The 72,089-nt window shown below is 41.8% G+C and overlaps 1 pseudogene; it reads right to left on the reverse strand.

Annotated features, from left to right (window-relative positions):
- Nucleotides 1-10,203: 10,203 nt before the first annotated feature.
- Nucleotides 10,204-40,639, reverse strand: LOC129498437 (60S ribosomal protein L5-like; annotated as a pseudogene).
- Nucleotides 40,640-72,089: the final 31,450 nt, after the last annotated feature.

Below are 72,089 nucleotides of genomic sequence, written 5' to 3' on the forward strand. Positions count from 1 at the left end.
GACTTTGCCCCCTGTTGATAATGGCTGTGACCACTCATCCTTATCTCTACTGCCTTTTGCTTCCTTGCATATACACCTTCACGTCAACCAGCCAGAGGACCCTCTGTATCCAAGAGAGGTGTTCTCATGAGACCCTCCTGTGCCCAGGTCTGCCGAGGATTAACTGGACCCCTCCAATCTTTCCTGTGTCCAAAAAGTGTTCTTGTCTAAGAGCTTGTAACTCTAGCCCTCTTTCTCCACCTCAGAATCCCATTTGCATCTTTGCTTTGCACACATGCTCCATTACCTGTCTGACCAGTATCCTGAACATCTTGACTACAGTGCTTTGTAGTTATGTGTCCTCAGCACAAGGTGTAAGCTGCTTGGTCATAACAGCTGTCACTTACTGAGTATCCTTAATGGGCTATGATGGCTAATTTTCTGTGTCAAATTGGCTGGGCCAGGGTACCTGGCATTTGGTCAAACATGTCTGGATGTTGCTGTGAAGGTATGTTTTAAATGAGATTAACATTTAAATTAGGAGGCTTTGAGTGAAGCAAACTATGTTCCATAACTTCCATAATGTGTGTGGGCCTTGTCTAGTCAGGCGAAGGCAGTAAGAGGATAAGGACTGCTAAAGGGGACAAAGATGGATTCTGCCAGCAGCTGCCTTTGGTCTCAAGCTGTGCCACAATTCTTCTCTGGGTCTCCAGAGAAGGCTCATCAGCCCACTGGACTTGTCAGTCCCCACAGTCACATGAGCCGATTCCTTGAAATAAAGCATGTGCTCCCCACTGCCCACCTATTGACTGTGTTTCTTTGGAGGACACTGACTAATACCAGGGACAAGCACTATACTAATGGCAAATGTGTATTATCTCATTTAACACTCAGACAAGCCTTTTTAGTGGGTAATAATAATTTTAGTGGGAAATAATAATTTCCATTTGAAAAGAGGATTGAGAGTCGCGGAAGAGGCAAAGAACTTGTCCAAGGTCACATAGCAAGTGGCAGAGAGGGAAAGTGAACTGGCACTTGCTTCATGCTAAAGCCAATGATCTTACCATGACTGTTCTCTTTGTCTTGGAATCTTCAATGCCTTATCTAGCGCCTGACACCAAGTAGGAGCCTGGTAATTTTTTTTAGAGGCTTAAAACAACACAAATTTAGTATCGTACAGTTTTTGTGGGTCAGGAGTCTGGAGATAGGCTAGCAAGGTGCTCTCTTCATGTTTCACCAGGTGAAATCATGGTTTGGCCATTGCTGCCATATTCTCTGAGGCTCAGGATTCTCTCCCAGCCTTACTAGCTGTTGGCAGAATCCAGTTCCTTGTGGTTGTAGGACTGAAATCCCATTGTTTTGTGGGCTGCTGGTTGGATGCTTCTCTCCAAACCCTCTTGCTGACTCACTGGCCTTTGCACAACAGGGCAGTTTACTTCTGCCTTGAGGCCAACAGGGCAGGCTCTCTCTGGAACATCACCTTCATCTGAAGGGTTCACCTGATTAAGTCAAGGCCACCTAGCATAACTTGCCTTTTGATTTATTCAACTGGCCAACTGACCAGTGACCCTAATTATATCCACAAAGTTGCTTCTTCTGTCAAATGTATGATGATCCTAGGCATGATACCCCTTCAGACTCACTCAAGGGAAGGGGAGTATACAGGGCATATACACCAGGGTGGGGGACTTGGGGCCTGTCTTTGAATTCTGCCAGTTACAGACACAAGAACCAGATCTCGGGGTGTATTCCAGCAGAAGAGCTTTCCCAGGTTCTTTTAATCTTTTTGTTTCAGTACTTGTTAAAAACATGACCCTGAAATGAGGTAGAGAGAATTCTGGCTTTCCCTCCTTCCTGTGTGTCAGCTCTAACTTCCTGTTTTCACTTGGCAGATGAGGCTGAGTGGGCTTGCTGCTACACTGCACCAGAGTGGGCAGAAACAGAGGTGCGCTTGGCTAGGGTGCATCTGGGCTCTCCCTGCTGCCTATGTCCTGTGGGTGGTCAACTTCCTCCAGTTCCTTAGGAGATCCCATCTATATTTTTAGATACTTAAAAATTATTCCATTAATACATGCACACTACAGAAAAATAAACAGGTGTAGGAAGAAAAATTAACATAAAGAAGCATGAAGAAAATGAAAATCATCCTCAACCATACCACCCAATTGTCAATATTTTGCTTTAGAGCTTTTCAGATTTTTTCACACATATTTTTACACGTGCACATTTATTTATTTATTTATTTATTTATTTAATTAGTTTCAGAGGTAGAATTTAATGATTCATCAGTTGCATATAATGCCCAGTGCTCATTACATCACCCACTTACGCCATCTCTTCACCTACCTCCCCTCCAGCAACCCTCAGTTTGTTTCCTATAGCTCAAAGTCTCTTAAGGGAGCCTGGTAAATATTTAAGCAACTGAATGAAGCCAGATTTCACTCTATTTTGTTACTTCTTTCTCTTACAGAAAAAAAAATTGCAGGTAATATGTAATACCTAGGACTTTATAGTACATGATAACCTATAAAATCTTGAGCTCCAAATTATTGTGTCTTCATCTGGATAAACCTGTGATAAGAAATTGGTTGGAGAAATCATGTGTTATAATTCTGTTGTGATTTTTTTTGCTTGCTTTATGACTGTCTTTAGGATCCTGGTGAGGATTTTACAAGTGCCTTCCATCCTGCGTGTGGTGGATACGGTAGACTGGCCCCCAACACATATTCCAGCTTCCTTCTGGAATGCACCTTCTAGTACTTGTCTGGGAGGCTACAGGCCACATCCCCAGCCTCCCTTGCAGTTCTGGCTGTGGACATGAGTTGGATTCTGGTCCTCAGAGCCTGCTCACTGAGGCTTGGAGGGCGCCAGTGCAGAGAGCCCCTCATTCTGCTGCTACCAGGGAGGGTCATGTGATGGTGGGGTTGGCTGTAGGAGGGTTTCAGGTGCTTCACCAGACTCACAGAGGTGGTGGGGGTGATGTGAACCTCACAGCAGTATTGGCAGGTGGCTCTCTATTCCGGCATCACTTGTTTTGAAGGTGGGGGAATCTTGGGTTGCATCCTGTGCCCCTTGCTTGTAGCAAGAGGACACAAAGCTCCCTGTAGCAAGGTGGGGTGTCATAGGGCAGACTGCCAGCCCCATCTCTAACTGGCAGAAGTAGCGGCTCCCTTGAGGTCCAGTTTGGCATCTCATTGTGGGAGCTATTGTGGTGGCCCGGCTGTATCTCCCAAACCTTCTGATGATTTTATAGGAACTTAGTTCCCTGTATTAAGTCATGTTCTGTTTAAAATAGCTATAGTGGCCCATACATGTGTGCTGCCCAACGTGGAAGCCTTAGCAAGGGTAGAAATGTGTAGCTGATCCATTCATTGGCTCATTAGCCGGTTTTCCACTTTTAACTTCAATGTACAGCCAGAGTCTGTCTGTGGCTCTCTGCCACATTCATTGGAGGGAACAGGTAATGGAAGGGAGCCCACAAAGAGAACTTTTACCAAAGTGACCTCAATCTGAACTGACCTCATCAGAGAGAAGACTGTACTGCATACTTTCTGGGGGGCATCTTCTTTGCCTCTTACCGCTGGTGACTCCTTCCATCTTGAAATCTCTTCCTTCTCCTGCCCCTTTAATCCCTGAATGATGACATATTTTCTTCTAAGCCAATTAATAAGGAGTTCTCTGCTACATGAATATTTCTTTTTTTAAATAAAGATTTTATTTACTTATTCATGAGAGACACACAGAGAGAGGTGGAGACACAGGCAGAGGGAGAAGCAGGCTCCCTGCAGGGAGCCTGATGTGGGACTCGATCCCAGGACCCCGGGATCACAACCTGAGCCAGGGCAAATGCTTAACCACTGAGCCACCCAGGTGTCCCTACATGAATGTTTCTACATAAGCCCTCTATTGCTTACTTCTGAATACAGAAAAATTATCCCAATGCCAAAATAATGTATTTTTGTCTTGTGCGATTTCATTCCAGGCAGTGCACATGGTATTTTGCCAATTATACTCTTGTCACTTGTCAATTAAAGAAGGAGTAGAAAAATGTGGGGATTAAAGAATGATGTCATGGGTTAGATTCGAAACTAAATTTTATCTCTCATAGGGACCTTGGTCATTATACAGATGCTGTCTTTCTCTTCACATTGAGATGAGTCAGCTGAAGGCCAGAGAGATATATACGGAAATGCTCCCAGGCTCACAGTGTGACTGGTGGCAGAGCATGGAGTTACAACTGTGGGGAGTGTTCTTCCCACCACGTCGTGCGGCTGAACTCATAAACAAGGCTTTGGTTTAACCTGTTTATTGTGTATTTCAGCATGAGCACATAATAAGGGAAAGATGCAATTTTTTTACTATGTTTTTGCTACATGTACAGGTATTAATTGAGATGATTTTCTAAATACAATCATGTTTTTGTAATCATAGGAAGTGGCATGTTGGGGTTCTTTTTAAGTAGGACTGCTGCAATGCTAAACGCACATTTAGTACATAAACATTTGCTAAATTTTTAATATAAATGGTTAATTTTTAACCATTGATTTTTGGGCTGATATTAATTATCATCATTATTTATTTAAAGAGCACTAGAGACATCTAGGATAGTTTAAGAGAAATCAGATGTCATTATAAAAGGTCAAGGACAAGTTGGCTCCATTTCCTCTGATTACATTCTGAATGTGCCAGAAGGTATGTGGAGCTCTGTTATCCAGAGAAAGTATCATTCCAAGGGGGTGACCGCTGAACCCATAGCAAGCTGCCCATGGTTCAGTTGACTTTGTTGAATTTTTAGAAAATGAGAATTTAATGAATTCCAGATGGGGAGAGTATTAGTTCCACAATGTTTTAAATCTTCTCTACAGGGCATATAGAACCACACTGTCAGGGTTCTTTGGAGAAATAGAATCAATAGGATACACACACACACACACACACACACACACACATATGTATTATAAATTTATTTAATAAATATATATACATATATTTATTATAAGGAATTGGATCATGAGATTATGGAGGCTGACAAATCCAGGATCTTTAATCAGCAAGCTGGAGACCCAGGAGAACCTATGGGGTAGTTCTAGTCTGCAGGTCTGCATGCTTGAGACCTGAAGAGAGGATGTTTCAGTTCACATCCAAAGGCATGAAGAGACAGATATGCTAGCTTGAAGGCAGTGAAACAGGAAGTTTCCCTCATTTGAGGGAGGGTCAGCTTTTTTGCTCTATTCAGACCTTCAACTGATTGGATGAGACCCACTCACAGTAGGGAGGGCAATCTGCTTTAGTCAGTTTACCAGTTCGGATGTTAATTTCATTGAGTAATATCCAGAGACACATCCAGAATGATGTTTGACCAGATGTCTGCTTATTCTGCAACCCATTCAAGCTGACATAAAATTAACCATCATAAGCACCAAATACAATTGAGAGAGTTCAGTAAAGGTTTTCTGAGAATGCTGAGATTTCCAATGTTGGAATGTTTGGGGAGGCGGGATATTGTTAGGATGGAGAGTCCGAATTCTACCTGCTAATAAGAATAGTGATCTTGGCTTTCTGTTCCTTTCCACCAATGGACAGATATGCCAATTCCATTTGTTACTCTCAGTCCTGGGGAAGGTGCTGTGGGGGATGGAAGAGGACAGAGCCCTGCTTTCAAGGAGTTTTGAGTCCTCTGGGGTGACCAGACTAATACATGTGACTCAGACAAAGAACAATGACATGACAACAAGTGGCAGTGAAGGTGTTTTCAGAGGGAGAGAGGCCAGCGTGGGTCAGTGGTTCTCAAATCTCATGCTCTAATGTCTGGAGACATTTGTGATCGTCACAAATGGGTAGGGGTTTCCCTGGTATTTAAGGGTCCTGTCAGACACCCTGCAATGCACAGGACAGCCCTCCATAACAAAGAATTGTCTGGCTTAAAATATCAATGGCTTTAAGTTGAAGAAACCCTGATATAGGCTAGAGCAATGAGATCAGGCTTTATGGAGGTGATAAGATTTAATTTACTTTTTGATTCATTTGTCTTCCTAACCATTAAATATTTATCTAGTGCCTACCACTCTCCAGTGTCTGTTTTGTCCTGAGGCTATGGTGGGGAACCAAGTAGTTCTGTGGGCATGGGTCTTACAGTTCCATGGGAAAAAAATAAAATTTAGAAAAAAAGTCAAAACCAAGTACAATGATTATTAGGAGGGGTACAGAGTGCCAAGGGAACACATCACAATGAGATCCACCTGAGTCAGAAGGTCAGGAAAATCCATTTCCTAAGGGATATTATAGGGAAATATCCTTTAAAATACAACTTGAAAGTGGGAGCTGACCACATGCATGAGATGGAATGGATGTGTGTAGAAGTTGGGGTGCAAGGAGAGGGACACTGTTTGAAGCTGGTGGAGCAGCTTATGTCTAGGATGGGAGGCGAGGGAGAGGGTAGCTGTTGCAAAGAGAAGGATGGAGAGGTGAGGTTCTGGAGAGGCAGAGCCTGTGTCTGGGAGCACCTTTAGTCATGCCAAGAGTTCATGTTTCATCCTAAAGACAATAGAAAATATTTAAGACTTCTAAAGTTTTAAACCAATGGAGTGCCAGGATGGGATTTAAATTCTGGCATGTTCACTTCTGCTCCAGTGGGGTGATGTGTAGGTGGGGAGCATAAGGGTGCCAGCAAGGCTGTGGGCTGGGTGGGGCCACACAGGGCAGGAACTCGCAGGGTGCGTGTGGTGAAAGCAGACCTGACAGCTACCGAAAAGGTAAGAGAAAGGGCACTCGGTAGGTATAAAGTGCGAGAAGGGAATTAAAGAAGGTATCCCCATTTCTGACTGGGATGAGTGGGTATTTTGGGGTGCCATTTCTAGGATACACGGGAATGGGTGCTCACTTCTTTGGAGGTAGTTGGAAACATGTGAATCACAACATGGAATGATGTCGAGTTTAGTTCTGGATATGCAGAGTTTGAGCTTCTGGAGAGGTCTGCTAGATGTACAGTTAGCCCCGAGAGCTCTGGGCTCACGATGGTTATCTAAGAGTCAATGAGATTGGAGGGTGAGGATAGGAGAATGGTGCTTGTAGAAATGACAACATTTAAGGACAAGTGGAAGGTGAGGAGCTTGCGAAGACTTCTGAAGGAGGGACCAGAAGAGTGGAAATAACACCAGAGGAGTGCAGTGTTGGGGAAAATAGAGAAGAGTAATTTGAAGAAAAAAGAGGTATGGTGTCCTCTCCTACTGCTGACTATTGCTCAGGATAAGGCCTCAAACTGTCCCTGCCTTTGGGAACACGGTGGTCCATGGAGATCTTGGGAGAGCAGTCCCATACGGAGCACGGCAGATGGAAGCCAGGCTAGGGTGGATCAAGGAGAAAAGGGGAGCAGAGAGCATCTGCAGAAATGAAAGCTGGAGCCAGGGGCATAGTCAAGCTGTTTAACAATCAGTGTGTCATGGAGCTGACCCACCAGAATGGCTGGTGTGGCACCAGCTGGTGTGGCACCAACGCATTCTGATCTGGATCAAACCTGGCTGTAGCTCTGGTGGGCATATTTTCCTAATAAAGTGGCAAGGCAGCTTGTTTGGACATTTAGTTTGGGGGAGAAAAAGGAAAATCTGGGACATGTGGTTGTTAGGGGGTGACCCATCCCTGGAAGGATGGTGATTCATTGATTCATTTGGTATAGAGTCTGAAGCAATAAGAGAAGAAGACAATGTCAAGGTCATTCGAAGGTGACTTCAGTAAGATCTTTCAATTCTCACATCTCTGAAATGCAGGTATTTATGCCTATAACCTAATTTGTGGCACTTCTGCAGAAAATTATTAGCTAAATAGAATAAAGTGCATGGCAAAGATGAAACTTCCTATATATTTTAGATAGTGTATAAGTCTTACCTAGCAAGACACTTCCATTAGCACAAAAAATAATGGCCTTTTTCAACAAGATGACTGTCACAAAGAAAAAATGTAGACAGTCAAATGATTTATTTCCTCATCTGTATTGAGTTTATTCATGGGGAGATTCACCTTGTGAACTAGTAATTTTCTGGGCTAAGAAAAAGCAGCAGGCAGTTTTCTTTTTAGGAAAGCCTTCCCCCACCCTGCCTTTTTTTTTTTTTTTTTTTTTTACGATGGATTTCTTTTGGCCTAAAAAAATCATCTAAGTCTATGGCTTTGATATCAGGGAAAAGGCTTCTTTCAATTGCTTTAACCTTTTTCAAAAAGTGACCTGTTGGGATAAATGTTCTCATGCTGAGAATCAAGGTTTTATCCCATTTCTAAAGTACCAGAAAAGTGGCCAGAACAGGATGCAGAGCTTTCTCAAAGTGGTTTAAGAAAAATTCAAGATCTCAGACTGAGGGAAAGAACTCCAATGAAAGGTCAAGTGTAAGACCCATACTTAAGGCCATTAGACAAGTAAAAAGATAGACCTTGACCTCCTGCCAGGTGTGGCTGACCCCAGAACAGGGGACCCAGCACAGGACCAGGAATCTGGGCACCAGCTCAGGGAAGGGTTTTAGCAGATCCTTTCTTTCCTTTCGGGTAAATAATGGCGGCAGGGGGTGTGGGCAGGCAGGGGAGTGGGTCTGGGTGGCAGAGGTTGGTGTGCGGCGGGGCAGGGAGGTTAGAACCGAACTCACATAATTGAGGTCCTTGGGTTTCCGATTAGAGGCACGAATGATGATGCCGCCCCCCTCAGGTCCTCACAGTGATGCCCAAGGGCCTCTGCTTAGATGAGGAAGCATGTCCATCTCTCCGTCCCTCCAGCCCTTTCCGATGGAGGCTACTTTCCCGCCTCTTCCCTGGCCCTGCACGCACATAGCCTCTGGGGTTTGTACCCACTGTGGGGTTTAGCAGTTCCTTTCCTGTCCTGCCCCTGATGAAGTTCAGATTCATATTCATTTTCTGTTCTCATTCAACCTCTTTGTGGGTTTCCTTACCCACCTCTACCTCCTGGACTCTGACCTGGGTCAGAAATGACTTCTGGCTTTTTAGAATTGCTTCTCACAGGTCAGTGCCTTAAAGTGGCATTGATAATAGAACTACATTTCATCCCTTCCAGGAGGCAGGTACAGTCCGGAAGGACTGTGATCCTATGCAGAAGGAGCCTCCGTGGGAATTCAGGTGTGCAGGTGGGGGACAGAGAGGAGGGCTTGGGGCACGGGCTTTGTGACTGGTCCCATACACAGACCATGCACAGAGGGCTTACCTCCTGGAACAGAGACTGCTCCCCACTTACCCAGGCTTCCCTAAGGTAGGCTGGGCCATGGCCCTGGCAAGAGGTGGGGGAGAAGCCATGAAACCATCCCATGTGACCCTCTTGTCCCCTCTTCCCTGGCCGTGGCCACCAGCTGGACATGCTCTAGATGGCATATACAGTCACAACATGGAGGAGCAGCTCTGAGCCACTTGAGCAAGAAAACTTTTATGATGTTAGGCAACCCCAGAAAGTCTGAATTTTCTTGTATGGCATCACCTAGTTCCAACTAACTCCTTCTCTTTCAAGGTCTTTTTCAAAGTGGTCTGAACAGGGGAAATGCATTTTCCCTGGGATTGACCAATACATATATTCAGCTCTTACCCTCGATAAGGATTTGGGATTTGGAAATCTGCATGCATGGTGATGATGTCTTCACTTGTGTCCCCCTTGGCACAGGCTTTGGAGCCTTTGAATGGGGCAGACCCCTGGGGAAGTTCTGGAGAAGTTGGGAGTTCTGTAGAAGTTCAACAGAAAACCAGTTTGTGTCTCCTGGGAGCTCCTGATCTTAAGGTTGTGGCAGATGGTGTGAAGTGTTTTTCAGGCCAACGTTCTTTGGTGGACACACCCTGGGGCCTCCTTTGGCTCCATGTACGTACGGTTCTCCATTTTCATGAAGTACCGTGCTTTTTCTACACATGTCCCAGCATAATGAAAGCAGTTCAGAATGGAGCCTAAGGCAGGTTCTTGGGTTTAAAGGAGCTGCCCAGGGAACTTGGTTTAAGCAAACACCCTTCAAGAGCAGGGAATCTTGAAGCTGAATTTTGAGGACTACCCACTTTTCTCCTTCCTCACTTTAGGGACCCAGAATTCTGAGATTTCCAGTTAGAGGCACGCTTTGCTTCTCATGGGGGATTTTGGACTATGCTCATCTTGGGGGAGAGGAAAGCAGCTTCTTCTTCTTTTTCTTTTGGCTTGGTGAAAAATTTAATTGTTGTCTGTATCTAAAATATCTTCACAGAAAATTGTGGTTTGGTTTATTAGCTCTCAGCAGCCTGCTCCTGAGCTCTAAGGAAGCTTGCCTACTTCTGAGTTATTTGAAGATTGATTGATTGATTGATTGATTTATGATAGACACAGAGAGAGAGAGGGAGAGAGAGAGAGGCAGAGACACAGGAGGAGGGAGAAGCAGGCTCCATGCCAGGAGCCTGATGTGGGACTCGATCCCAGGACTCCAGGATCGCGCCCTGGGCCAAAGGCAGGCGCTAAACTGCTGAGCCACCCAGGGATCCCCCTTCTGAGTTATTTGATCTTTCTTCTGGACAAGAGCCATTTTGGGATGGTTCCCCCTCTTCTTTTTAACTTCTTTCTTAGGATTCTTCTCATGGACTTGATTGTCTTGAAGCAGCATGAGCCTTCTTCTACATCTCCTCCCCCATATCTGGTGTTAGTGTTGTTCTTGGTGTATTGAGACAATTGTTTCTTGTAGGCATCTTTATCTTCTTCCTTGAGGCAATGCGTATAGTCTGCAACGTTCTGACCCATGGATGTGCTTCCAAAGTCCTCCCGCAATGAATTCCTTGCTTTCTAAATTATAGCCAGGGGATCATTTGGTACCAGGAGGTATAGACAGGCCTCCATCCACAGCTCCAAAACTTTATTTCCAGCTGAAGGGGTGGACCCTTATTTATTTCCACCTTCCAGGTGAAGGGGTCCCTGGGTGGCTCAGCCAGTTAAGAGTCTAACTTTGACTCAGGTCATGATCTTGAGGTCCTGGGATTGAGCCTTGTGTGGGACTCTGTGCTCAGTGAGGAGTCTGCTTGAGGATTCTCTCTCCCTCTCCCTCTCCCTGTACCCCTTCCACTTCTCATGCTCTCTCTCAAATAAATATATAAATCTTAAAAAAATTCCACCAAATAGCAGGTGAAGGCACCAGGTTGACTATCAATGCTGTCCACATTGTATTCTCCAGTCACCTCTGCTTGGCCGTTGTAGGTCTCATCCAAGCCTACTGAGGAGTCTGTGGGCCAGCAGCAGGCTGGTATGGTATGCTGCCGCAGAGTTGTCAGGCCAGCCTTCACACCATACTTTGGGAGTTCATGAGCGTGAACTGTACCAACTGTCATGTCCCCTTCTGAATGGGCATAAACAATCTGACAAATGATCTCTCTGTTGGTTACATGAGCTATCATCCTGTATTTAGATGTATTGGACTTATTTTGATCCTGAATTACTAACTGTTCCCAAGCACAGTAATCAGTTTTACTCTCTTCTGAATTTCCCCTTGTATCTCTTGAAGCGAGCCTTATTCATGACAACTTTAACAAGCCTCAGCCTGTGGAACAGAGACCCGCATCCATGCCCCTTATTTAGGGTTGGCTGCTTAATGCGTAGGGTCACCAGGGAGAAGTAGTTCCATGTTGTAATTATTTTCTTGTCCAGCCCATCTTTCTGTGGTACAACCTTGAATGTGACCTCCTTCCTGGTGACTCCAGGGATTAGTGGTAGTTGTCCTTAGCTTGAGTGGCTTCTCCAGAGCCGAGGAAACTTGCCCTGTATCTTTCTCCCATGAAGCTTACAGGCACACACACAGCCAAATGGGACCTATACCAGTTTGGTCATGTGACTCTCTTGGATTCTTTGTGGTTGATTTGGGTAGCAGCTAAAGAAGTTTGAGGCAGGTCAGGGCCTTGACATTTTGCTCCTTGTTTTTTGTGATAGCCATGCTCAAACCAGTTTCAGTCACACAAGACATTTATTGAAACAGCCTTAATTTGCCAGCAGGTCCCAAAGTGTTCAATAAGCTGTTCTGTGAGCTTAGTGGAGTCCCAGGTCCTGCCCCTTAGGTGTCATGACTCCCCACTGGGCAGAAGGAGGCTTGAGGCAAATACCAAGGCTGTGGAGGCAAATGCTGTCACCCTGACAGCTGGCATCAAACAAAATCCTCCAGGTCCAAGGTCCTACCATGTTGGGGTGGGTGGTTTAGGGCTGTTGTCACACATCTTCCCCAAGGGAAAGAGTTCAGGTATCGATGGATTTTTGCACACTCTTCCTGCAGGATGTTTTAAAAAATATTTTAGCCCTGTATCTTGAATACCTTTAATGTCACCATTGAAAGCTCATGCCTAGCAGCCATCATGATGATTAATAGGTCACTAATTGCACACACAGGAACCATTTTGGTATTCTATAATAAGCCTTGCATGGTGACAACAGAAATGCCTGCAGTCACCACCATGGTGTCTGAGATTCCTGTTCAGAGCACTGGCAGTCCACCCTGAACTCTGCTCTCTTGACAAGGGAGCTCACTTCACATCACATGGTATATCCATGTGCTTATAAGAGATATCCTGGCAGGGATATGGACAATGACATTGAGTGAGGGAGCCTGTGCTTCCAGTTCCCTTTGCCATTATAGGTGACAGTAATAGAGCAGCCGCTGCTGTGTGGGACACTTCACTGTCCCTTATACCTTACGTTCTTTTGCTCATGTGTTCCTCATGATAACGCAGTGGGGTTGTCTTATTAGCCCCATCTTTCAGATAAGAAAGCTGAAGTTCCATGATGTTCTAAGCTTTTCCAAAGTCAATAGCTAGTGAGTGCAGAGATATTGACCCCAGTGCCTGAACTCAGAACATCTTTGCTACCCACTGGATTGAATCCAAACCAAAGGGCAGTCTAGCCAGTGAGAGCTGTGGCCAGCATGGCAGATCTCAGGTGCTGGCTGGGGGTGCCCTAGGTCTGCTGATGGCTGGACCTCATTAGACATTCCTGGTCCCAATGATAAGAGGCCAGTATGGAATGTCTTAACATAGGAGCTTCAGTTTCCCAGGTATCTAGGGAGGGTCTGTTCAGATGGGTAGATGAGGGTTGGATTTAGGTCATCTCACAGCTGCCCAGAATTGTGGTCCAGGTTAATCCTCTAGCTGTGCCCCGCCAGGTGAGCCTTACCCCACACTGAGAAGGTCCCTGGGTCCTTGGGAGCTTCCTTCAGGGTTGCCTGCACAAGTCTCCTTTTCTGCCTGGACCATAGGACTTGGTTTTGGCATGTGCCCTTGGGGACTCTCATCTTCTGTGGGCTACTCTTATAGATCCTGAGGAAGGCCTTTTTTTTTTTTTTTTTTTTTAATTAGCCCAAACTTTCTGCTCTACATGATAGCCATTTGTACCAATGCAATTTACAGATGAGTTTGATGAACTTCAGTTCCTTGAAATCTCTCATTTAACACACATTTATGAGACCAATATCAGCACCTATGGAGTGATGGTATTGGTTGGGGCAGTGTATCACGGTGGCTGAACACTTGGGCTCTGGGGTCAGAAAGGTCACTCCCTAGCTGTGCTGAGCAACATATTTGACTTGTCTGTGCTTTAGTTACTTTATCGTACAAGGTAGACAAGATGGACTTGCCTCACAGGGTTGTTGGAGGATTAAATGAGTTGACCTATGTGAGTATTCACTCCCCGGCCAACTAAATTGAACGGATTTATGGCAAGATTTAAATAGTAATCTTTTCTAGAATTCTTTTTGTTGACCACATGATTTGCTGCGGAGGGTTTCAGGAAGGTGGATAGATGGGAAGAATGCACGGGAAGTGTCAGCAAGTGACATCTTGTCAGGAGGCGGCAAGTGCAGCTGTGAATTTTCAAGCCATTGGTGAGTGGCTTGGTTCTCATCATCTTTATCTGAGTTTTACTTTGCTAAGTACTGTCCATCAATTTTTGAATATCTCAGTTATTTGAGGTCATTCATTCAAGGCAAAATGCTGAAAGTAAAAGCAAAATCAAGGAGAACTCCGGGGCTTTGAAGGCTTTTCTTAACTCGTGGCCATTTTCTGCCTTTAAAAGCACTGACTTGACTTTTACAAGAGCCTGTAGAATAATCTAACAGAAAATGGAAACCAGGAGCACAGTCATTCCTTTAAATATTTTATATTGCATTCGGATGTGCATTTTTCAAAGATCATTTCCTTGACATTTTCTGGGGGTATATTTCTTGGGAAATAAAATAAATATGTTTGGTTGATGCTCATACCAATTTATTTAGAGCTATAAATAAGATAAAGATGCCTCCTGTCATTTGTACTAGAAAATATAAGGATCAGAGGAATATCTTGGGAGGACAGGGCAAAAGATGAATAATACCGTTCAGATTGTGCTGAGGTTGGCTGATGCGTTAAGCCGTTTTAGTGAATTCTCATGTGAATTACTCCCAAGAATGGTGATGGAGATCCTATGGCCCAAGTGCAGGCGGGAGACACAATGCCCCAGGCCACATACTTCATTAGGGGCTGCTAAGTGACAGGATCCAGATTTTCTAGTCTTTCAATCAGTGCAATCGGTGAATGTTGTGTAGATTCTCTGGGGTTCCCGGATCATTCTGAGTGCTTCCCCGAGGCTGGGAATAACCCTTTACAGATACGAAATTTAGTCATTCCAGTTGGAGCCTGTACTTTGCAAGCAGTGCTCCCAGGAAGGAATAGGAGAGGAACTCACTGACTGAACTCTTCTAGCAAGGAATCTGTTCTCACACTGAACTTGTTGACTCATTGCGTTGCTGCTATGGGAGGTATGATGGAAGTAGTTTCCCTGAGGGTGGAGCGGGGGCAAGATTGAATATGCAAGACCCATTGGACAAAGTATAAACTTAAGGGTAAGTAAAAGGCAGATGTTGGAAGGCACATTTAGAGAAGAGGCTCCCAAGTTGGTTTGGACAGGGAAGGCTGTGGAGAGATGGAGGGGCCAGAGCAGGGGTCCAAAGGAAGGGAAGATGTTACGTGTGTGGGGAAGGGCAGGGCATTGGGTAGGGTGAAGGAAAGCACTTTGAGAGACAACAGAGGGATGAGTGACTCTGGCCCTGGGGTGGAGCTGGTTGTGGGCAGGGAGGGAAGAGAAGGTTGGCAGGTGGGCTGCACCCAGGCTGTAGTCCCTGATCCCAGGAGTTCAGGTTTGAAAGTAGCAGGAAGCAGTAGGTGATTTTTAAAATAAATCTAATCAGGGGCACCTGGACTGGCTCTGTCGCTAGAGTATGTGACTCTTGATCTCCAAGTCATGAGTTTGAGCCCCACATTGGGCCTGAGCCTACTTAAAAGGAATAAATAATTTTAAAAAGTTAAAAAATAAAATAAATCAGATATGAAGTAACTCAGAGGAATGCACTCTTCTAAAGTAGTCTTTTGTAAGTCCTTTTAAAACCAAAGAATATCCTTTATCATGTAAATGAAGTGAAAATGGTAACTTTTGCATTCAATGATCCCATGAGTTCAGATTTTGTACATTGTTTTCCTGAATTAGGTTAAGTACAATCCCATTTCTCTTATCTTAATCACCAAAATAATGCCATCCTGAAAGAGAAGCAAAGTATGGAGAGAAAAGGGGGAAATAAATATTCAGTAGGAGAAAGAGCACTGCTGTCAAGAATGTAATTCATTTTGGATTTTGTCTCAGAACTGAAAACAAGTTTTTAATTTATTTCTTCTTTTCATTTTTATGTTAGTATATATGGAGTCCAAGTTATTTCAGAAATTTGGGACATTTTTTATTTGGAATCATTGATAATGAAGAAAGATGTAGTGGTGATGGCTTAGGACTCATGGTGAGACTCATGAGATGGCTCTCAGGTGGCTTGCCAGATCCTGTCCCCTTCTCTTTCTTGCCAGAGCAATTCCTCCTTTTAATCAGAGCTTGGGCATTCTCAATTGAATTTGCAATCAGGTGGAACCAAGTTGCCTCCTGGCTTTGAATATAGGAGTGATCCTCATGCCTTAGCAGTCATCAGAAGCCCCTGGAAGACTTGTTCCATCACAGGAACTGGGCCCACCTCTTCTGATTTAATAGATCTGAGTAGGGCCTGAGGATTTGCTGCTGATGCTGCTGGGTGCGGAGAACACTTTCAGGACTCCGTCTTGGGTTTCAGAGGGACCATCAATAGGTGGCTGCTCAGTTTTCCATTTTCACAGGGATCTGATGGATGAAAAGAGCAGTTGTTTAGGATTTCCTTATATATTCTCTTGCTTCCTTGTTCTTTGTAGTTCTTCTCTTGATTCTTTCATTACAATGCATTACAAACTAATGACCTTAAGAAAATGTCATAGTCCAGAATCACTTGCTTTTTGACATTCTAGTGACCATAGCACCTTAGCTGAAATATAAGTTAATGTTTTAGAATATGAAATGAGCAGTTTTTGAGTGTAAGAAGAGTTGATGGTTTGATAGAGTAGACCAAAGAAGAATGTGCTGTAAATTTATGAAAAGTCTCAATTTTTACTCCAGATCCAGGGTTTGTACCAGTGGTGATGTGGCTGGTGACTAGGAGTTATAACGTTTGCAAGAGTGACAAAGGGGACTGTATCTGTTTCCTCCTGCTGCTGTAACAAAGCACTCCCAAACTCGGTACCTCCAATAGGATCAGGAGGCTGGAATGTGGAGATCAAGGGGTCAGCATGGCTGGTTCTTCTGAGGCTGTGGAGGAGACTCTGCCCCACCTCTCCATGTTTTTTATGGTCTGCTTAGCTTATGGAACTTAATTTTTTTCCAGTTTTATAGAAATATAATTAGCACATAAAATTGTAAGATTTTTAGTGTTCAATGCAATGACTTGCTACAATATATATAGAATTCCCCTCATTGATTTGATTAGCACATAACATCCATCACCTCCTGTATTTTTTGTGTATGAGAGAACACTCAAGTTCTCTTATAGCAAATTTCACTTGTACAGAACAGTGTTGACAACTGTAGTCACCATGTGACACATGAGATCCTCAGACCTCTTTCCTAGAGCTGAGTTTGTACCCTTGACCAACCTCTCCCTCTGTCCCCAGCCTCCCAACCTCTGCCAATCCCTTTTGTACTCTGTTTCTATGAGTTTGACATTTTTTTTAGATTCCACATATAAGTGATTCCATGCAGTATCTGTCTTTCTGTCTCTTTGTCTTCACATGGGATTGTCCTTGTACATCCAAATTTCCTTTTATAAGGACACTAGTGATTTTGGATTAGAGCCAATGCCTTCATCTTAACTATTTACTGGAATGGCTTCATCTTAACTATTCACATCAGTAATGACCCTCTTTCCAAATAAGGTCACATTCAGAGGCACTGGGGGTTGGATCTCAACATAGGAAATTTTGAGGAACCTCTAACAGTGACCCTGAGCTAGTTACTGCTCAAACTGTCTGCAGGAGGCCTGGCACCATGAGAAGCCCTGGCCACCATGAGAAGCCCTGCAGCAAGCTCTGATCCCCCCCCCCCCCCCCCCCCGCAACTGGCTCTGGTGATTGGTCAAAGATGCCACAGAACGTGTCTGGGAACATGTTCATGAACAGAAAATATCCTACTATGTGGAAAACCTACTTCCCCTCATGTTCTCACTTTGTATTTGAATCATTGAATTTTGAGATGATGCCCAGAAGATCTGTTACTAAGCTTGAAGAAGGCACTGCTTTTAAAAACTAGGACCTTATAATAACTGATCCTGCAGTTAAGGGATCCTACTAACCCTCGACTCCAAGACAAAGGCTTGACTCTTCTGAGATGAGATATCTGCCAGCCGTCTGCCAAGGACAGTGCCAGCAGTAAATATGTCAGTGTCTTTGCAGCATCTGACATGCAGTTCTGGTGCACAGCGGGCCTGCCAAGGCCGGTTCCACGGCTCTGTTTTTGATCTGAGGAGCTCTTGCTTAGCTTGATGTGGGGAACATTTCTCTCTATCTGTCAGGAGTATTACGTTGTTCATTAATGTGTCACTAAAATTTAAAATGCCACCTTTCTGCTTCTCAGGTAATTCTTACAGACAGGTTTGAGGCATATTGTGAAAAGTATGTTTCTCAGCAGGACTAGACTCACAGAAGAACACTGATGGGAAGTGTGCTTGGGTTTTAACTACCTGTGATCCTTGGATAACTAATTTACGTGCAGTGGGCTTGCTTCTTTGCAGTTTCCCCTTTGTGAAGCTTTTTGCTGAATTTCTGAGTCTGGATTTCTACATACTTGTTCCTCCCATGAGTGATGATTACTGGGAGGAAAATCATGTTGCTTTTGTTATTTTAGCATCTTTTCTCTGTTGCCATGTTCCTTTGCTCTTCTCCCATTCCAGTGCTGTCACTTCTAGGGGCACTAAGAGACATGGCTTGAGGTTCAGTGAGAAGTAGGGAGTTGCTGACATCTGGCTCTGGTCTTTCTTTCTCCCTCTTTCATTGGAATATTAGTTTCATGTTTCTTAATAGACTCTTTAAAAGAAATTCGGAAAATAGAGTAAGGATATCTTTCGCAGTCTTTCTAATTTTTGTGATGACTTGCGGGGGTTCTAGGTTGGCCCAACATTCTTTTATAAATCTTTTTATCGTATCATTTGGAAGCATGTTGGAAGTTTTGACGTGGAGATTATACACTGTGGAAACAGTGTTTTACAGAAATGACTCCTAAACATATGTGCACTTGGGATAGATTTGGACTCAAGTCATTCTTTCAGACGAGATGGCACAGATTATGGCACTCAAGGTTGTCATGTCCAGGTGCCCTAGCGACAGTCACTTCGCCTTTACCTTTTTGCTTTACTGTTTAGCTTGTTTTTATAAGAATTCTTTTTAGAAGTGTTTGTAAAAGTGTAATATATAAGATCTATTTTGCTGGTTTTTATAAGAATTCTTTTTAGAAGTGTCCGTAGAAGTGTGTAAATGAGAACAAAAACAAGCTATCTTTTCCTGATTTGCTGCAGCCAGAGAGTGAGACACTTTCACCTGTGTTTGGCAGAGACTTGAAGGCAATGTATTGAGGAGTGGGAAAGGTTTACAGGGAAAACGGGGACAGCTCAGGTGCACCCTGACTGGAGGCTGTTGGCCTGGGGAAGATGGAAGTGAGCCAGTGGGAAGCAGGGCATTCTATGTTAATGGGTAGGGATGTGCATTTGGCTGTTTTGGTTAGTCCTAAATTGAAAGTGAGGAAAAAATTAAGGAAGCTGCCAATTATTAATCAAGTCCTGGCCATTTTGGATTAATTGTTACAGAAGTCAGTGTCTGGCTTCCTGGGTTGTTATTAGAGACAGTGGTTGACTCTCTGCAAGTCTGACTTACAAAGAGCAGGCTGGCTTCTTGGGCTGGTTACACAGGTAATAGGTTAGTGTCTTGGGCTGGTTGCTGCAGATTAGGAGTGAATAGATTTATTTATATATATATGATCTGGTCATTGTCTGCTTTCAAAAGCAATCATCACAAGCAATCAACACTAGTTGTGTGTCAATTACCTTTATTAAAATACAGCTGGGCCCTATTATCCCTCCTTTTTTCACCAGACCATTTTAGATATATCTAGAGTGAAATACAATCCACAGAAATTCATATACATTCCATAAGCTGGTTACACCTTAACAGTGAGATTAGTTTTGTGCCTAGAATTGCATTATGTTAAAGAAATACATATCAATATATAGAAAGTAAAAATATCATTCTTAGGAATGGAATTTTTAAAGGTAAAGTTGTTTAAGTTAGTAATAGACAAATAATTGTATAATGATAATTCAGTTGTAAATTAATTTTGACACTCCTTTTACTCTTCACTATGAATTTAAGTACCATTTAATTAATGTCCTCCTCAGGCACTTTGGTTTTAAGCGAAGTGACTCACTCATGTGGCTTTAAGTATTTGGGGTTTTCCTGTAGGATACACATACACAGGAGCTTGGGCAAGACCACCCCTCTCCCTGACAGTAGGTGTGCCAGTCTTCCCCTTTTTCTTCTACTCATTGGGCCATTCTCACTCTGTTTTTTGGGGGGTTATTCAATATTCAATCTTTGTAATTTCACATCACTAGCTCCTGTGCTTCCCCCAGGACCCGAAGTCCTGGCAAATATTACACTCTATGGTGTGTGTTGTGAAAACAGCAGGTGTTACTTCTTCCAGCCATCCAGTTCCATCTCTAGATTGTACCCTACTGTCTTTTTTGAACTGTACACCCTCCTCAAGTGCCCTGCTGTGAGGGTTTTGTCTCAGGCCGCTGGTCAGCCTGCCGATTGGCTGTCCTTGGGCCAGGCGTTCACTGGCTTGATTGAGTTCCGCCCAGTGGAGGAGTGTGGGAAGGTACTTTCAAGGTAATTTCTTCCCTAACTCCCTTGTCCAAAGGGAATATAGATCCAGAGACTTCTGCTAGAATCTGTAATTCAGAAGGAAGGGAGGCTCCGTCATCCTGAGGAATGCGGGCTGGCTCCATGAAGAACAGAGAGAAGGATGCATTTCAGGTCTGGACAATAAGCAGTAAAGATGCGGGCCTTGGTGCTTGGCGAGAGCTGGAATCTGGCAAAGGAAGTGATGTCTTGCACCCCCATTCCTGTCCTCTTTAAGATAATCAAAGAAGTGACTCTGGATGCTTGTAAATGGGGTGGAGGAATTCTGAAGAGTCTTAGGGGGGCACATGGGCATATGCGTGAAATAGTAAAGAACTTTAAGATTTTATTTATTTATTCATGAGATACACACACACACACACACACAGAGAGAGAGAGAGACAGAGACAGAGACACAGGCAGAGGGAGAAGCAGGCTCCATTAAGGGAGCCCGACATGGGACTCGACCCAGGGTCTCCAGGATTGCGCCCTAGGCCGAAGGCAGGCGCTAAACCACTGAGCCACCCAGGGATCCCCTGAAATAGTGAAGAACTTTAAAAAGGGAAATTGCCAGGCTGTTGGCCTTTACATGACGGGGCACTTGGAGCTGTAAGTGGTGGAAATTAGAGTTGATGGACATTTCTCTATTTCGATAAGTGATTCCATAATCACTTAGATTTGTGTTTGCTGGGTAATCTATAGAGAGTCCTCACTTATGGACGATGACTCCTACGTTCATACTGGGCTTCCGCTTTCAACCATTCCTTCAGGGCAGAGCTTGTCCGGGTTTTAAGAGATACCCCAGCTTCAGTTCATTTGTGTGACACCTGGTCATAGATGAGATACGCAACAGAACAGTGACCCCTCTATTTTCCTGACAACCCATTCATGTTTAAGTCACTTCCTAAGACTTCCCTTGGCATCAGCCTCATTCGGTCATTGCAACACACAATTCAAATTTAAATCCTGATGGTCTTAGCTGATCATCCTCTTAAGACGCATGCGGGATAATTAGTTGCGGGGTATCTTCCCATTACTTTTGGTAAATTAGGAAAATACCTTAGAACCAGCCATAGGTGAGCACAGAAATTCCCAGACAGAGTTAATACTCTATTCTCGTCGTTGTGTTCCCTCCCTGTATTTGAATTGTGCTGCTGGTGGCGCCGGCGTTGGCAGCAGAAAGAAATATGATGTTCAGCTAATGGCTTGAGAAGGGGAGGGAAGGACTCGGGGTCACCTGTGGCATATCCTATTTTGAGCCGAGCCAAAGGAGATTAATACTGTCACTTGCTTGATTAGCATTGCCACTTGCCGGGCTCTCAACTTCGAAACGTATTAATTCTGAGAGAGCAGCCGGAATCGGAGTGGTCTTGTCCACGTTTGCAGCTCACCTTGTAGGATCCCACGGCAGTGGGTTGACTGGAGGCGGAGGCTGAGCCCTGGCAAAGCCCTGCTTGTTTTTTGTTTGCTTTTATGACAAGGGCTTTCAAAATAATGCTAAATTGCTTTAGCTTGAGCCTGCAAAGTAATTGGTGTTTTGTTATCTCCAGTTAAAGCCCTTTTTAGCAAAGAGTTCTAGAGCAAGCATCCTTAAATCTATTCAGATGTGTACATGCATTTATTCATGTGAGTATCAGGAAATTTCTTGTTAAGATAACCTTCCTAAGTACATCATTGTGATGTGAATTGGTAATGTGTTCCTATAGTCGGAAGTCGTCTGTGCTTGGGTTTTAAATTCTCAACACACTATCTCACTTGGCTGGGAATTATCTGGGGTCAGGTGTTCTGCAGGTCAAAGATGGATTTCACCACTTACAGTGAAAGCATTTTTGCACCCCATCTGCTGATAGATGGAAAGCTCTGCGTGTCAAGTCTCTGTATCTCTAGTTCTGCAGATCCACTTCCCTGATTGTGGCAGGTGGAGAACCTGGCAGGTCCCTGAGCTTGGGAGCTGACAGTCCTGAGTTCCAATCCCAGCTCAGGCACTTACTGGGAGCAATGATCTTTTATGTACAAAAAGTCTTCAGGGAGAATTGGAGTGAAGTATAAACATTGTCATTGAATAATAGAATATGAATTTTAAAGACCTTTTGATATATAACACCAAATTTTCCTTTGAAAGCTTATGTGAATTTTACACTCCCACTATGCTTGTTCTGAAATTCATCGGATATTATCAGTTAAATAATCTTATCCAGTGTATAGGAAAATTGTTTTGTTATCGTTCTAATGTGTGTTTCTTTGATGACTCCTGAGGTGAGACACATTTTTTTTCATATGTTTATTACTTTTTGCTGTTTCTTTTTTAAATTGCCTGTGAATGTGCTACCAGGTCCTCTTGTGTGTACTCTCCCCTCAATCCAATGAAATAATAATATGAATGATGAACACACCCTACTGCTTTCAGAAGTTATAACAATATTGCCGTAGTTCTTTTTTTTTTTTTTTTTTTAAAGTGCTGGTTCCAAAATCTGTTCTCTGGACCTGGTGTCTCACTGGTGCCACACTGTATAGATGTTTCCTTTTGCACACTGGTGTTCTTCTCAGATGCGATTATTATCTATCTGTGTTAATTTCACAGATGATTCCTTTCTCTTCTTTTTTCTTATTTGGTCAACTTATCAAATTCTTCACTGCTTCCCGTTAAAACCACCCTTTCTTGGCCTTTAACAGATTAGGGAGGTCAAGGCAATAGTTCTCTTCCCCAGACAAGATCTGGGCACTCCACGTTCTCAGCCGCCACTCACTAGGGTCAGACTCAGCGTTGGTGTCACAGAGTGGATGGAGAGTGGTTTCATTGGTCTGATAGGAGGTCCTGGGGGCTGGGAAGCATTTATTCCTTCAACCATTCAGTTGAAGGAATAAATGTTCCTTCTTTTATTGGAATGGAATATAGTTGAAGGATTGCCATGTTCCAAACCCTGTTCTAAGAGCTGTGGGTACAGCAGTGAATGAAACAGATAAAATCCTCCATTTCCACACAACTGCCACCATCTGGTGAGCCACCACTGCCAGGGTGGGGAGGAGAGTCACGACTCTGTGTGAGGTGGTCAAGGCAAGCCTCCAGGAGAAGATGAGACCACAGAGAGATGAAGGAGGCAGCCATGTAGGTAAAGGGGGAAGAATGTTCCAGATAGAGGGAGCAACAGGTGCCAAACTCTGAATGGAGACAGGGGACAGCCGAAGAAGAGTAGGGGGTGAGCAATGAGAGTGGAAGGCTGTGACATCAGAGCGGTACCAGGAAACCTGACCAGGGGGAAGTCTTTTTGGCCTTTGGGTGGCCTCTGGCCTTTGGGTGGGATAAGACACCAATGGAGGGTGAGCAAAAGAGTGATGTGATTGCACTTGATTTTTAAAGAGAAGCCTTGGGTTACTGTGCTGGGAATAGATTGTTGTTGGGGAAAAGGGGTCTAGGGTAGAAGCAGGAAGACCAGGTAGGGGTTTACTACACCAATCCAGGCAAAAGATCATGGGGGCTGGGAGCAGGGTGTAACAGTGCATGTTGGGGGAATGTGGTCAGACTGCCTGGTGGTGCTCAGAGGATTTGCTGCTGGGTTGAATGAGGTGTGTAGATTAGTTTCATAGGGCTACTGTCACAAAGGACCACAAACTGAATTTATTAAACAATAAATTTATTGTCTCACAATTCCAGAGGCTAGAAGTCCAAGATCAAAGTGCCAGCAGGGTTGGTTCCTTCTGAGGGCTGTGAAGGAGGATCTGTTACCTGCTTATTCCTAGCTCCTTATGGTGTGTTGTCAGTGTTTGGTGTTCCTTGGTCAAAGCATCACCCCGATCTCTGCCTTCATCTTTACATGGCCTTCTGTCTGTGTCCAAATTTCCCCCATTAATAAGGGCAGCAACCATAACAGATCAGAAGCCTACCCTACACCAGTACTAGCTCATCAAACTTATCACATCTATACAGATCCAGATTCTAAGTAAGATCACATTCTGAAGGGCTGGGGGTTAAGGGTTGGACATATCTCTTTTTGGTGGGGATACAAGTCAGCCTATAACAGGGTATGAGGAGATGAGATGAGTCAAGTTTCGATCCAAGGCTTCCAGTTTGATCAGTGGGAAGAATGGAGTTGCACTCTGAGATGGAAGACCTGTGAGAGAAGCAGATCTTGGGAGGAGGATGAGGTCCTGGGCCTTGGATGTTGAGTTGGAGGTGCTCATGAAATAGCTGTTCATGTGGAGCCCTCAGGTTGAGCTACTCAGTGCCTGGCCTCCCTATGGGTCTCCTCAGGTCTGCAGAGTGTGCGGGTAGGGCCTGGGCTGGAGGCAGGTGCAGGTTGGTCCAGGTGGGCAGCTGCTCTCCCAGTGCACCAGAAAAGCACAGCCATCGTCATGTACCACTATGAGGAACAGGTTGGAAGACACTGCCCTAAGCTAGCACTGCAACTGCCCTCACCCATGAGCTAAGGAGCTCAGAGAAGACCAGGAACAGATTTCTCAGAGTCTTAATTATCCAGCAATGGGCCACATGTACACAGCTATATCTGAAATCACTTTGGAGTTTGCCATCCACTTCCATTCCTTTTCTATAATCCTGTCGGGGGGCACCCGGGTGGCTCAGTCGGTTAGGCATCTGCCTTAGGCTTCGGTCATGATCCTGGGATCCTGGAATTGAGTCCCGCATCTGGCTCCCTGCTCAGCGTAGAGCCTGCTTCTCCCTCTCCCTCTGCCCTGCTGTTTCCCCTGCTTGTGCTCTCTCTGTCACATAAATCAATAAAGATATTTACAAATATATATATAATCCTGTCACCATGTCTTTGGTGTGAATCTTCCCTTTTTGCAATATTTTACCATAAAGTCATTTAACAATTGTCTGGAATTCTGACCTCTGTTTTCACTGGCAGACGAAACGAGGTAGACGAGATCTCTGAGTTTACAGTTTCTCCCGTAGTGTGGTACAAATCACTAAAAACAGACCTAAAACCCTGATTGTGTCTAGAATGATGACTCCTGGTTCCAGTTACAAGCCTGAACGGTCTGCTGACCAGAGGGTTCCCAGGAGCACTTTTGCTTTCAGTGGCATTTTGGGATTTTCCCATCAATGTTCATTAAATCCACATTCATGTTTTTTATACTCAGGAATATCTTCCAAATCAAAGCAGAATGAACTACATATCACATCAAAAATAAAATTACCACCCAGCAGCTCTGTACTCTTTATCAGTAGTTTGACTGTAGTTTCGCTTACAGATTCTATTTAGCATGGATTATGTGCTACCTGACAAGATATGTCCATGAACCTAAGTTGTTTTCTGGTGCAATACTTAGAGCTCAATCTTGAGTATATAAAATATAAAAGAAGACCTAAATTTAGTGATTTTTCTCTGCTTATTCTAACAAAGACCCAACTCACAAGGGTGTTTTTAAAATCCAGCTGTCCTGAGTACTTTATCTTGCCGGACCGTGGGAAGAACATTTTGGCTGGGAAAAGCACAAGGGCTGAATCAGAAAACACTGTGAATTGCTTAGGAACAAATGATTTCCCACATTCCAAAGAAGAAAAGATCACACTAAGTCCAAATTAACCCCTTATGCACAGATTCAAATATTAATTTTGTCCTTGGACAATTAATTGGTGGTCATTCACTCATGCTTGTCTGTTAGAGTCCTAAAGGGGATTCTATATGGCCAGCTCATCTTGCCAGGCATGTTATGTTGCTATAACCAATTTATTGTAGTCAGAACTTGATGGTTGCACAAAATATATTTTTCTGATCTTTGTTATTGATTTCTAACAATTGCACAGTAGTCTCTATAAGCCAACTCCTTTAAGATGTGTTCAGCTTACACAAGCTTTACAGCTCCATATATTGTTGATTTTTGTAAATCTTTCATGTATGCTTGAGAATTTGTATTTCCTATTTTCTGGGTGCAATATTCTTTGTAGGTAGCTTCAATAAATCTTAGTAAGTGTAGTTTTCAAATCTTTTGTAGTTTAATTATATGTTAGCCTTGATTAGGCTATTTCATATATATATATGTTCATTATGTATATATAATGGACATACACATATGCTCATTTGACTTAATTGCTAAAAGGAGTATGTGAAAATTTCCCATATAATTGTTGATTTGAATTTTTCTCTCATAGTTCTGTCATCTTGGCTTTGTTTTTTCAGTTGTGTACAAATTTCAAATTACTGTATCTTCCTGGTGAATTAAAATGTTATTTTAACTCCACATTTAGAAGTGATTTTTACCTTGAGGTTTAAGTATCTAATAATATAAATTCATGTTTGTGTGCGTGTGTATCTGTATCTATGTATCTACCTATGGATCGTTTTACCTAATTTATAAAATACTTAACAAAGTGATACCAGCTTTCTTTTGTTACTATTTTCCTAGCTTATCTTCTTCCGTCCTTTTTCTTTGAACCTTTCTGTATTCTTTCATTATGTACGTGACTTTTGTAAACTATATGCAGTTTGGATATTTTAATGCAATTTCACCATCTTTGCCTTTAAATTGTAACATTTAGTCCATTTACATTATTGTCGTAATATGTGCCTGGGCTCATATCTACCATATGCTTTTGCTCATATTATTTGTTTCTGCTTGTTTCTGGCTTTCCCCCTCATTCCTTTTTCCTTACCACTAGTTCAGAAGACCTATACCCTTCCAATTCTTTTAGCAGTGAACTTTGACATTTTAATTTGGCTTCTCTGGCTCCCTCTTGTCCTCCCCCCCCCCCCTTGGAGAAGTTTAACTTTTTTCCTATTTCAGAGTACATTTAAAAGATGTTTTTGTGTTTATTCAGCAGTTTTAATTGTGTTGATGGGAGTTGGCCAGAGTCTTTTATACTGACTGAAATGCAAATCCTAAATGGATTCTGTTATTTAAAACACAATTTTTATTATTGCAAATGTGGTAAATGAACATTCTAGGAAGTTAGGAAATGCAGAAAAGTAGGAAGATAAAACACTTCATTTCTATCATTCACAGATGAGCACTTTTAATACCGTGGGGTTTCTTGTTTAACACGTGTGTGTTTGGCTGTGTGTGCTCACGTGTGGTATCTGTGTGTGCTCTTTCATACTAAAGGAAGGTCATAGGTCAGACTGCCTGTGCTAAGGAAGATGGTTGTTTGCAGTTGGTAATTGCCACCTTTCCATGTTTGTCCATTTTATTTTATCCACAGCCTCTACTCAGGTTTCTCTGATTGTCTTTAAATGTCCATTTCAGCTGGTTTGTTCAAACCCAGGACCACTCACCAAGATCCCTGTGTCTCCTTCACTCATGGATAGCTTCCTTTTTGTTTTTCATAGCTGTGACTTATGGAGATGGCTGGCCAGCTTTCCTACAAGATGCTGGGTTTGTTGAATTTGTCTCTCATGGTGCCCTGAAAGTCAATCAGCTCTACCCTCTGTATTTTACAAAGCAGAAGCTAGCTCTCTAGAATTACTGGATCCAAGTGACACATTTTTCTTTTTTTATTAGAAAGCATGGTAGGTGATATTATGCACCTCATATTGTACTGGAGTGCTGTATCTTATACACCATTAGTGAGTTTGGCCATTAGGTTATGATGATGACAGCTTGATTCCTCTAATCAAATCATTGATTTTTCTCCTTGAAGTTCACAAATAATCTGCGCACTGCTATCTTGGCATGATAGAAATATCCAGTTTACACCAATCATACACCCAATAGTTTTTTTTTAAATATTTTATTTATTTATGAGAGACAGAGAGAGGCAGAGACACAGGCAGAGGGAGAAGAAGGCTCTTCTCAGGGAGCCCAATGGGGGACTCAATCCCAGGACCCTGGGATCACATCCTGAGCTGAAGGCAGACACTCAACCACTGAGCCACCCATGTGTCCCACACTCAATAGTTTTAACATCTTTTGAACAGCTTTGCCTGGGCCAGTGGCTTCATAAAAGTTTTGCAGAACGCTGATTTCACAATTCCATTATTCCCTCTCACTGTTATCCAGCATTCTTCTGTAAAGCAGAGCTTCCCTCCATCAACCAGATAATCGATTTCTTTAAAACACCCTTTTTATTGGAAAGGCTGAATGAAGGCTTAATTCTTCCATTTTAATTACAAATTTTTTTTTTTGCGAATTTTCAAAGTAAGTCATAGCAGATCATGACATAAGAAATTTTTCTTGATCTCTCTTTTAGTATTCTTATGGACTTACTGTTTTCACTGATTCATTGTGTTTCAATCCACCATAATCAATATTTTTTGTTGTTGCTGCTCAAATTGTCATCACTTTGTATAGTGGAGGCTTCTAGGCCATGCTGGTGCTCAAAACTAGAAAGTATATTTTACAATTTCATCAAATTTGAAGGCGTCATTCTGTTTCACTCTTGTAAGGAAACGTGATTGTATTTAGGGCCCACCTCGATGATCCAGGCTAATCTCCCCAACTCAAGATCCCTAACTTGATTCACCTCTGCAAAGTAATTTTTTTTCCATTTAAGTTAACATACACAGACAGGTTCCGGGGATTATGTTGTGGTTGATTTTGGAGGGCAGCCTTCAACCTCCAACAATCATTAACCTAGTTTCTTATTACTTAATCATACAATACAAAGTGAACAGCTTTAGGACAATTGAACCTATATGTTTACAAGTATAAACATACTAAGTGAAGTTTACCTTTAATATGTCATGTTTTTTGTCCTTAAAATCATACCTTTAAGGATGTGGCTTCAAAGTGCTGTGTTGCAAATTCACTTGAGATCAATCCTTTCTCTGTGTTTAGGTTTGTCTCTCTAGAATGCTTAGTCATCTCAAAATTAGGTAATATATTTCATAATTCAGGATGTCCTTCACCGAGTCACTAACTGGGGGGCAAAGTCATGTGTAAGGCACCTGGGCCTGTGACAGGAGACAGGATCCCTCCCTTTGTGGACGCAAAGGGTGCTGCACCTCTCTGCAGCTGTGGGGCTTCTTTCCTTGTTCCCCTGTAGTGTGTCCACCTTCTTTATGCTGAGCACCATCTGTTTTCTTCTCTTTTCTTCCTTTCCAGGACTTTCTATTTCCTTACTTCCTTCTAAACCTTTCTGTCCATCCTCTGGCATGTATTTTCTCCCAGTCTTTTTCCAGCTCCTACTATATACCTAATTCATATGATTTTTGCCAAAGTGCTGGGAGTGAGGTTTGATGGGGGTGAGAGATCACGTGGAACTGGGGTCTTTTACTAGGGTGCATGTGGTTTGTTCACATTCCAAGTCATGGAGCACTGAAGACTAGAAGGAATGAGACCTGTATTGTATCAGTAGCCTCAGAAAAAAACACCTTTGCTCTTTAAACATATCTCTGTCTGTGCTTTTGTATTTTCTATTGCTTTGTTTGTCCTTGTTCTATTGAATATCCATTGGAGAAATATCAAACTTGAGTTGGCTGAATCAAGGAGAAAAGAGTGAAATCATTTGATAGCTGCTTTTATTTGATTGCCTTATTTTGCTTAGCATTATATCCTCTAGTTCCATCCATGCCATTGTAAATGGTAGGATTTCTTTATTTTATTTTTTTTAATTTGATGGCTGAGTAATACTCAAATGTAGAATTAAAAACAAGACAGAGGATCACAGAGGAAGGGAGGGAAAAATAAAATAAGATGGAATCAGAGAGGGAGACAAACCATTTCTAAGGGAAACAAACTGAGGGTTGCTTGAGGGGAGGTTGGTGGGAAAAAAGGGGTAACTGGGTGATGGGCATTAAGGAAAACATGTGATGGGATGAGCACTGGGTGTTATATGCAACTGATGAATCACTGACCTCTACCTCTAAAACTGATTTTTAAAAAGAGGTAAAAAGACATCCTTTATTCTAGAGAGAGGTCAGGATATCCCTACAGACCATGCATGGTCCCTGACTGACCATCTTCTAGGGGCAAAACTCAGATAGTTTGTGCAGCTGGGACAAAGGAAGTGAGCAGAAATTTTGAGACTGAGTTTGGACAGGAGTAAGAATCTTTAATTTTGGTCTTGTAACCCGGGGTGTTTCTTTGCACTGGTATTTTGCACACGTGGTACTAAATACTAAATCTGTTTTCTTAAAAGCACAGGCAACTGAAGGCAACCTAGAAACGTCTGTGCATCTGAATTTGTTGACTTTGCATCTTGGTTCAACAAACCTAAGTCTTCCTGAGGGATGGAATATAATTCAAACCCTTTTTTTCTCCAGCTTGTCTTGATTGTATGACTTGGTAAGGGAAATAAGACTACTACAAGGATAGGATAATTTATGTTATGGGAACTCTGGTTATTACAGAGACATTCTTGAAATTACACTGTTGCTGCTTTTAAATATTAATTCCGTTTCCTGAAAGAATGAGCTAAAGAATTCAAGCAATTCTAAAGCACATGGAGGGGAAACTAAGTTCCCAAGAAAAGAAATTGCTACAAGGTGAAATAAGCAATTTGACAGCATGCATACATTACATTGTTATAAATGCTTCAGACTGTTTAGCATCAAACTGTAGGATGTGTTTTGACAGAGCATAGTAGTTTTGAAGATGTGACAAGTGATTAATGTAGTACTTAGCTGGATAGTTTCTAAGACATGAATTAGATTTCTTTGATGAGGAAGTGGTGGAAGGTGTGTATTAACTATTTCAGTTCATCGTGGTGCCATTTATCACATTGGAACAATGATGGAATAAGATTCATATTAATGAGGTTAGGGAGTTAAAATTCCAAGATAAGTTTATTTGATTGGAATGGTTTCAAGGAATCACCAAATTATTAGGAATGTATGATCAAAACAGACTGAGACATCTGACTGTGTGACAGTAATCTTTTAGAGTCATTTCTAAGCTACTCTTTTTAAAAGTTTTTATTAAATTTCAGTTAGTTAACGTATAGTGTAATATTAGTTTCAGGTGTACAATATTCAACACTTTCATACATCACTTGGCGCTCATTATGACAAGTGCCAGCCTTCATCACCATCACCTATTTCCCCCAACCCAAATCCCTCCACTCGGGTAACCATCAGTTTGTTCTCTGTAGTTAAGAATCTGTTTCTTGGTTTGTCTGTCTCTCCCTTTCCCCCTTTGCTAGGTCGTTTTGTTTCTCAAAGTCCACATATGAGTGAAATTATATGTTATTTATCTTTCTCTGACTTATTTTGCTTAGCATAATATACTCTAGTTCCATCCATCTTGTTGCAAATAGCAGGGTTTCGATCTTTTTGATGGCTGAGTAATATTCCATTATATATATACATACACATATATAAATACAAGGAAATGGTAATATATACATATATCACCTCTTCTTTATCATTCAACACTTGGTTGAATGGACACTTGGGCTCTTTCCATATGTGGCTATTGTAGATAATGCTGCTACAAATATCAGGGTGTATGCATCCCTTTGAATTAGTGTTCTTGTATTCTTTGGTTAAATACCTACTAGTGTAATTGCTGGATCATAAGGTAGCTTTATTTTTAACTTTTTGAGGAACCTCCATACCATTTTCCACATGGCTGCACCGGTTTGCATTCCTACCAATAGCGCAAGAAGATTTTCCTTCCTTCACATCCTCGCCACACTTGTTGTTTCTTGTGCTGTTGATTTTAGCCATTTTGACAGTCATGAGGTGATATTTCACAGTAGTTTTGATTTACATTCTCCTAATGATGAGTAATGATGAGCATCTTTTTTATGTGTCTGTTGGCAATCTGTATGTCTTCTTTGGAAATATGTCTATTCATGTCTTCTGCCTGGTTTTTAATCGGATTATTCATTTTTGGGGTGTTGAGTTCTTTATATATTTTGGATACTAACCCTTTATTGGATATGTCATATGCAAATATCTTCTCTCATTCTCTATGTTGCCTTTTAGTTTTGTTGATTGTTCCCTTTGCTCTACAGAAGCTTTTCATTTTGATGTGGTCCCAATAGTTTATTTTTGCTTTTGTTTCTCTTGCCTCAGGAGACCTATCTAGGAAGAAGTTGCTATGGCTAATGTCAGAGAAATTACTACTTGTGCCTTCCTTTAAAGGACTTTATGGTTTTGGGTCTCACATTAAGCTCTTTAATCCATTTTAAGTTTACTTTTGTGTATGGTGTAAGAAAGTGGTCCAGTTTCATTCTTTTATCACATTGCTGTCCAGTTTTCTCAACACTACCTGTTGAAGACTGTCTTTCTCATTGCATATTCTTTCCTCCTTTGCAAAGATTGACTATATAGGTGTGGTCTATTTCTGGGTTTTCTATTCTGTTCTATTGATCTATGTGCCAGGACCATACTGTTTTGATTACTACAGTTTCGTAATATAACTTGAAGTCTAGACTTATGATGCCTTCAGCTTTGCTTTTCTTTTTCAAGGTTGCTTTGGCTATTTGGGGTCTTTCATGATTCCACAAAATTTTAGGATTATTTTTTCTAGTTCAGTGAAAAGTGTTGTTGCTGTTTTGATGGTGATTGTATTAAATGTGTAGTGCTTTGGGTATTACAGACATTTTAACAATACTTGTTGTTCCACTCCATGAGGATGGAATGTCTTTCCATTTCTTTGTGTCATTTTCAATCTTTTCATCAGTGTTTTATAGTTTTCAGAGTACAGGTCTTTCCCTTCTTTGGTTAGGTTTATTCCTAGGTATCTTACTACTTTTGATGCAATTGTAAATTGCATTAGTCCTTAATTTCTTTTTTTGCTGCTTCATTATTGGTGTACAGAAATGCAACAGGTTTCTGTTAATTGATTTTGTATCCTGCAACTTTACTGAGTTTGTTTCTCAGTTCTAGCAGTTTTTTTGGTGGAGTCTTTGGATTTTTTTATATAGAGTATCATGTCGTCTCCAAATAGTGGAAGTTTTATTTCTTCCTTACCAATTTGGGTGTCTTTTATTTCTTTTTGTTGTCTCATTACTGTGGCTAGGACTTCTAGTACTATGTTGAATGAAAGTGGTGAGAGTGGACATCCCTGCCTTATTCCTGACCATAGAGGAAAAGCTCTGTTTTTCCTGACTTAGAATGATAATTAGCTGTGGGTTTTTCATATATGGTCTTTATTATGTTGAGGTATATTCCCTCTAAGCCTACTTTATTGAGGTTTTTTTTTTTTCAGGAATGATGTCATACTTTGTCAAATGCTTTTTCTACATCTATTGAAATGATCATACGATTCCTATTTTCTTAGAAATGTGACATATCATGCTGATTGATTTGTGAATATTGAACCAATCTTGAAATGCAGGAATAAATACCACTTCATTGGGGTGAGTGATTTTTTTAATGTGTTGTTAGATTTGATCTGCTAGTATTTTGTTGAACATTTTTCCATCTATGTTTATGAGAGATATTGGTCTATAGTTCTCTCTCTCTGTGGTATTTTTCTCTGGTTTTAGAATCAGGGTAATGCTGGCCTTATAGAATGAATTTGGAAGTTTTCCTTCCTTTTCCATGTTTTTGGAATAGTTTGAGAAGAATAGGTACTCTTTAAATGTTTGGTGGAGTTTGCCTGTGAAGCCATCTGGTCCTGGGCTTTTGTTTGTTGGAAGTTTTTTGATTACTGATTCCATTTCTTTGCTGGTTATTGGTCTGTTCAAATTTTCTACTTCTTCATTTCTCAATTTTAGTAATTTATGTATTTATAGGAATTTACCCATTTCTTCTAGGTTGTCCAATTTGTTGCAGAATAATTTTTCATAATATTCTCTTATAATTGTTTGTATTTGTGTAGTGTTGGCTTGTTGGTTGTTATTTTTCCTTCCATTTATGATTTTACTTATTTGAGTCCATTCTCTTTTCTTTTTGAAAAGTCTGGCTAGAGATTTATCAATTTTATTAATTTTTTTCAAAGAGCCAGCTCCTGGTTTCATTGATCTGTTCTGTTGCTTTTTAGTTTCTGTATTATTTATTTCTGCTTTAATATTTTTATTTCCTTTCTTCTGCTGGCTTTAGGGTTATTTGTTGTTCTTTTTCTAGCTCCTTTTGGTGTAAGATTAGGTTGTTCTTGCTTATTGAGGTAGGTCTGTAATATTATATTCCATCTTAGCACCACTTATACAGCATCCCAAAAGTTTTGGACTGTTGTGTTTTTATTTCAGATATTTCCATGTATTTAAAAAATTTCTTCTTTTATTTCCTGGTTGACCCACTCATCGTTTAGTAGCGTGTTATTTAACCTTCGTGTATTTGCGGTCTTTGAAGATTTTTTTCTTATGGTTGACTTCTAGTTTCATAGCATTGCAGTCAGAAAGTAAGCCATCCATTCTTCTTCTTCTTCTTCTTCTTCTTCTTCTTCTTCTTCTTCTTCTTCTTCAAGATTTTTATTTATTTATTTGGGGGGGAGAGAGAGAGTGTGGGTGAGCATGAGCAGGGGGCATGCAGAGGGAGAAGGAGAAGCAGACTCCCCACTGAGCAAGGAGCTTGATGTGGGGCTCCATCCCGGGATCCTGGGATCATGATCTGAGCTGAAGTCATCTGCTTAACTGACTGAGCCACCCAGGAGCTCCAAGCCACCCCTTCCTGCATTCCCCTCATCCCAACCTGAGGTGTGTATGGGTGCCAATTCCAACAGTGATTGATTAAAGGGTAGGCACTTGACTTGAATTAAAATGTTTGTAATTTACCTTCCTAGCTACAATAATTGGTCTGGGGGTTGCATTTAACTAGGGTTACACTTGTTCTGGTTTGCTTGGATTTCTCCCATTTCAATATTGGAAGTCCTATGTATCCTGGGAACCTCCTCAGTCTCAGGAAAACTGAACAGTTGGTCATCCAACATTTAGTTAAGCTGGCATAGTTTAACTAAGAGTTATTTCCTAGGGGATTTGGACTGGAAATGGAGTCTTTCTCTTTCTGGCCACAAAACTGTGAAGATGTAAGTCCAGAGTAGCTGGTAGCTCTGTTTCCAACCTTGGGACTAAGCTCATCTGAGAGAGTAAAGCCCACTTGCAGAGAGAGACAGAGTCTCAAAACCATTTGAGTTCCTGGTTCCATCTACCCACCCTTGGCAAGGAAAATGTACCTAATAAGAGCCAATGGACCTCGCCCTTTGCTCAAACTTTTCTAATTGGGCTTCTGTTAATTGTAGCCAAAGAATCAAAATGCAATATACTTGCCCAGACAAGCTCAGGAGTTTCTAACTTTTAATACTTTTTTGTTATATTTTTTCCCAGTTTTATAAAACTTAACACAAAAAGGTAGAAACATTTTATTATTTATTTATTTATTCATTCATTTATTTATTTTTAAAGATTGTATTTATTTATTCATGAGAGATACAGAGAGAGGCAGAGACACAGGCAGAGGGGGAAGCAGGCTCCACACAGGGAGCCCGATGACGGACTCGATCCCTGGACCCTGGATCACGCCCTGAGCCGAAGGGAGACGCTGAACTGCTGAGCCACCTAGGTGTCCCAAGGTAGAAACATTTTAAATGATAATTAGAATTTAGGTTGGAAAGGATCTTAGAGGCTTCAAAGGCTGATCTTGCAGATAGCAGAATTCCTTTCTGCAAAATGGCTGAAACAGTTTGGTATATATTACTTTTCTTCTCCTGTTATCAAGCCCGGTTTTATCATAGCTTATAAGGCATCTCACATCTGATCCAGTGCCTGGTACGGGGCTTGGTACATAGAAGCATGCTACCCCTGTTAACTGACTTAGTGTTGAATGAATGCATGTTTAATTGAACTTCACTCAATTATAGTGATCCCTTAATTTTAATTTTATATTTGGAGTTTGGAAAAGACTATTAGAGAATTATAGAATCAGATTATTAAGGATAAGGGGGAAATCTTATAAACATAGTTTATCATGCATACTGTTTTATACAGATCAAATAAATTTTGGCCATTTATGTTTCACAGTTCCTCTTTTAAACATTTGAGAATGTGGCTTTATTTTGACATATGATCATGTAGAATGTATAATAGTGATGTCCAAATTTTCTCTTTGGAAAAATAACTTGTGTTTTATGCTTTAGAAAAGAACTGTTTACTTTGTCAGTAAAAATTGACCAAGTGCCTAACCTGCATAGAAGTCTGAGGAGCTAAGAGCCTTCAATCACCTTACTGTATGTCTAGGAAACGGAAGATGTATCATTTGGACCCTTGCAGCTGCAAGTAATAAAAAGTACTATTCTAATTGTCCTAAGCAAAAGTGAGAAGTTTTTTGTTTATATAATGGAAAAGGTGGACCAGGATCTGGGGCTCTTACATTGTTACTGTGTCCTAGCTCGTCTTTCCAGTTATGAGCTTTACTTCTGTGCGAATTCTTTCTCAGAAAAGACTGCCTTTCATCCTATGGTGGTAAGATGGCTGTTCCAGCCTGAGTCTCCCTTTATTTTTGGTGGGGGTGGGGGAGGAAAGAGCATGTGTCTTTCCATGAGCAATTGCAGAAGAGTCTCCTTATGACTCTTAGTTTCGATTTTCTGTGTGGAATTTTACTTCCCAAAATCAATCACTGTAGCTTGAAGATTGCAATATTCTGATGATTACCTTAGGCTTGGGTTACACCCTCCATGCTGGAAATGGCTAGAACCTCAGAAAATGCGAGAAGGCTTCCCAAAAGGATGAAGCAGGAGGCATGGTTGGTAGATGGAAACACAATTAACAATTACAAATGATACCTAGCTGAACAGCATTTTAGGGTGTGAAGCCTTTGTACACTTGAGTATAAGTGGTGCTGAACTTTATGAATATTAAAAAAAAAAGCTTTGCGTGAGTGACTTGCTTATTCCTATACTTCCGCTATTTCCATGCACTGAGAATCTTGGGTTTTTGAAATCTACTTTAACCTGATTCTGTGGCTCCACAGGAAGCCCCTCCCTGCCTTGCTACCTCTTGTTGCACAAGCTGGGCCCTCCCTGCCTGAGATCTAACAAGCTGGATTCTGGAGGAGGAGTTCGGGGAATTTAAACAAGTGCCAGGTGATTGTGAAGGGCAGGTAGAGCTGTGCATGTTGGCTCCTTTTGTCGAGGAGGTATTCCTCTTCTGATGGCCTCATCCACAGGCCATCACTAACCAGTTCACACATCACTGTCTTGGTGAAGACCTTTTTGCCTCTCTCGGGAAGACTGGTTGTCCTCTGTAATACCACCACGTTTTGCTCACTCTTGTGTTCCAGCATTTTCATCTTGTGTTATATTTACTTTTTTTTTTTGAGAGAGAGAAGGCATGTGCATGTGCATGCAAGTGGAAGGAGGGGCAGAGGCAGAGGCAGAGAGAGAGAGAGAAAATCTTAAGCAAGCTCCATGCCCAGTGTAGAGCCTGATGTGATGCTCCATCTCATGACCCTGAGATCATGATCTGAGCCAAAACCAAGAGCTGAACGCTTAACGCCCCAACCCACCCAGGAGCCTCATATTTACATTTTAAAAATTAGTTTCCTCATCATATTTTGGGGGACTTTGTGGCAGGAATCCTGTCTTTTAAGCACTGGATTTTGTGGTAGTGGAGAACTGCAGGGATTCTGAAAGGTACGAGAGAGGTCATACGTATCATCTCCTGTCCAAGGGTCAGGTTATCAGAAGGGTATCAGAATGCACACAAGCAGAAAGTGTTAGAAGTAACATTTCTATTTGTTTTTCCATAGCATCTTTCATTACTATTTGTGGGTATGTTTATGAGGTATGTCATATACAGTAGTAAATATATGAATATAATTGCTATGTTTATAAATACACATATATTGTGAATACAGTTTTCAAAAACTAAGGTCTGTGTGGGATTTCCTGAAATCAATGCCAAGGTGTGACCTATTTCTACTTTCCTTATCTATGCCTCTTTTACTTTCCTTGTGATTGCCAGAGATGGCAGAAAAAGAAGTTTCTTTGTAAGCTTCGAACAGCCACCTGATGGCCTGCTCTTCTTTCAGACCTCTTGTGCTTGGCCACTATCTTATTTAATGGGAAATACCTGGATGCTGCAACTTTACTTTGGAAGCTGTTATAAGAAAATAGTATTCCATTTTGGGCTTAACCAGGGCTATACCTTTTCAGCAGACTTAAAAAATCATTTGGTAGTAATAATTCTTGCATGGCAAAACCATGTGTTTTCAAGGCTTTCTGAAATGAAAAGCTTGACGTTTAAAATTGGATGCTATTGATAACCAGCCTCATAAGGCTGGCAAGGGGGTGTTTGAGCAGGGTCTTAATGCTCTAGTTTTCATTAACTAGTTACTGTGGCAAGAGTTTATTAAATCACAAATCAGAAACTCTTAGTTAAAAGGGCTGGCTGTGATCCAATTAATATATTCATTTTTAATAGTGGGGCCCCAGGCTAGGAAAAGGCACTAACTCAGGAGTGTGTGTGTGAGTTCCATCTGGGTCCTAGCTCCTGCATTTTGAAGTTAAACTGGAACATCATTGCCATGCTTGGCCAGTGCCCTTGGGTTCACCTTTGATAGCTTCTCAGAGAAAGGCAGGGGAAGGCAGCATGGGCTTTGCTCTTTTCGTAGTCCTAAGGATTTCCACCATCCCCAGGGTGGAGAGTTTCTTTCCAGTTGACCTTCTGATCAGCCAGGGGAGGTATAAAGTAAGGGTGTATCGATTGTCTTTGACTTTTGAGAAATAAGACAAAGGTGCTTTCTGCTGATGGCTAAAACTAATTACAACACAGGACTGCTGGGCTTTCAGCATCTTAAACAAAGCAATGCCCTGCAGTCTCCTAGGAAATCAAATAGAATCTAAGAGCAAAGGGAGAGCCAATGTGGGAGAGCTCCTGTTCATGCCCTATGCTTATCTGACTTCTGTTCAGAGGACTGATATATTCCTTTTCATTATCTTCCTTTGGTGATATAGGTCCTGTGGGGTGACAATATTCATGCCCAAGCCCACTCGAAGCAGGGTGTGGTGTTTCTAAGGATCCCCTGAACAGATCTGATTTGATCATGCATTAGTAAGAGAGAGATATTTGGCTCTCGGTTTTCTGGAGAGATGAGAAGATCATTCACATCATTGTCTGCACAGCAAAAATGGAATCAAGTTTCTGTTGGACAGCCTGACCCCTGCCAACATTCTTCTCTGCCTTCCACCCCCAACACACCGCCTGAAGTTCCTCTCTGTTTCCTGGATCGGCTTTGGCTTTGGCTGGCGGCCTGCAGGCTCGCTCAGCAGAGCAGGGGCAGGGGAGCTGAGTGGCTGCCATCTGTTCGCTGCTCCTCAGCACGCCCCTGGTGTACTGGTCCGTGTCCTTGTTTGGCTGACTCTGCATCCCCAACTGCACGTCTCCTCCCACTGTCCTGTTTGTTGGGTTTCGCACTCCAAGAGCTTTCAGCCTTTTAGAACATGGGGCTTATAGCTGGCTGTCTGGGCTGTTGCCTGCAAACTCTTGCCTCCTAACCTGAGGGTGGGATCTGACTTGCTAGAGTCAAGGGGGGTCGAGGACCTCCTGAGAACTGGTTCTCAGATGCATGTCAGCCTTGGTGGTGCTGCTCTGCTCCTGCCCCAGGGAGCTTGCCTATCCCTTTTCCTTGTTCAGAGGTGAACTTTGCTCATGTACCCTGGTCTAATCAGCCAGACCCCTGTTTTGTGTCTAGGCTGCCATTTCTGCTATAATAATGCTTCATTTGACCTGGTCTCCTAAACCTAACATCCTGCTTTGCTCTTAGAAGGGTATTGTAGATTCTTAAACTTCTCCCTAGTATTTGGAGTCCTGTCCCTCCTCCCTGATTCTTTTTTTTTTTAAGATTTTATTTATTTATTCATGAGAGACACAGAAGAAGAGAGAGGCAGAGACACAAGCAGAGGGAGAAGCAGGCTCCCTGTGGGGAGCCCGATGCAGGACTCGATCCCAGGACCCTGGGGTCACACCCTGAGCCAAAGGCAGATGCTCAACCACTGAGCCACCCAGTGTCCCCCTCCTCCATGATTCTAATTTCCTCCTTGGATCTCCCAGTATGGCTTTCTCTAGATTACATGTGGTGGGCAGGATCCCCTTCCCCCTGCACAAGATGTCCTCAGTCCTCAGAATCCATAAGTGTGTCAGGTTGCACGGAAAAAGGGAATTATGGTTGCAGATGGAATTATGGTTGCCAATCAGCAGATGTGGAGATGATTCAGGGATGAGTGGGCCCAGTGTCATCATAAGGGCCCCTAAAAGTGGAAGAGGGAAGCAGAAGAGGAGGTCAGAGTGATGTGATGTCAAAAGGACTGGTCTTGCCACTTGTTACCAGCCTAGAAGATGCAAGCCAAGGAACTCAGGAGGCCCATTGATGCTGGAAAAGATGAGGAACAGGCTCTCCCCTTAGGGCCTCCAAAAAGGAACACAGCCCTGCTGACTTCCTGATTTTAGCCCAGTGAAACCCATTTCAGACTTAGGACTTTCAGAAATGTCAGATAATAAACTTGTGTTGTCTTAAGCTCCTAAGTGTATGGTAGCTTGTTACAGCAGCAATACAAATCCCACATCCATGTTCTCACTGCCCATGAGCTCATCATCCAGCATCTCTGCACCTCCCCATGCTGACCACCTGCCTGGATCACACCTGCCACTTCACCCCAGCCTTCAGTGAACACTGAGCTAGGTGCCCAGCATGTTCCAGGGGCTGTGTGTATATTCACGTACCACTTTATTTAACCTGCCTCGTACTGATACCAGGAACCCTCTATATTGTGAGCTAGTCTGAGCCAGGCTGGGTAAGTATGGCTATGCCCGGGTGTTTTTGGTAGCTAACCAGGGAAGCAGACAGGTGTTGCCCCTTTTTCTTCTTGCAGACTGTAGACCTTGCCCTGCAGGTAAAGCTGTCAATGGGACCACGAGAGGCATGAACCTGCCTTCTTGTGGTAGCTCAGCACATGCGACTCTGGACCAGCCACCTGCTCTTCTGGTGCAGGCTGCCAGCCCTGACTGATTCCTATCCCTCTTTCCTGTATGTGCCTACCAGCTACCAACCTTAAATGTCATTAATTTCTCTCACACACACAAACACACACACTGGAAAATAATTTAAAACAGGGACTTGCACATATATTTGTACCCCCATGTTCATAGCGACATTATTCACAGTAGCTAAAAGGTAGAAATAACCCAATTATTCATTAATGGATGAATGGATAAACAAAATGTGATCTATGCAAACAGTGAAATATCATTCAGCCTTTTGGTGGAAGAAAATCCTGTCACATGCCATGCCATGACTGAGCCTTGAGGACATTTTGCTACATGAAATAAGCCTGTCACAAAGACAAATTTTGTATAATTTCATTTATGTGAGATATTTAGAGGAGTCAAATTCATGGAAACAGAAAGTAGAATGGTAATTGCCAGGGGGTGGGGAAGGAAGAATAGGAGCTAGTGGCTAATGGGTATAGAGTTTCAGTTTTGCAAGATGAAAGTTCTGGAAGGAGATGATGGCTAGACAACAGTGTGAATGTATTTAACCAACTGTACTACTGAAAATGGTTAAAATGGTAAATTTTACATTGTATATATTTTACCACAATAAAATATTTCTTAACAGCTTCATATTCTAATGACTGAACTCTGAGGTATTGCTTTTGATAACCAGGATGTTTTGTATGCATTTAACTAAGCACCAAGACTATAAATGTGTACATATCACACAGCTAAGGTGTTCTGTAATCTTCACGTGGATCATGTGGCACCTGACATTCTGGGTGGCCAGCTGACCTGAGCCTGGTGCCTTCTCTTCCCTCTCAATGACAACCTACTCTCTAGGTCAACACCTGTTCAAAGCGTGCCTTGTTCTTTCTACTGGTTACTTACTGAACTCCAAGCTTTCATTCTCAGACATTCAGTACATCTCTTTGGGGAGATAGTTGTAAATATTACCCAACTACATGAAAATGAAGTTTTCTAAATCTTGTAATTGTGATTAAATTTAGTCACCCATGGATGGAAAACATAGGCCTTGCAGAGTGTTGGGGGATCATCTTGTGCACAGTCAGTTTCAGTGAGCCCATTTCAGATGCTATGGCCTTTTCCCACTCTTTTAAAGTTTTCCAGAAGTTTCTCCAAATAAGGTAGCATTTTTGGGTTGCAGGAGGACATATCTTTTGGTGAGGGACACCATTTAACCCACTACATCACCTGAAGAAAATAGAGAACACCAGTGAAGAAGGAGTTTGGGATAGAGTGGTGTTTTGGTTTTGGGCATGAAGAATTTGAGATGTCTGTGGAATACCTTGCTGGAGATGTGCGGAAGGTATATGAGTTGGGAACTCAGGAGAGTGGTTTGGGGTATGATTGTCTATGTTCAATAGGTGAGAGGAGGTCAGATTGTTCAAAGAGAGCATGTACCAGAAAAGCAGTGGAATGAGATTGCATTGTCCAGGAATGCCAACAGTTGAGGGGAGGTGGAAGAGTCAGCGTTGCTAAGGAGACCAAGAAGGAGGGATCCCTGGGTGGCACAGTGGTTTGGCGCCTGCCTTTGGCCCAGGGCGCGATCCTGGAGCCCCGGGATCGAATCCCACGTCGGGCTTCCAGTGCATGGAGCCTGCTTCTCCCTCTGCCTGTGTCTCTTCCTTTCTCTCTCTGTGACTATCATAAATAAATAAAAATTAAAAAAAAAAAAGGAGACCAAGAAGGAGTCATCACAGAGGGAAGAGGAGAACAATGAGCCAGTCTTGTTACTGGGTTAAGGGAATAGTCTCAAGGGCAGTCCCCAAGGTCAAGTGTAGCAGTTACACTAAGACAACTGCTGGGTTCTAAAGTGTCTGGGTCATCGTGTTTGTGTGGATTTGAATTAGGGAGAGCCCTGCCATTTCTCCTACCTTGCCCAATGAAGCAGAATGTTTGTTTCTGTAATGACAGTTACAATAAGTAATGGACAACACAACGACCATGACTAGGTGTGACTTGGCTGTGAGTATGATGCTCCGAATGCTGGTTGTAGCATTTGAATTTGGGGATGATTACCTTAACTGGGTAGGGCAATATGCTGAATGGATCTAATTTCCCCTTACAAACTTCCGTCTGCTTTAAAGCTCCTAATTATCACAATTATAAGGTTGTTTGAGGGTAAAAAGTGATGGGAAACAAAATTGTAGGAAATTAGGTTAAAACAATGTGCAGTTTAAGGCAGAAAAGTGGGGCACAATTTTGTGTTACTGTTGAAATCACGACTGGGCTGCATGGGCCACTAATCTGATTGTGATGATGCTTCTCATGAAGGCAGTAGTCTGGTATGCTCTGGGTTGATTAGTCATGGTTTGTTCATGCAGCCTCAAATTAATTGGTAGAGTCTCAAGTGCTTTTGTACATTCAACTCTCTTAGAATTAAGTAAGTTCATGTTACTTTCTCTTTTCTACTTTCTAAAGAACCAGAAATTCTGTTAATTTTGAAAGGTGGCTCAAAGTTTCAAAGGCTTTCTGTAAGCCTTTTTTGTTGGCCTTTAGGTCTGAGTTTGACTCACCTGGAACTTAATTGAGCAGATTGAGTGTATCAGTTGGAATAGGCTGTGTTTTGCTACAGTAGGAAACAAACCCAACATCTCAGTGGCTTAACACAAGAGTTTATTCCTACTCACACTTCATATCCAACATGGTGAGTGGATAGCTGTGCCCATGTCAGTGGTTCAGGATGTTGAAGCTCTACCATTTTTTGGCTCTGCCATTTAGAACACATGGAACTCCAGATGGCCATAGCAGGGAAAGAGACCCGGACTCTTTGCTATCTCAGATCCATGCATCCACAGGAGCTAATCTCATGGTTCCTTAGCTTCCAAATGCAAGGGCCTGAGACGTGCAATCTTCCATTTGCCAGAGTGGGAGAAGAATGGGATATTGGTGATGGCTGTAATATCCATCAGGAACTGAATTGGAAAGCATCAGTGATATGCACATTTTAGCACTAGATAGTGTTTGGTCTTGTGACTAAATACCTTCATGACTGGAATACCAACTGGCCTTCTACAACATCACTGGTTTGCCAGAAAATCCTTCTTGGGGAGCTATCTAGTTTTGGATTTGTAAGTAAATGTTTGCCAGATGTATTTGGGGTACCAAGGTGCCCATGCTTCCTCCTCTGGAAACTTCCCTCAGCAGAAGAGGTGCCTAGGTAGTTCCTCCCACCCCTGTGCCCCCTATCTAGTGGCCCTGTACCACTGGACATCTCTGATTGGGCCAAGGAGAGGTAACTGGCTGATGAATGACCAATCAGATTCTGTTTCTCATAATTGTAACAAGATGACCCAGAGGCTGTGATTGGTCTGAGTCCAGGGAACCTGCTAGGTGGGTCCAAGATATTGATTCCCTATGCCACATGACAGCTAGCTAAGGCCAGGTGAAAGGGCGAGAGAGTGAGTGCTCCAAGCAGAAGGGCAGTGTTACAGACACAGGGCCATTTTGGGCTCTGTGGTTAATAGTCCCTATTGCAGAAATGTCTTGCTCTATTATCTACAATTCATGCTTCTATAACAAGAGTCAGTGTTCACCCTGATGCCTAGCAAAGTGGCCAGCTCAGTTGTCCTTAATATTATGAACCATTCTTAATTAAATAGGTTCTTCAGATCATACCTGATGGCCATACTAATTAGGAACTTAAAAAAACATTAGTAGTGAATCACTGAAGATTTCTTTCAAGGCTGGATTTTAGATGGACACAGTGAAGAACACAAATTAAAGCTGTTTTCCCATGTTAAATTGTCAGTCCACCAATTATGGGCATATTCCTTTGGCCTGTGTGTACTGGAAATGAGTGCTAGATACTGTCACATGCTTATGGTCCAGTAGTGTATGATTGATCAAATTTTCTTCATTGAAATATATATTTTTCTCTTAAATTCTGTTCTCTTGCTCATGAAAAAAAATACTATGATTCCTTCTAAAGGAAGATTTTCCTTGTCTCAGTCTCAGCCCGTCAAAGACTTTTGTCACTGCTGGTTCCATTCAGATGCATTGTCAATTATGAACCACAGAATTGCTGAAGTTATTCCCTGGCCAAGGCCCACTGTGGAATGTTCTGGAATAAGCCCCAGAATCCAATTCTCCATGCTCCCTCTTTGGTCATCTCTCAGTTTTTTCTTATTCTGTTGATGCCCTCAAGGTGACCATACCCACCCATGGACCAGAGCTCATAGGGAACCTTTCTTCAGGGAGCTGGGTGACATCAGCACATATGTAATCAGACCCAAGTTTTCAGTTTTCTCAAGTGTGAAATTTAAGGATTAGACTTGATTACTAAGAGATTTCTAAACTTATTTCTACACTTCTTCTTTTTTAAAAAAATTTGAGTATAGTTGAGACACAATGTTGCATTGGTTTCAGGGGTACAATGTAGTGATTCAGTCTCTCTCTGCATTAGGCTGTGTTCACGGTGAAGTGTAGCTACCCTCTGTCACTGTGCAACACTGTTCATACCACTCATTGTGCAGTACCTTTTATTACTATGACTTGTTCATTCCATTATTGGAAGCCTGTATCTCCCACTACCCTTCACCCATTTTGCCCATCCCTCAACTCTCTCTTCTTTGGCAACCATCAGTTTATTCTCTGTATTTATAGGTCTGATTATCCTTTTTGTTTGTTTGTTTTTCATTTGTTTTGTTTCTTAGATTCCATATATGAGTGAAATCATTTGGTATTTGTCTTTCTTTGATTTATTTCACTTAATGTAATACACTCTAGGTCCATCCATGTTGTGGCAAGTGGCAAATTGTGATATCACAACTTCTTTATTCATCTACTGATGGACACTTGAGTTGCTTCTAGGGGTGAACTTAGCATTCTGAGATAGTGTTTTTGTTGTCTTTGGGTAACAAACTTTTTTGATTTTTTACAATCTGGGAGAGAGGGGTTGAGAATCTTGGCTTAGACTTACATGGCTACTAAAAAGCAGGACCCAAGCTCAGAATTATAAGTGCAAATGTTCTTTCAACATTCTAGGGTGTTAAATAGTTTAAGTCTAAGAGTAAACTCCTATCTAAGGCATTGTTTTCATTGTTATTCAAAACACAACTCAAATCAATATTTGTCAGATACAAAGGGCAACATGAGAAAAATGATTTTCTAAAAGGTCTCTGGACAAAGGCTGTATTTAGAATACTCATGGGCTCCATTTGCCATGATGACATCTCTCTTTCTCTTTTTTATAGTGACCTTCATATTTATAATAGATATGTTTTCAATATTTTGATTTTAGTTGGTAGCACAACAATATAAATTAACCCATTGGTTCCTGAATGAAGGGCTGACATTTCATCATTGGGGAGTGAGCCAACATTACAGCTCATCTGAAATGTCTGGGGGGCATCTAAGGGGAACAGAGCTGGCAGGTGGGGGGTGGGAGGAGATTGGGGCTTGCCGGCAAGTCAGGAGCTGCATGTATATGACAGGGTGGGTGGGTGGGGTGCAAGGCATTGACTAAGGGTACAATTGGGGATTTGAACTTGAGTCCAGAAAAGTTGTATTTCTCTATACAGAAAGCTACAATGATTTGGAATATGTGAATGCGTGATGAGAGGAGATGGAGTTCAATTTTTGTTAAGGTATACTTCAGAGCACAGACTCAAAGTGTAACCAAGATTTTAGAATCGATGTTCAACCTGGGCTTAAGCACCTGGTCTGGACCCCCTGCCAGCCATGCCCCTCTCATCAGATGAAGGGTTTGTGGACAAAAAGGCAGTGGCCACCATTACCCTGCTTTCTGACCTTGTATTCGATATTGGAAGCCTTGTAATTCCCCATCCAAAATCCTGAATTCTGCTTTCCAGGTCTGTGCTGGTGTCTTCTTCAGGTTGGTTCTATGGAGAATGGCCCATTCCACTGAACTATGTCCACAGGCCCCAAGAGTGGCTGAGGTCTGACTGGTTAGTGGAACAAGGGGTCATTGGAGTTTGCATAGGACACATGAGCAACTTTGAGAAATTAAAGAAATTTTAGACTTGAACTTGGCCTTCCAGGTCATTTGAAGGTGTTTTTGACAAGGTGGTAAATAATGTGAAATTAATAGTGTGAAAGTTTGTTGGCTCGATGCATAACTTTTACACATTCAGGTACAAAGCTCACGGGCTTCCACTCTTGTCTTGGGCCCTGTGAATGAAGCAGGGTTGGAGGGGTGGGAAGAACTGATCCTCAAAATATTTAAAAAGATAAAGGATCTTCTAGTGGTTTCTTGCCCTTTTTAAATACCTGTTTGTGTGCAAATAATAGATGTTTTCATCACATGTGCTATCAGCTAGTCACTAAATTGATTCTTAAAGACCTCCTGGTCAGTGCATGTTTCGTCAGCCTGTACAATTTCTTCCAGACTTCAAAGTGACACAGCCCAGATATGACTGGATCCCCCTGGGCTGCCTCTGTCTCATCCTGTCCCATTGGCAGGATATTGCAGGAGTCAGTACTGAATGCACCAGGCTGGCTCCTGTGTCAATTCCCTGCCCCCCCATTCGCCCCTAAATTCCAGGTTCACTACCATATCTACTTCCTGGGGATTTTCCTAAAATTCTGTGATAGATGAAGGGAGATAAAGGTAACAGCTGGCACTGACAATGGGCTAGGACTTGTTCTAAATACTTAATAAATTTGGGGACCTGTTATGGAATTTGTGAGTTGCAGATCAAATGAAAATACTGGGGTCCATGATAAAGAGTGATGAGGAATTTCAAGACAATGACAGCAGAGCATTGAACCAAATGCGGAGAGGGGTTAAGCAAAGAGGGGGTGAGGGGTCCCTCGTTATCACCCAGGCTGCATATTAACTCATTAATGCTCATGTTCCCATTTTACAGATGGGGATGCTGAGATACAGAAGGATAAGTGTGACCAGTCTGAGTTCTCAGGGTTAAAACAGCACTGTTGAGGTTGGAATTCTGGTATACTTGGTTGTGGATGTGCCTCACTGCCTCCCTAGGGAAGACAGTGTGGCTCCATGCCTACAACAAACCTTTGCACAACCTCTCTGTTAGACGGCTGGACACTTCCTCCAAACTTTCTCATCTGGTGTTGCCAACTGCCCCCACCCATAGCCCCTAAAAAAAAAAAAATCACACCTCCATTGAGAAACTAAATCCCAAAAACCATGACTAAACTGATCCCAACCACAGTAATTTACTGACCATTTATTCTGTTGTAATTTAAACAAAGTCTCTGGGGAGTCTCCTCCCACCACATACACATGCACAAACCAAGAGGCTTAATAAAGTTTTAAGCCAACAAAAATCAATCTTGTGTGTCCTGGGAGCGATTTCACTGCTATGAAAATCAGATTTTCCCCATATTGTTATAGTAACAAAATTACATTTCCCTTAAAACATTCCACTTATTTTTGCTCATTTATTTGTTTTTATAGTGCTTTTCTTCCATAAGCCTAAATCTATGAGTTTTTATTCTAGATTGTTCCAGATTCCAAGCAATCGAGATAAGGAAAAGCCTATTTTAATCTATTTTGATTCAGTTGACATTTCAATACATGAACACACAATGAGAGGGTCACTCTGCAGGAATGTCTTTGCTTGTTTTGTGAAAATGTACTTCCTCTCCAACAAGTTTTGCCAAGAAGTTAATCTTCATGTCAAGAAATACTGTTAGGTGAATGAAAAAATCTGACATCCTGTCCTCTGGGAGGACACTTCAGCAACACTCTTCCCAAATACTTGAAGCCGAGCCAGACTATTATTAGAACAAACAATTGATTAATTTTTGCAACATTCATAACAGAAAACCTGTATGTTAAATGTGTCTTCTTTCTGATGAAGTTGGAGTGCTGGGTAAGTGACTCATTAGAATGATGACCAGATTGCTTGAGGTTTCTTTCCCATGACAAATTACAGGGTAATATGAGTGTCTCTTATGCTTCCAAATCTTCCCCCCAGATATCCCAGTTCCCATGCTAAAGGGTGTCTGTAAATTGGCTCGAGAGTTGAGGGAATGTAAGAAGGAGCAAGGATAGAAGGAGAAAGCAAATCTCCTTGGAAAAGTTTAAAATAAATTAAGTAGATCTGATTAGTAAAAGAAGACAGCTACATTTCAAGAAGATGTTAAATGTTCTGTATAAATCATTTTATGTTGATTAAACAGTACGCTGTAATTTCTTTTCTAAATTGAATGGGCTACAGTGAAAAATAGTATTTGGCCCACCCCGAACAATAACTTCCCTCTGAAGACCTTTACTGCTAACTGAGAATTTTAAATTAGATGAAGAATAACAATGCATGATGTTGCTTAGCAACCACTATATGTCTATTAGTCACAGAGGATCCAAATGGATAAGTTTTGGGCCAGTTTTAGAAATAAATAAGCTAATTACCTGGGGCAAAATTAAAAGAATTTCCCAAAGCTGAACCTGTGCTGATATCATTTTATTCATATATTTGTACCAAGGAGAGAGATTTTCATGATTATGAAGGTTCATGACTTGGTTTATGGCTCTTTAATCAATTATACCTTTGGTGTCCAGAAGTGGCTTTGGTTTGGGAGGGTGATGATGGTGACTGGTGGTCAGGCACTGGGTGGGGTCCCAACTACATATGGTCAGTTGTGTCGTCAGTGGTTGTCTGGTGTTTTTGTGGATGTAGGTTGCCTCCAAGGGCAGAGGTGGGCAAAAGAGGCTCTAGCTCCTGCCCTCTACAACCTCATCACAAAGTGTCCACGGTACAAGCAAGTCTGATGATGAATCCAGCCACCAAATAAGCTTTGTTTAGTAGGAGCACAAAACCTGTGCTCGGAAGCTCGGAGAAAGCTCCGCTGTTTGTCCTTAGGCTCTCTGAGGGTCAGGCCACACAGCAGTATCTTAAGCAATTTCATGGAATGCAAGACTTAATAGGGTAGTAGGTGCGCTGTTAGGTAGCTGACCAGACTCTCATCCCTGCTCATGCCTGAGCAGTGGTGCAGAAAAATATTCCAGCCAATTCATAGATTTGAACAACACTCATTTGACAAACAAAAATATTTTTCTGGCAAATCTTCTAATAGAGTCTGAGTGTGGGAGTTGAAGGCTTTGTAATGCGGGCTTCTGATAAAGGTCTTTCAGATATTAAGGGACCGCCCCTGGAGCCTAGATTTCTGATTGGGGTCTTTAAAGTGTCGGTGAACCACTCCCAGGTTGTAGATTAAAATTGTTTCACACACTTGTGTATTTTACCAAATTTAAGATGCTATCTCTTCTTAAACACACTGGTATTTTATGTCTTACTAAGAAAGAAAAATATTCTGCCAGTAAAACTGACACAATGCTTCTTATCACTTTAAAATTTTATTTTGTATTTTTTGAAAGAGCCTTTTAAGATTAGATTTAGGTTTTTACCATACCTTGAGCATGTTTGTACATTAAGAAGGAAAAATATAGGTGAAAAATAGCTTATGATTTTCCTAAAAAAAGTCATATCTCAAGTTTGACTTTTCCCAATCACTTTTTTGACTGAACATGTGTTTGTTTGTTCAGCCCAGTGCTGTTCTTTGTGTCACCAAAGACACTGATGGTGTGCCTTTACTTAGAATAACAAAAAGACCATGGGACTCATTCTTACCTGGCTCTGTCATCATGTGGCTGCTGCAGGGCTCAATCTAGGTGATGTGGAGTCTGAAGATTATAAAATTTGGGGAGGGAGGCTTTTTAAAAAGAGAACACAAAATTGCAAATGAAATAAACATTAGGTTACAATCATGGTTGTTTATTTAGAATGAGAAAAACAAAACATGAAACATTACAGATTTGGGAAGTCAAATTTTGCTATCAAAATCTGTCAAATCCACAAATACTACAAAATACAAAAAAATAGCATAAATACTTCCATTAATTGACTGTCCCTATGATGCCCTCCTCCCTACATTTTTGACTGCATAGTCAGTGATCGCCATGTTATGACAGTCATCAGATCGACCTATGCTTGCACATGAGGGGCAGTTCTGTTATCAGAAGACTTGATTCTTCGGAGCATCTCACTGCTTTGGTTTGACTTTGCATGCTATTATCACCTGAGCCGGCCAGATTGCTTCAGGATGGGGACGGGGTTCCATGGTGACACGAAAAAGCCATCTCGTGTATGAGGATGTGTTAAGACTTCACCCACCGAGAGGTTTGTAGTGCTTGCAGTTTGAGGTACTGTGACAGGTTTGTCCTCTTAAGACAGAGGGATTCTAATTGTGGTATTTCATAAAAGGATATAGTTTGTTTCTAGCTGTAAACATTTCTTTTTTAAAATGATTTTATTTATTTATTTATTCATGAGAGACATAGAGAGAGAGGCAGAGACACTAGCAGAGGGAGAAGCAGGCTCCATGCAGGGAGACCGGTGTGGGACTCCATCCTGGGACTCCAGGATCACCCAAGCCAAAGGCAGAGGCTCAACCACTGAGACACCCAGGCGTCCCTAAACATTTCATCTTTTAAAAAGAGTTTATTTTTCAAATAATCTCTACGCTCAATGTGGGGCTTGAACTTACAACCCTGAAATCAAGAGTTACATGCTCTACTGACTGAGCCAGCCAAGCACCCCATATTTCATTCTTGAGTTTCTCTATAGAAGAGCAGATTTGGACTGGTGGTAACTGAGCTCTCTGCTTATAGCTGTTTTTCAAAAAGATTTATCTATCTATCTATCATCTGTCTATCTATCTATCTATCTATCTATCAATTTGAGAGAGCGAGAGAGTGCAAGTGGAAGGGGCAGAGGGAGAGGGAGAGAGAATCTGAAGCAGACTCCGCACTGAGTGCAGAGCCTGACACTGAGCTCATCTCACAACCCTGAAATCAGGACCTGAGCCAAAATCAAGAGTCGGATGCCTACGTCTGTGCTACCCAGGCGTAAAGTTAGAGTTTTACACTTGCTTAGAGTTTTACACCTTTGGTGACTGGGAGAGGTCTGCCCAGACTAGCTCCAGGCTCTATATATTTCCAACCTTGTTTTTTTTTCTCCACTGCCCTCATGTTTGAGGTGTTGGGGATGTATTAGTCTGTTCCAGCTGACATAACAAAACACTGCAGACAGTACAGCCAAGACAGAAACGTACATTCACACAGTCCTGCAGACTGGGAGACCAAGATGAAGGTGTTGGCAGTTTGGTTTCTCCTGTGGCCTCTCTCCTTGGGGTGCAGACTGCTGCCTTTTCTCTGTGGTCTCATGTAGGCTTTCCTCTGTGTATGAGCATCACTACTTTCTCTTTCTCTTCTTATAAAGACTCCGGTCCTACTGGATCAGGATCCCACACCCCATGACCTCATTTAACCTCAATTACCTCTGTGAAAGCCCTTTTTTCAAATATAGTCACATTGGAGTTTGAGGGTTCAACCTATGAACTTGGGGGAGTAAATAATTCAGTCCATAACAGGGACCATAGATAATGTTTGGGTTGGAGTATGACTTCTGTACCTACACTTTTGTGCCATGCTGGTGAGGTGACACCGTGGGTGGCAGGGAAATTTGGGCCACGTTCCTGTGATCACGTGGTTAGACTTGGAAGTGACTGTGAACCATGGGAACCTCATCAAACCTCATCCACCAATCAAACAACTTGTTTCTCCTGCTCAATTGCCCGTTGACAAGATTCCTGAGATGCTTGCGGCCACCCCATCCCCACCTGATGAGAGGAGAAGCAAGGTGGAGACAAGTCAGAATAGAAGGAGATCACAGTCCTCACCAACACTGATTGACTATCTTACTTTTGCAAATTTTACTCCCAACAAATGCACTGCTGTGATGCACGCCGGGGCCTCGGTAGGGTCTGTGCACGTGATGGGTCCTGCAGCATCAGTTTTGTTTCATGGTAAATCCATCTTTGAGGACTAGTTTACTTTGATGTCAACTATGGAAAATTGCAGAACACACCTGATTCACCATTCTCCAATCTTTCCCAACAACCATTTGGCTCCAACGGGTTAAAGTATTCTACTTTGTCCGCAGGATTTTCTTCTCAATTGCTAACATTCAACCTGATTTTTTTTTTCAAATGAAACTTTGTATATTGAGATAACTGTAGATTCACATGCAGTTATAGGGGATAATAGTGAAAGACCCTGTGCCCCTTTGACTCAGTTTTTCCCGATGGTGTCATCTTGCAAAGCTACAGTGTAATATCAACCAGGATACAGACATGGAGACAGTCAAGACACAGAAAATTTCCATCACCATCAGAATTCCTTCAGGTTGCTCCTTATGGATGCAGACACTTCCCTCTCACACTGCCATTCCTTAATCTCTGGCAGCCATTAGTCTGTCTCTAAAATTTTGTCCATATCTAAAATTTTGTCATTTCAAGAATATTATATAAATGGGTTATACAGTATGTAACATTTTAAAGTGAGTTTTTTTTATTCAGCATAATTCTCTAGGTTCATCCAATTTGTCAGATTTCTCTCCATTGTTCAGTCTCCTTATGTTTGTGGTATATGTAGTGTCCAGTTTTTTTTTGTAGTACTTAGTGGAAGGAGTCAGGAAATGTACATCTACTCCTCTCTTGGAAGCAGATGTTCACCCTGTGGGGTTTGATGCTGGTAGTTTTGATGCTTGCTCTGGTGCAGATGACAGCAATGACATAAGGACAGTTGCCTCACCAGGAGCGAAGTCAGAGACAATAGCATGGGAAAAGATGTGTCTCAGAATGAAATAGAGTATGTTATGTAGCCTGTGATGAGTTTTCCCCTGGTAGTATAGGCCATCTAGCAGGTAACCTCCCACTTAGCCATACGTTATGGCTCACCAGAATTCTGGTGTCCTCACTCCTGTTTCTACTCTGAAGATAATAAAATCATAAAGACATTAAACTTGGCTACCGTTTCATGAAGTGATTGAGAGGCTCATGCACATAGTTTGTGTTGTAGGTTGGGTGTCTTGAGAGCAGCCGCTGTGAAGGTGTTGGTCATCATGCAGGGTTTTGTGGGGAGTATTCTGGCCGCTAACCTCTGTGGGATGGAGCTGAAGAAAGCAGAATGGGGGAGGGGAAGAGGTCAGCTCTGAGGAAGCCCCCCCACCCAACACTCACCCTGTGTGTGACCTACAGAGTCATCCAGAGCTGGCCCCAGCTGGCCAGGCCTTCATGGAAGAGCCTCTGGGTGGGGGCCTGTGCAGGAGGCCATGCAGTCAGCTCGGTGGCTCTGTGTAGCTGAGATGTCCCCAAAGGGCTGACCACTGAGGCTGTCTGCCCACAGCACCCAGAGCAGCCAGGCAGCTTGTCCTTTGTCAAAGGGGGCTCTAGGCAGTACCTCGTAGCATGCATCATGGCCTGTCAATCACAAGATGTATATTAAAGATATGTTCTTAAGCTAGTTTGAGGGGTGCATAGTCAAAACCCTCCTAGAACTGATTCCTTCTGTGGGAAAATAGTGTCAGTATTAAAATTAACAGTGATTCGCAAGTTCTGATTTCTTGATAGGAGTGTTTTGGCTTTTAAAATGACTTTTATTCCCTCCCTAAAAGGGATGACTCACATCTATTTGGACTTTTAGATTAATTTTCAGTTTATTCAAATAAAAAAATGTAAACGTCTTGTTTTCCTTAAGCTTCTGAATACCACTTATAAATCTGATTGTTCTTTTTATAAATCCATTGAATTTTAACAATCCTATTCAAGAGTGCTTTTATTCATGTTCCAGTTGAACAGACAAAACTACCTTAAATAATCAGCCCCCTTTACAACTTGGTTAATTAAATTCCTTTAAACATTTTTACTGCATTTATAAATATAACATATTTGATTTCTCCTATGTTGTTGATGTGATAAACTTATGGATATAGTAAATCTCAAGTTCTCCTAAGCATCCCAATGTTATTTACAAACCTAGCCAAATTCTCTTTGCTTAAAATCTCAAGTCTAAAATAAACTGCACATTTTAATGGAATCACACAGCGAATTCACTTGTTTTGATAGACCAAATTATTCCAAAACACTCTACATACTAGACATACATAGGTTTTTTCCCTAATGTAACATGAGCATTGATATTCTAACCTGCTGAGAACTGGTTTTTGCCGGCAGGTGATTGGCTTGACCAGGTCACAGGGAAGAGGGTCTGAAGCCAAACCCTCCTCATGGGCATTTATCAAAACAGACTCCTTTTATCAAGTCTGTGAGCTCTGTGAAGCCACAGTTCCTGTATCATGGGTGATCTGACCAGAGAAGGTTCACTGAGAAAGATACGTTACCTGAAGGCCAGACTTCTCCAAATGCAATGGCTGGACATGGGAGTCTTACAGCATCAAATGTTAATGGTGTCATTTACGGAGTTCTTTGTCTATCCTGTTCATGAAGTGTGGGAGTTGTCACTGACATTTTACTCAATTATATACCTTGAATACCCCTAATTTTACCAAAAAAAGCTCCCTTCTGACCCTCTCTATATGAATTACAGAATCTTCCCATGTGGATGGAGATTTGGGAGGCTGAAGCTCTTGCTGCAGCTGTCCTGGTTTGCTGGTGAGAACACGCACCGTGGGTTGGGGTTTGCCAGGAGGCCACTGAGTATGCTCAGGCTGTAACTTAAACCAACATATCATAGCATTGCATTGTGTATGTGAGGGTGTTTAAGATGGATTACACACATCTTAAGATCTTCCAAGGGTTAAATGATACCCAGTGAAAAAGTAGTTTTACCATTTGCTGTGGGCTGAATTGTGTTGCATTCCCTCTGACCCAAATTCATATGTTGAAGCCCTCACCACCAAGGGAATCATATTAGGAGCGGGGGGCCTTTGGGAGATAATTAAGTTTAGATGAGGTCATGAAGGTTGGTTCCTCATGATATGATTAGTTTCTTTTCTCTTTCTCTCCCTCCTACCCCCTTTCTCTTTCCCTTCCCACCATGTGTGGACACGGTGAGAAGGCAGGGTGCTCTGCAAGCCAGAAGGAGTGCTTCCATCAGAATCTGACCATGGTGGAGTCCTGATCTTGGCCTTCCAGCCTCCATAACTGTGAGAAATACATTTCTGCTGATTAAGCTCCCAAATCTGTGGTATTTTGTTATGGTGGCCTGAGGTGAGTAATAGACTGTTCTGAGTATATTGAGGTTCTCATCCTAAGCAGAAAGATTGCTTCTCTTTAAGAGAATTTTGTGTGGGACCCACACCCTGGATGCCCAGACCTTTCTGTGCTTCAGATGGACATGTGGAGCCTTTCTATAGTCTGTAGGTGGACTATAGGGTCTCCTAGTCACACCCTTCAACTGGGATGGTCTTACAGCCCATGTCCTAAGGGTTCAAATGAATTCTCACCAATTATTGAATTAACTGTGAGTTAAGCAAAGCCTTCAGCCTCCCTGAGATTGCACTAACTTCCCTCCCTATTTGACTAGACTTTATTTCCTTAGCTCTAAGTCATTGTCATGGTTTCCACTGTCTTTAGGATGAGCACATGAGTTTTTCCTTTCACTTGAGTGAAATGAGCTCTGCCCCACTGCCTAGAGAGCAAAACTCTTTTAGGAATTCTCTTTTGTTTTTGCTCTTTTCTTCTTTAATACTGATTAGGAAACATATTTTTTTCTGATTAGGAAACATTGATCCATGTAGAAGGATGTATATAGTGTACATCTATGTTACAAAGCATAGGAGGATGGAGCCACTGGGCCTCAGGAGGATGGGATATGGTGCAGTTCTAGGGATCTTAGAAACAAGAGCTTCTGGACCACCTTTCCAGGGGGTGGCTTTCAATCTGATGATTCAGTGCTAACTCCTTTCTCTCCTGCATGTATACCTCAAGGTTGAATTCCCAGGAGGAAGTCTGTGTGGCTTAGCTTGGTCACACACTTTCCTCTGTGTTTAGGATAGGACAGGTCTCATATATGGGGGCCCCAAAGGGAGAGGTACAGTTTCCTCAAAGAAGGAAGGGAGGTAGGCAAAACAAAAACCCATCCCTGATGCTCTCCAAGCTAGGACTTGCTGGTGGCTCCCTGCCTTTATTCCCAGTTATTCCCAAGTGGGTTTCCCTGCTTTTTACAGTAGTGGGGGCACAGAGTAGCCTATTCTGTGGCTGGCCTCACTTCCCTATATTGCTTGGAAAGTCCTTGAATCTCATTTGAATGTCATTTTCAACCTTTCCAATTTTCCAGCATTGATACAGATTTTCTTTGGTCAGCTGGTGCTAATTTTGAGGAGGAATTAATTTTTTTGAATTGTAGGAGATATTTCTGGGGCAGGTTGTCAGGGTTTGTGGGTGAGATGGGAGGCATGGAGCAAGAAAGAAGGTGAAAGAAGATGAATGTACGAACTTTCACTGAATAAAGGAATACAGGAGCAGGGATGAATTTGGGGGCAAGAGGCAAGAAGTAGAGTTTTCAACCTTATGAGTTTGGGGATGTCCAGTAGGTCATTGCAAATGTGGGTTGGTTTGCTCGACTTCCCTTCTACTTGGGCTACAGTTTTCTTTTCATTTCCTCACTTCTGAAAGTCTGGCCTTTACCATCTACTTCATCTTTGTCCATAGTACTTTGTATCTACCTTGCTACAAGTGATTATAACTATTATTGTCAGAACTTATGCATCAGACATATTGAGCATTGATATATGTGTTTTCTTTCAATTTCAGACTACCTGGTAGAGGTTGACTAGAGAGGCAGATAGTTTCAGGCTAAGAGCCTGATTTGAATCTTGGCTCCATCATTTACTAATTGCCTCACCTAGTTAGTCCCTTCACCACCCTGGGCTTCAGTTTCCCCATCTGTAAAGTGAGGATATTTCCAGAATTTACCTAATTGATTCATTATGACTGCTAAAGGAATTAATATATGTAAAGCACTTAAAACAGTGCCTGATATGGAATAAGCACAATGTAAATTCTAGTTGTTATCTGTCCATGTACAGTGTACAGAAGAGAACTTTCCTGGGAGTCAGGGCAATTTACTTGCTGTAGGATTTTGAGGCAGGTCGTTTTGCCAACTGGGATTCCATTGTCTTGACTGTGGAATTAAGAGGCAGATGAAATGTTCTCTAAGGACCTCTTAATGATTGATCAGAATGAATGAAGGGGTAAAGGCAGGGTTTTGTGTGCTGTCTGATGTCCGCGCCATGTCCCCTAAGAGTAAGATGCTGGGAAAGAATCCATAAAGGGTGACTCTTGGGATGGGCCTTGCTGGGCAGAGCTTCTGCCCAGAATGTGTCTTGCTTGTGGAGGTCAAACAGTACTAACCCCATATATGCAAGCAGGGGGCTCGTAGGTTTTAGGGAGAGCCCTATGGTGGGGTTTTGAGAGCAATGGAGCCAAGCACAGGGTCTTCAAGGATGCAGTAGCAGCAGTGACAATTCAAGGCAAGAATTCTCACCCTCCTTTATGCCCTGGACCATCTAATGAGGCCCAGGGACCCTTTCTCCAAATAATGTTTTTAATTACAAAAAATAAAATACACAGTAAAAGCAACCAATTTTGTTAAAATATACTTAGCAAATATATGTATCAAATTGGTGATTTAGTGATATATATATAGGCTTCTTTGTTACCATTGTAAATGCAAGTGCTAGCTCTCATGGCAGGTCTAACAGCTGCCTGAACTTTAAAATAGTGATGACAGTAAATATTTTGAGATATCTGTGCAGCCTTAATGTGAATGAAAATATCTGTGATTTCTCTTGGTGATAAAGTCTCTGGGATGACTGTGGTTAGTTGCCTGCTTTCACATTTGAAGGAAATGCTAAATTCTAGTTAGAACTTAGTGCAAATAAAGATGTACCTTTCTCCCCATCCAAGTTTGTGGATCCTCTGAATTCATGCCACTCAGATAATGTCTATGATTCTGTGACCCAAAGGTTGATGCAGGATGATACATAGGTTGTGAGGCATGCTAGAGGCTGAGGAAGAACAATTTCTAAGCAAGAACCCGCAATATTCCCATTTGTCAGGGGAAAATCTTCCAGAGAGTGTGGAGGTTAGAAAATCTCTCTCGAAAGAGCAACATGTTCATTGTAGAAGCAACCTTTGGGGCATAAGGGATTGGGAAGCAGAATGACTGCGTTCCTGTGCTCCAAAGCTAGGTGAGGCTGGGCGTGGTTAGTTTTTGACCTAGGTTTCTTGCAGAGATTCCTGCATACAAACAGGGTGTGATTTCCTGACAAAGTGCAGTAGGGTTAAATATATAAAAATGCCAGCTTATCACCCACAATGCAACAGACCAGTGGGATGATTTAATGCAGCTCTCATGGCACCGTTAAGATTTATGTGGATAATCATCTCCATGGAGAGGATGATAAGTTATCACATTTATTATTTGCATATAGAAAGGTCCTTCTTGAATTCTCTGCATTCTCACCATTCAAGCCTATGCTTGAGAAGAAGGTAAATGGTTTTTAGATTTGATTAGAGAGTACTAGAAAGGTAAATTTACAGGGTGTAACACATCAATAGTAGACTACATATTGAAACTAAAAGAAAAAATGGAGGACATTTGTTTTCTGGTATAAGCAAGTCTAGTATAGGCACAGTGATCTCTGAAGTTTTAATGTGAGCTGCGAGCTTGTTCTAGAATGTCTGCATAGGGCCAGTCATTTCTGGATAATTTTATGGCTATCACAGAACAGGATCAGTGGAAACCAGCTAGTGGGACCCAGACTCTTGAGGGACTGTGGAATTAATGCAAAGACCTGTGAACCTCTCTCCACATGTATTCTGCATATTTCCAAACATGTGGGAGTTCTTGCTAAAATTTCTTGGTATTCTAAAAAGATCTTTGAAAAAGTTAGGAACCATTGCTCTAGAAGATAGGCAATTACTTCCATGGAAATGCAATTTCAAATTTATTCTCGGCAAATTTCAAGAGACATCAGCACGTTCAGTTACGTATACAACCCATTTCAGAGGGATGGCTTTTATGAAGCAGCATACTCAGTGTCATATGCAAAACTTTATTTCCTTATCCTTTTCATTTCTTTACTAAAAAGTTCTTATTATAAAAACACTAGAATCTCAGTTTTTAAGTTCTATTTCAATATTATTTTAAAACTTACGTTCATAGATAACCTTGAGTTTGTAACTAGAAGCTGGCCATAAAAGTTTCAGGTTGCAGTAGTTTCTAAGGAAACCACCACATTTAAACTTGAGCTCAAATTAAATAAAATGGGATTTAATGGAGGCTCTTTTCTCATCTTTGAAAAATACAAGATGATGGAGAAATTTATCAAAGAAAAGTAGTCTGTATCATGTTTTTGTGAAGTGATTCATTTAAGTGGTAATACACTTTTTTAAAATTTGAACTATTGGAATTTAGGGGTCTGATAGAATTCTGGAACTTTCCTAAAGGACAAATGAGAGATATACTTTTAATTAGTTGATTCTTTTTTTCGTGCTGTGGGAGTGACTGACTTATGACTGTAGGGGAGAAAACTATCAAGTGGCCAGTTGCCAGAAGGGCCAGTTACCAGAAGGACTTTGAAGACTGGGAGGGAGCAGTCTCCAAGTCAATTTCTTCTGAAACCTGGCAGCTGCCCTGGGAGGACTCAAGAATTCAGAATGTTCTAAAGGAATTTTCTCTTCAAGGCTGGAGACCAATTTGATGTCCAGCATTAGCGGCCAGTTTGATAAACAGTTTGAGATCAACTAAGAATAAAGGATAAAGTTAATGGTTAATCTTCCTGACAGAGTTGCCTAGAAAATGGAAGCTGAGCTATCTCAAATCTGGGAACCATACCACTGAAACATGCTTGTATGCCTACGTCTTCTGGCTCTAAGCACTTCTGCCCTTCTATTGAGAAGGCAAGGGTGTCGAAAGATTCTACGAAAGAGGACTGTGACTTGGTGATAGTCATTTGGAGTATGGGCTTTAGGACAATCTGTTACAGCTCAGGTCTGCTGGAGAGAGGTCTCGACAGTGCAGGAGCATTCAGTAGGCAAGCTTCTATAGGATAAGAAATGGACTTTCATTATATGGTCTCATTCATTTGGGGAATATAAATAATAGTGAAAGGGAATAGAGGGGAAGGGAGAAGAAATGGGTAGGAAATATCAGAAAGGGAGACAGAACATGGAAGACTCCTAACTCTGGGAAACGAACTAGGGGTGGTGGAAGGGGAGGAGGGCGGGGGGTGGGGGTGATTGGGTGCCGGGCACTGAGGGGGGCACTTGACGGGATGAGCACTGGGTGTTATTCTGTATGTTGGCAAATTGAACACCAATAAAAAAATAAATTTATTATTAAAAAAAAGAAATGGACTTTCAGCATTGGGTTTCTTGAAGAATCATTCAGCAGGCTAACCACTGTGTCGGCCTCTGTAACTTCTAAACAGAAAAAGTAGATTTAGCAGACTCCTGCCCGGTGGCTGTGTGGCTGAGGTCGGCTGTGGAGGCTGGCTCAAGGGGATCTATTGACTCAGGTTTGTTCTAATGATGTGAAAAGGTCAGCAGATTGGGAGAATGTCATGACAACAGCTTATGAAGCTGACATAATACTTTTAAGAACTAGTCAGGAAAAAAGTTTCAGCTTTTCTCACTGAGCCTCTTCCATCTTTCAGGACTAGCCTCCACTGCCTGTTCTCTGGACAACCCTGTGTCCTCAAAAGCTGTCTGGAGCAAGCCCCACTTCCCAGGATCACGTGAGTAGACTTGACTTTCTTGAGATTGAAGGTGTCCAGGATGAAGGAACCATCAGGCCATCTGTTCATTGCCTGTCTATTCTTGCAGGTACCAGAGCAGCAGGACTCATTAGACACGCTTTTAGTAGCAGCATTTCCAGGGAGGAACAAACAGGTTAATTAAAAGCAAATCTTATAAAAGGTAATTGTTTCTTTGATTGTAATCACTAATTTTGTGGGGAGAGTTAAATGAGGGGAGAGGCCTTAATTTAGGTAGCAGCTTGACTTTAAGCCACTTGATTCTGCTCCTCAAAACAATGAATTTGGAAGTACAAATGAGATTAAGTTCCCCAAAGGGGGAGTTCATCCTCAAAGAACAACAGACTATGAATGTCTCTCAGTGAGTCACAATGTGCGAGGCTGGAGCAAATATTCTGGGGAAACATACTTAATTCTACTCACCAAATCTACTAATCACATCATCCGCATTTTTTCAGTGGACTGCAGGCTCTCTGGGGGAAAAAGTGGATCAGTCTTGATGTTTGCTTTTTTATAGTATTCACAAATCCTTGACACTCAAATATTTGTTGAGGGGAGAAGTAAAGAAGGAAGGAGACAAGCTAGTTTGGGTCAGTTAAGGCCAAGGATATAAGCACTTGCTAGTTGTATGCAAAATTGAGACATAAGTGGTGTTTAGTTTCCATCTCCTTTATGAAGCTGTCTATACTGCTTCAGGGAAAGGAGTGAATAGTCCTCACTGGTCCCATTGAATGTGTCATTACAGGCCCACTCTCCCATCTTACTTTCTCAGCTCACTTTCCTACTCTTACTGACTCATGAATTCAGACATAGCAAATGTGGATAAACAGAGAGTGACATGAAGTAATAATCTAGCTCACCAAACAATGTTCTCAATCTCTAGGGAATGTCTGCTCTAGGAAGGTATTTCTTCCCACTGCCCAAGTTCTCCTCCTGATTCAGGGGCATCCTCCCAACCTTCTAAGACATCTGGACTCCTTGATGTCTAGATATAAAAAGCAAAGCATGGGGGCGCCTGGAAGGCTCAGTAGTTAAGTGTCTGCCCTCCACTCAGGTCATGATCCCGGGGCCCTGAAATAGAGCCCTGCGTCGGGGGTGGGGGGCTCTGCTCATCAGGGAGTCTGCTTTTCCCCTCCCTCTGCCTGGCATGCCACCTACTTATTCTCTCTCTTTCCTTCTCTGTCAAATAATAAATAAAAATGTTAAAAAAACCCAAAGCATGGCAGAGATAAAGTGTCACCTCTTCTACCATCTCAGGACTCATTTATTGGGAGGCTTCCATTTTTTCCCCTAAGAGGATTCAAACATTCTCTTAAGCAACCCACACTGAAAAATATCATTCTGGAAGGGGAATTTGTCTACCAACAAAGGATAAGATAGCAGAAGAATTTCATTTATACAAGAGAAACACACGTGATGTGCATTCCCCAAAGGAGGCAAAAATTGATTCTCAGGATGGGGAATGAAAAAACTTTTAGATATTACCTTTAAAGGGTCATAGTGTGTAACGAGATACACAGATGCTAAAATGTCTTGGAGAAGGGTGATTAGGAAAAACCTAAAAAGACTCCTTGTAGGGGAAGGGTGATGAAAAACAGAAGCACTATTGACATTAAGGGAGGTCATTTTAGTTAACCACGTTTCAAGACCCAGTTCACATTCAGATTTCTCTAGGAAGCTTTCCATTCTTCTGCAGTCTGTGGTGGTCTCTTCTGAATTTCACTGAAGTCCCCTGAAGGAGATCAGAGGAGTGCATTCAAATGAGGGCCCGTGGTGTAGACCATGGGTCCACCAGGATGCCCATGGCCTATTGCACTGGTGTGCTCCCCAGGTGCTCTAGGACAAGTGCAGAGGTAGGAGTTAGTGGGGCCTCCAAAGAATATCAACCCAACCAGTAGGAGCGAGATCATTAAGTGAGAGCTGGAAGTTGTGATTAGGGGGCAGACAGAAGCTTGTGAGAAGCAAGGATGACCTTCACCATGAAGCAGCTTTGGGTGTTTTCATTTCTTTCATGTTGGTCTGTTGGTTGACTTCAATAAAGAACATTGGATCATTCATTCATTTGATTAGGAGTAAAAAACAGAAAACAAAGTCTGATGCCTAATATCATCTTTACGAAATTATATTCTTCTAGGATGACTTGCTAGTCATCAGATTCCCACTATTGCCAGATTTCCATAGCACCAGCAATTAGATAAAGTTAGTTACTCAGTTCTCTGACCCCAGTAAGTAGGAATCAGTGCTAACCAAGGATGTAAAAAAGGTGAGTCTAATATGCAGAACCAAGAACTGAAAAGCTTATTTATCTTTATTAGATTCTTGTATCTGAGAAACTGACCCATTGTGGACAAAATTTCAAGACCAATGAGAAAGAATGCCATCTGGAATTAAAGGAAGCATGGCCCAGGCTCCAGCCGTGAGTGAGTGTAGCAGGAATGTCAGCTGAAGCTGCTTCTGGTGACAGCCATAATCATGCCTGATCCACCAGTCAGTTCTCAGAATTTGAAAGGAAAATGACACTATTTTGGGATTATGAGAAGGCCAATGGAAATCTGATGGTACCACAGGTAGTAGCTCTTCTCTACTGATCCATCCCAGGGCACTCTGCTAGGAACAGTTGCTGGGATATAGCAACTGATTCACATATCTGATTCTAATGGAATGCAAACAAACTTGTTATAATTACTTACCCCTTTTAAGTGGTTAATACAATATCTGTGTATGGTTAAAAAATCATTTAAAAATACAGTATTTTAATAATGGGAGGATGGGCAAAATGAGTGAAGGAGAGTGAGAGATCCAGACTTCTAGTTATGGAATGAATGAGTCACAGGATGAAAGGTACAATTGAGGAAGTATAGTCAGTGCTATTGTCATAGTGTTGTATGGTGACAGGTGGTAGCTACACTTGCAGGAAACAGAGCGTAACACAAGAAAATATAAAAAATTAAAATATATTATTTAATTTCTAAGACATGAAACATTCTTAAGAACAAAAAATGGATTTGACTTACAAATGTCCTTAAATATTTATGAAACTAAACTAATAAAAATCACTAGTGAGGATGAGAGGCTGTAAGCCTAAGCACACACACACACGCACACACACACACAGAAGATAAAACATCATTCAGTACAATACCAAACAAATTATTCCCTTAAAGAAAATTTCTAAAGTTCACCAAGAGCAATGGAATCTTCGTGGTTTTGAAATAAATCAAGTTTCTTAGCACAATGCTAATTTGCATAAATGTGCCCCCCTGCCCCCGTCCCAGGCCAACTCCAAGAAGGAAACTTGGGTTTGTGAATGGGCTAAACAAATCTATTGCATATTTCCTATTTGCTATGTATGTCCTTTCTTAAATATTTGATTTCTAAATAATCTATTTTATACAGTCTCACAGTAGGAATGATGAGACCATAGTTGAAAGCCGCAGGTCATTGCCTGGTTGGCTCACAGTGACTGAAGCCGTCCTCTGTGCTGTTGCAGCCCTTGGTTTTTGGCACATCAGCTCAAAAACGAGGCATGATGCATAATGTATGTATATTAATAAAGACTGTATGCAGAAACTTCAAGACCAACATTAATAAATATGACACACTGGAACCTACTTCTCAGTGGAATCCTACAAAGACCTATTCCAGAACTGACCAAATCATCCTGAGATCCCGTTGTCCCCCTTCAGATATGATGGCCAGGTGCTATTGTGATTCCTGCCAAAGCAGCCAGCCAACAACATCCACAGCCTGGAGGAGAGAACGCTGTGATAAGGGGATGCCCATCCCAGGAGAGAAGGCCATGCTTGGCCCTGGTGTAGGATAAGCCATCAGGGCCTGGGAATTGGGAGGCTGAGCTCTAGGGAGCTCACCTAGAATTAGCTCTCTGATCTTGGGCAAGCCATTTAATTTCTTTGGATCTCATTTTCTTGGAGCAAACTGAGACATTTTGATTAGATCATCTCTAAAACTGAACCTTAGCTATTCCTGTAATTCCTCTTATTTGTTCCAAGAAACCAAAACACCAGCAGCCAGTTGCCCATTTGGGGGGCTGTAGGTGCCCCTTGACATAGCTGCCAGGTGCATAGCCATCTTTGTTGTTCAGATCATCCTGGGGGCCCTGTGCTTCTTCCTTCTAATAGTTCCTTCAAGATAAAAGGTGAGACCTCTAGCCATTGGCATGACCCGGTGCTTTCCAGATCCTTTCTGATGCCATGTGTATTTATAGGAATGTGTATAATTATTTCATCATGTGATATATTTAAAACTATGCCAGGATCAAGATATATTTTACCTGAGCAAGAGTTAGTCTTTTAGAGAATTAATTTTTTGTGATATTCCTATACTGCATTTAATAATCTCTGCATCCCTTGACAGTGCTTCTGGATTAGTAAACCACTCCATTTTTATGTATGTTGGGTTGGAAATTTGGAAACTGCTACTTATTTAGTTGGTGTCCAAAAGAAGTCCATTGTGAAAGGAGAAACAAGGAACAAAAGTCTCCTGTACTATAATTGAATTTTCTCTAAGTTTTCTAACACCATTATGGGATTGAACGCTATAAAAACTTCTAAATTTTAGCTATGCTGCAGTTAAACCAATAGACTAAGACCTAGTTTGAATTATAGCTGTGAAATTGCATTATTCTAGAAATAATTCTAATACAAATGCCATAAAATATGATGATTTTTTTAAAGGGAGGATTTAGGCTTTTCCCCCCTCAATTTTGCCTCAGATGGTCTTATGACATCTTATAGCAGTTCAAAGCTGATTTACAACTGATAAGATGCATTAGTCAAATGCTTATTCAACTGCCAAATCTGGTATTGATTCAAAGTGTTTTACATTTCCTATCTGTTTTGTCAATAGTTTTAGGTTCCTGGCATGGGCTTCTGGGCTGTGCTCCTGCTTTATTACTGTTTATCACCTCAATTGATCGATCAAGTATTAGTTCCAGTTGATTGTTACTCATTAAGTCTTCCTGTAAAATTGTTCAGAGAAAGCTAACTCCTATCTGTTTCAGATGCTCTGTTTGAATCCTGTGAAACCCAGAAATGAAGCTTAATTATTTTAAGTGAGAAAAGTGGATCTCAAACACGTGACCTGAAGCCATCCAAAAAGCAAAGAACACCTGCTAACTTGAAAAGGGACAAAATGTAAGATAAGTCAGACATTGGATTGCATAATATAGAGACTCTACAAAATTTCTTGATCTTATAATAGCACTCTGCTAAATGTAGTATGCAAATGTTGTGTGTTTTACAGAGCTGAGACCCTGCCCTATGGGTGTTACAGTAAAGACCCGTCTCCTAATAACTTACCGTAGCTGAAATTCAGTGCAAGGCTCAGGGAAACATAATTCTTGAGAAGTGATCCAATCCATCCATCTGGAGATGATCATCTCTACATGAAAGATATTGAATCATTTTCTTGCCAATTAGGTAGAGGTATGTTCTTTTGAATATAAAATTCTGTAGGGTACAGGTTTAATGCACTTGTGTTCCTGATATGTGTATGTATGTCAATGATAAGAACCTTTTCCCCTTGTTTGGGTTTCCAGAGAGATCCTCTCAAAGGGTGTGTGTGTTGAGGAAGTAGTCTGGATCCTCTTTCCCAGCTGATGGGCTCCTAGGGAGGAGGCATCGCCTAGGATGGGAACTGGATAGCTATTGTCTATGTCTGCCATTTGAGTTGGGGAGGGCAGAGTTCAAGGGCTCTGCTTGTATCTGGAAAGTTCTCTGGCTCTGGTGCAGTGGCTGGTACCAGCTCTCCTGCTTCCTGTTTCCTACTGCTCAGAGTTTGCCTAGGAGGAGTTGCCTTCTCTCTCATTCTCATACTGTCTCTGTGCAATGTTGAGCATCTGGGGTAGACCTGTGGTCCTGCACCTCCTTGAGTAAGTCTCAGGGTCTAGCATGGGAGAGAGAAGCCTCACTGGAGCTTTAGCTCAAATTGTTTTTCAATCCTGTTTTATGTGAGGAGCTGATTCCTTGATCCCCATTGTGGCCATTTCCCCCTCTGCTTTTAATCTACAGGTAAGAAGGAGCAAGCATTAGGACCCTCACTCCATCCCAGGCTCCAAAGTATCACTTTATTGTCTGGAGATCCTAGGAGGGCCAGCATCTGTGCTTGGCTATTCTGAGTAACCCCCTCTCTGGGTGATATGCTGAGCAAGGGGTCTTCATTGAAGCAGTACTTTTGGGAGAACCTGAATGAGTTCCAATACTCAGGGGGATTCCAAGCAGGGTTGTGGAATCAGAGATGGCTCAGAGATAAGGACAGCACCATCATACAGATGTACAACAATTGTCCAGTGATAAACACTCATATGCTTCTGGATCATGTCAATGTTTGGCCTTCCTTTGGTTCTCAAAACCGACCCAGGCCAGGTTCCTGGTGACCCCCAATCTTTCATCTGATGCTTCCCTCTCTCCCTTTCCACTTACCTTTCTCCTCTTTGAAATGAGGGCTTGGCCATTTGCAATAAGAACAGTGGGTTAAGACATATCTTGATAATTTCTTAAAAAAACCACATGAATTTGAAACTGCTTATCTATTGATCACAGTGAGCACTTAAAGGGGGTATATACATAAATGCATGTATATAGGTATGTATGTGCATATCTACTACACATGACAGATGAAATATGCAAATGTATGCATGTGAAATATATATATATGTGTGTATAATCCTTTTTTAAGCAAAAAGGATTTTTTTTAAGCAAAAACTTGAAGATACCCATTCTTTGCTATTTATGGCACCTGTCAAATTTTAAACACATCTGAAATTTTAGTAGAATATGTACCATCTCTTTGGAAAGTTCATGATACTTATTTGTTCATTCATCCTTTCAATCGTTCATTCATTTATTTTCTGGTGGAACAAAGCAGATTTACTGAGTAGTTTGAAGACAACAATTGAGGCAACAATCTGCAGAATTTCAAAGAAATCCAATCTTTTGGAATGTCTGGATTTGCACAATGAAATCACGAATCTTTCCCTAGGTGATACACCTTAGCATGTTATACAGTATTTTCCATGGAAAACTCCCTTAGTACCTGTAGTCAGATAACTTTGGGAAATATTGTGTTAAAGTTAAATAGGTTTCTCTGCAGTAGGACTGTCAGAGCCTTTAATAAAGTAGAATATATATGAATTTCTAATGTGGGATAACAGTGGTAGAATGGAAATCATCATTCCCAAAAAATATTTTGACCGTAGAACCCTTTCTTCAAGTGCATCTCATCGGGTTAATGTTTCATAGGATGAACTTTGGGAAATGCATACCTAAATGCATCTGAAAAATCCCTATCTTCCCCTTAATTAAATATTACCTTACCCATGTTTTAACCATCTTTTGTTTTTCTTATGGCACATTTTGCTGTTTAGATGCGTGTTTGTCTTCTCTCCCTTGCTTGATCCCCTTCCTTTATGTCCCATCTGAACTGTACACTCAGTGGGGACAGGGTTGTGGCTCACTTCTCTGGGTGTCTTCCTCCCTTGCACCCTCCTGCAGCATGTTTTTCTTGAAAGAGCCATTGAATATACATTTGTTGAATTGACATACGCCTTTCCATTTGATTTCTCTTAGTTTATTTTTTGCTGAAACCCCTGTCTCCCAAGACTTCCCAAATTAACTTTCTTAAAAAAGAAAGAGTTTTTTGTACTTGTTATGAGATTTCAAGGAGAGTGGCCACAAATAAATTATTCATGTCAGAGAGGGAAATGTAGCAATTATCTTATTAATAATGAGATTGTGAGAAACTAGCCTCCAGATACCATGAGCCATGGTTCATGTGCCAGGAACTTCTGCCATTGGGACCATCTTTCCTTATGTGACCAGGTCAGATCCTGATGATAAGCCAACACCATCTTGATTCTCCACAGATTTCAGGCCCCTGGACAACAGTGACAGAGAAGGCCATTGGGTGGCCAGTGACTCGAATGTCCAGACACAGAGCACATACCCTATTCACCAACACCATCACTGGGAACTCTTGCCTCCTTAGAACTTGGTTTAAGAAATATCAGTGAGAGAGACAGAACATGAGAAATTCCTAACTCTGGGAAATGAACAGGGGGTGGTGGAAGAGGAGGTGGGTGAAGAGTTGGGGTGTCTGGGTGACAGGCACTGAGGGGGGCACTTGACGGGATGAGCACTGGGTGTTATGCTATATGTTGGCATATCGAACTCAAATAAAAAATATATACAAAAAAAAATAAAAAATAAATAAAAAATGCCTTTTGAGATAATTTATGTCCAATTGATGCTTGTCCTCTTGTATCTTAACATTCCTAGAACACCAATAAAACAAGATAAAAGCAAAAATAAAAACAAAATATGTAAAAAGTAAAATCTTTGTATTTACTTACTACATGCATTCAAGCTTAGCTGACAACCCAAGCTTCAATACGTGTCATCTTTAAAAATACAACAAGGTTTGCCTATGCAATAGTGTGACATTATATAATAAAAAAGTATATACTTGGTCTTTGCCCCTAGTTCTTGGCACAGACCTCCTAAGACCCCTGTAGAACTAAAAGGAGCATCTTTTGTTATTCATCATAAAGCGCTTTAAACCATATTTGGTTTTATGCTAATCAGGTGACTGTGGAGGATGGGGCTGGTTGCCAGAGAAGTCAGCCCTGTGATTAGAGGGGTGAGATTTTCAGCCTCACCCCTGACCCCCAGGGAACAAAGAGGGGCTCGAGAGTAAACTAACTACCAATGTCTAATAATTTCATCAACCATACCTACATAATGGAACCTCCATAAAACCACTGAACAACAGGGTTCAGAAAGCTTCTGGGTTAGTGAATACATCGAAGTGCCCGGAGAGTGGTCTGCCCAGAGAGGGTGTGGACATCTCTCTCCCTGCCTCCCCCTTATCTGTCACCCTGTGCATCTCTACCATTTGGCTGTTCCTGAGTTGTATCCTTTATAATAAACTCCCAAATAGTGAATAAAACACTCCTTAGTTCTGTCATCTGTTCCTAGCAAATTAGTGAACCTGAGAAGGGGGTCATGGGAACACTTCATTTATAGCCGAAAAGTTGGTGATAAATACCAGAGGCCAAGACTTTCAGTTGATGTCTAAAGTGGAGGTGGTCTTGTGGGACTCAGTCCTTGATCTGTGGGGTCTGTGCTAATGCCAGATAATATATGTGTGTATCAGCTTATAGTATCAGCTTTTCTTGGTATGTAAAACCTACACATTTGGTGTCAGAAGTGTTGTGGGTAGCAGAAACAGGAGTTTTGTTTTAGCCTAGGTACACGTTATAGTTTTTAACTCAGGATCTGTATGAAGCTATTTTGAGCTATAAGTGACAGAAACACAACTCAAATTAACTTTTGTTTCCTATATCTACGGGTGCCTAGGTTTGAGGGACACATGCAGTCACATTAGGATGCTGCCTCTCCACTTTGAATTTCTTCCTCCTCAGGTAGGTTCTTTATGTGTTGTCAGAGATGGCTGCCAGCACACCTGGGCTCACGTCTTCCCAGTGAGGAAGCTAGCAATGCAAGGAGAGTCTCCTTTCTGATGATTCCAACAAAGTCCCTGTGGGGGGAGGTGGACTGACTTCTCTGACCTAAGTGTGGGTCTGTTCCTGAAGTAATTAATCACTGTGGTCAGGGGCTTGTGTTTCTTAGATGGACCAAGCTTGAGTCATGAGTCTTAAATACATTGATTGGAAAGAGTTTCCCCACAAGGAATCCTGTTACTGGAAGAAACTGGGAGGAAGGGGAAGTGGGGGGAGAAAGCTGTAATTACAGTAGTCCATCTCAGCAACCTTCCAGAATGAAGTGAGAGGCAGCCTCAAGTATCCCTATCATTGGATTTCTTTACTTAAGCTGCTAGACTCAATGGTTTCCTGCCTTCCAATATTTTCTGCGATGAAAAACATGATCAAGAGGGTGCCCCTCACCAACATCTAAGTGACTCTTTCACACATTTTTATCCAGGAGACATTTTTCATGATGTAGTTGAGGCTCAATACTTACATTACTCATGTTTGGAGTCAATTAAACCCATTTAAAGTAGAACAGCAAGCCCTTGCAAGACCTAGGGTTTAGCGCCAGTGGTGCTTTGTAGATAATGTCACCACAAGCCAGGAGTCATGGCAGGGTGTGCAGTGTCACTGCACCTGGTAATTGAATGTTATGTTGTGTTGGAGCCATTCTGTTACTAAGAAACAGATACTCTTCAGCAAATTGCATGGAGAAACAAAAATTGATTGTCAACAAATTTGTGGCTTGGATGTTATTACTCAGAATAAATTGCAAGGGGGAAAATGGCCTTTATGAGGGTGTTGATATATTTTTAATAGGAAATCTCCATCTCTGATAGAGTAGATTACAAATGTTTCTAAGGAAAAATGGTACAGTAGGTTTATCATATAAGCGCTTTCTGCTGGTTTTAGTAAATTGAGTTCCTTCAGTGCCAGGAAACTGATGGCATTTATAAACAAGAGACACAAACAC

The sequence above is a fragment of the Nyctereutes procyonoides genome, unplaced genomic scaffold, assembly GCF_905146905.1.
Source record: "Nyctereutes procyonoides isolate TBG_1078 unplaced genomic scaffold, NYPRO_anot_genome, whole genome shotgun sequence".
In the NCBI taxonomy this organism is placed as follows: Eukaryota; Metazoa; Chordata; class Mammalia; order Carnivora; family Canidae; genus Nyctereutes; species Nyctereutes procyonoides.